Source organism: Amblyomma mixtum, chromosome 9 (genome assembly GCF_055824585.1).
Source record: "Amblyomma mixtum isolate Tamu chromosome 9, ASM5582458v1, whole genome shotgun sequence".
In the NCBI taxonomy this organism is placed as follows: domain Eukaryota; kingdom Metazoa; phylum Arthropoda; class Arachnida; order Ixodida; family Ixodidae; genus Amblyomma; species Amblyomma mixtum.
Window position 1 is genome coordinate 60,475,644 of NC_143020.1, and position 56,409 is coordinate 60,532,052.

A 56,409-nucleotide genomic window follows, 5' to 3' on the forward strand; every position below is an offset into this window, starting at 1 on the left:
AAGGATTGTGTCCAGGAGACAGGAAGGCTCGCGCCCGAATAAAAGAAAAATGGGGAGAAGCCGGTGGTTGCCTGAGATGCGGTGTTATATGCATAGGTCACAAACGGAAGGACTTGATCCCAATTAGAGCTGTCGGAGCTAATGTACATGGCGATCATGTCCCCAAGAGTCCGGTTGAATCGTTCGGTGAGGCCGTTGGTTTGGGGGTGGTAAGCAGTAGTGGTGCGGTGAACTGAGTGGCACGCATCGAGAAGCTCTCCAACAACTTCAGACAAGAAGACACGGCCGCGGTCACTGAGAAGTTCTCGCGGAGCGCCGTGACGCAGGACGAAGTGATGAAGAAGGAAGAAGGCGACGTCGCGAGCAGTAGCCGCAGGTAGGGCAGCGGTCTCAGCATACCGAGTGAGGTGGTCCACGGCAACGATAATCCATCGATTCCCGGCGGTCGTGAAGGGGAGCGGCCCATATAGGTCGATGCCCACACGATCGAAAGGGCGAGCCGGGCATGGTAATGGCTGTAACGGGGCAGTCGAGGGTCGAGGTGGCGACTTCCGCTGCTGACAGGCTGTGCAAGAGCGAACGTAGCGACGAACGAAGTTTACATGCCCCGCCAGTAGTACCTCTGCCGTAGGCGCTCGTAGGTTTTTAGCGATCCAGCGTGAGCGCTCTGAGGGTCGGCATGGTAGTGCGCACAGATCTCAGACCGAAGGTGTCGGGGAATCACGAGGAGCCACTTTCGGCCGTCCGGACGATAGTTGCGGCGGTATAGGAGATCGTCGCGGATGGCAAAATGGGAAGCTTGGCGACGAAGGGCCCGAGGGAAGGAGGACGTAGAGTGTGCACGAAGGACATCGAGCAAGGATGAAATCCATGGATCCTGGCGTTGTTGATTGGGCATGTCCGTAGTAGTGAGCGCTGCGAGTAGGGAATCAGATAAGGGGGAAGAAGGCGCAGGAGAGGGCAGTGGCGAGCGTGACAAGGCGTCAACGTCGGAGTGCTTGCGGCCCGACCGGTAGACTACGGTAATATCGAATTCCTGAAGACGGAGCGCCCAGCGGCCAAGGCGTCCTGAGGGATCTTTGAGGGAGGCCAACCAGCACAAGGCGTGGTGATCAGTAACGACGGTGAACGGGCGGCCATATAAGTATGGGCGAAATTTCGTGAGAGCCCACACTACGGCCAGGCGCTCCTTTTCAGTCACGGTGTAGTTCGACTCGGCTTTGGTGAGAGCACGGCTGGCGTACGCAACAACGTATTCAGAAAATTCGGGCTTGCGCTGGGCCAGGACAGCACCGAGGCCAATTCCGCTTGCGTCGGTGTGCACCTCAGTAGGAGCACTGGGGTCATAGTGCCGAAGAATAGGGGGTGAAGTAAGAAGGCGACGGAGCGCAGCAAAAGCTTCATCGCAGGCAGAGTCCCACGTAGACAGGTCGGCGGGACCATTGAGGAGTTTCGTAAGGGGCGCGACGATAGAGGCGAAATTAGGGACAAAGCGCCGAAAATAGGAGCAGAGGCCCACAAATCGGCGCAGCTGTTTCGTAGAGATCGGTTTAGGGAAGTCAGCCACAGCACGGAGTTTGTCAGGATCAGGTAGGACGCCATCTTTGGATACGAGGTGGCCGAGTATTGTCAGTTGCCGGGCGCCAAAGTGACATTTCTTGAGGTTAAGTTGGAGGCCAGCACGGGTGAGGCAGCTCAATATCTGGCGCAAGCGCTGGAGATGCGTCGGAAAATCGGGCGAAAACACAACAACATCATCTAAATAGCAGAGACAAATGTTCCACTTGAGGCCGCGCAAGATGTTGTCCATCATTCGTTCGAACGTGGCGGGAGCGTTACACAGACCGAATGGCATTACGGTGAATTCGTATAGGCCGTCAGGGGTAACGAATGCCGTTTTAGGACGGTCGGACTCAGACATCGGGACTTGCCAATAGCCGGAACGGAGATCCAGAGAGGAGAAGAACTCGGCGCCTTGCAAGCAGTCAAGGGCGTCGTCAATACGGGGTAGCGGGTAGACGTCTTTGCGCGTAATTTTGTTGAGCCGGCGATAGTCCACGCAAAATCGTATCGATCGAGCCATCCTTCTTTTTGACCAGGACAACTGGGGAGGACCAAGGACTTGCAGATGGCTGAATAACGCCGCGTTGTAGCATATCGTCCACTTGCTCAGCGATGAGACGGCGTTCAGGAAGTGACACACGGTAGGGGCGCTGACGGAGAGGAGTATGGGTACCGGTTTCAATGTGGTGCTCGACAGTGGTCGCACGGCCCAAAGAAGAGGACTGGTGGTCAAACGATGAGCGAAACTGGTCGAGCAGGACAAGAAGCTGCGCGTGTTGAGCTGTGTCGAGGGCAGGATCAATAGAGCGGTCGAAAATGTCCGAAGGCAGTGGGTGATCGGGAGTAGCGCGACGTGGGGTGAGGCAGCGAGGTCAAGACTGGAGGAGGGCACATCGGTGTCGAAGGAAGAGATGAAGTCAGCGGGTTCAAAATGACCAAGGCACTCGCCACGAAGCAGGGGAAACGCAGAGAATGAGGTGTTAGAGACGAGGATTGCGGCAGCACCGTGGTGAATGTCGATGACGGCGAAAGGAAGAGAGAGAAGTCGGCGAGAGGCAAGGAGGGGGGAAGGCTTGAAGAGAACGGTGGCGTCAGAAACAGAAGCGGCGCACACAGGGACGAGCACAGCACTCTCAGGGGGAATATCGGTGTCCTCGGCAACAACAAGCTTATCATCACAGCGAATCGGAGGTTCGTCGAAGAGTGCATCACAAAGCGAAGAAAAGACGACCTGCGCACGGGCACAGTCAATGACGGCGCTATGGCGGGATAGAAAGTCCCAGCCAAGGATGACGTCATGGGAGCTTGCACGGAGGACTAAAAATTCGACAACATATAAAACATCGGCGATGACGACGCGTGCTGTGCAAGCGGCAGAAGGAACAACGGGCTCGGCGCTAGCTGTACGGAGGGAGAGTCCAGAAGATGGGGTGGTAACTTTTCGAAGTGAACGGCAGAAGTTTTCGTTAATAACAGAAACGGTGGCCCCGGTGTCCACAAGCGCAAGTGTCGGGACGCCGTCTACAAACACGTCAAGAAGATTCGGCGGTGAAAGGCGAGGACTTGAGCAGGGCGATGAGAGCGCAGTTCGTGCCCCAGGAACTGCGGCTGCTAGTTTTCCGAATCGGCGGTGGCGGTGCGACGCCTCATGGGCGACAAGGAGCGGCGGCGAGGGAAGGGCGAGCGGTGGGAAACGTAGGGCTGGCGACCAAGCGCGCGATCAGGCGTGGTGCCCCGATGGGGTGGTTCGAAAGGTGGGCGGAAGGTGCGATCCGTACCGGGGTAGTCCGGCAGGGGGTGCAGAGGCGCAGGCATAGTACGTCGACAGAGGCGCGCGACGTGGCCTGGAATACCGCAGGCGTAGCAGATAGGTCTGTTATCAGCCGTGCGCCAAGGATTGTAGGCAGCGGGCACGAAACGGTGTCGTGGAGCAGCAGGCGCAGACACCGCAGGAGGAGCGTATGCATAGGCCTGCTGCCGCGGTGGTCTTCTGACAGCGTCGGCATAGGTGAGAGGCACAGGTGCGGGCGCAGGCGGCACGGTTACTGCAGGATCGTAGCTCAGCGGGGCGGCAACAGGGTTGGGCTGGATTGGGAAAAGACCGGCCTGGGGAGCCAAGGGTGCCGGTTGCCGAAGACAAGGAAGTGCATCGGCGACCTCCTGCGTGATGGCGTGCCGGATCTCAGGACTGAGGACGGGCGGTGACGAGTGTTGGTGAGAAAGGAGCGAGAGTTGCCTGGCGACCTCGTCCCGCACGAAGTCTTTGATGGTAGCGAGTAAGTCGTTGTTGATGCCCAGGCCGGAGATGGAGTCGGCAGGTGGGGGAGAGCGACGAGCACAAAGGCGTTGTTTCCGCAACTCGTCGAAACCTTGGCACAGGGTGTACACCGAGGCAACGGTGGTGGGGCTCTTCGCCAACAACATCTGAAAGGCGTCGTCGTCGATGCCTTTCAGGATATGCTTTATCTTGTCAGCCTCGGTCATAGCCGGGTCAACACGCTTACAAAGGTCCACTACATCCTCAATGTAGCTCGTAAAAGTCTCGTTAGTGTGCTGAGCTCGGACACGCAAGCTTTGCTCAGCGCGCAGTTTCCGCACGGCGGGACGACCGAAAACCTCCGCGAGTGTGCTCTTCAGAACGGCCCAGGTGGGAATGTCGGCCTCGTGGTTACGGAACCACAGGTTCGCAACGTCGCTGAGGTAGAAAATCACATTGGTGACTTTGACGCGGTCGTCCCAGTTGTTATGGCGGCTCACCCGTTCATACGACTCCAGCCAATCTTCCACATCCTGGTCGCTGTGGCCGCTGAAAACAGCTGGGTCCCGCTGCCGGACGGCACCGGAGCAGATGACTGGCTCCGGCGGGGGGGCTGGCTGTTGACTGGGGGGCTGCTGACCTGCCTTGGACATCGGGATGGTGCGACTGCGAAGGTCCACGGTGATGGGGAAAGGTGACCGCCGCAACCTCCACCAAATGTAGAGCGGTTTATTGACACGTTGAAGCACCAGCGATAAAGACCCTGGCGCAAGAAGTCCGGGAACCAGCGAGGCGAGGGACCGGCACACAAGCGGCAGTTCTCCAGCACGAGCCTTCTACGGACTTCTTCTTCTTCACCTCGGCGCTAGCGCTTCGTCGTCGTTGGTAGTACTGTATCATCTTCTTCATTCCAAAAACTTTATTTGTAACAAGGGAGTTTTGGACACGTCGGTCCTTGGGCCCCCGCACGGCCCCACTGCACTCAAACGTTCATGTCCCGGAGGCTCATGACGCTGGCAGCCCGGCCGGTGGCGATGGTGGTGGTGAAAAACATTTATAATACAATAAATATTTACAGAGAGGTGATTGGGGTAGGCCCTATTGGCCCTTTCCCCTAACAATACTAGGTGGAGCCCCTATTCCGGGGCCCCATTGGCAAGCAACGCCGCCCGCGTCCGGTGAACCAAGGCCTTTTGGGTCTTTAGGTCCTGACAGCCGAGCAGGGCCGCCTCCCAGTCCTCTCTGGTGGGGTTGGGGTTGGGGGGGATAGATGGGTTTGACTGACACGCCCAAACCATGTGGAAGGTGTCAGCCACCTCCCCACAGAACTGGCACGCGCCATCAAAGGATGTATTGAAATGTTTAAGCACCGCCGGGCACAGTACAGTGTTAGTAAGAATTTTGATGAGGAGGCGCTCGTCAGCGCGATCCAGACCCTTACAAGGGGCCGGGTAGCGCCGGTGCTCCTCCTTGTAGTAATCGGTGATTTGTTTGAATGTAATGGCCAGATTGTCTGATTGGGAGTACCCTTCCAAGGACAGGGAGATAGCCCGGGGAGAGAGTGCGCGGGCGGCCTGATCGGCCTGTTCGTTTCCCTGGAGTCCCTGGTGACCGGGGGCCCAAATCAGGTTGCGTGGAGTTGGATCTTCAGATCGACAGCTATATTCCAGTATGCGCCAGGCAAGCGGGGGAGCCCAGCCCAACTCGTAGTTCCGACAGGCCCCTCGCGAGTCGGTGATGATGTGTTTCGACTTGGGAGTAGTGAGAGCAAGAGCAATGGCAATCTCCTCCGCGTGTGTTGCGCTGTAGGCTTTGAAAGTGAGCCCGTTGACTGTGTTTGTGTTGTGTACGACTGCGGCCGTGTACCACACCCCGTGGTGTGGGCCGGCAACGTCCACGTAATACACATGTTGTTGGTTACCATAGTATCGCGCCAACGCTTCCGCGCGCGCCTGGCGACGACCGCTATGGTCTTCTCTGGACATGTTGCGGGGAAGGGGTCGGACCCGGAGGGCGCGTCTCCAGGGTGCTGGCACTCTCTCCCTTTCCTCAATATGGTAGTCATGTTTGATGTGTAGCCGGTCCAAGAGGCGGCGACCGGACGTGGTCTGTGCAAGACGCGTGTATTGGTTGACTAAGTGGGCCTCTCGAAGCTCCCGAAATGTGTTCACCACGCCCAAGGCCAGAAGTCGCTGGTTGGACGTGGTGACCGGGAGGTCGAGAGCCCGCTTGATGACTTTCCGGTGGATGACCTCCAGTTGGTCATCATCATGTTTGCGCAGGTGCAAGTAGGGGGTTGAGTAGAGGATTCTACTCGTTACGAAAGCATGGGCAAGCCGCAGTGCATCCTTGCTTCGTAATCCGCCCCGCTTGTTGGAGACCCGGCGGACCATGCGGCCCACCTGGTCTCCCACCGTTGCGATGGCAGCGTGTTCATGATTTTCACTACAACCCGTTCATGATTTCTTGGGGCGGCGCGTTTTGAAAGGGACGACTCAGCGATTTATCCAAGGGGCAAGGCGTCGCGACAAACAGGTGATGACGTTCCCTGGACTTCCTGGCAGCACTGCAACACACTGTCCGTTTCACTCTAAAAGGCGAAGCTTAAGCGTCCGGGCCCCTTTGAATGCCCAGTGCAAAATGAAATTTTCATCAGTTTTTATGCGTAGCAAATTGCAATCACTCAGTTCAGCCCTTGGGCGCGGCCGGGCAGCCAGCAAACCACGTGACGTCACGTCACGTGGTGACGTCACCAAACCACGTGAAAAAAAAACGAAAAAAAAAACAAACAAAAAACGGATTTTTTTTTTTCCCACCGAGAGCCACCGCCCCGTTTCAAAGGGAGCGCTCCTCTCCATCCATCCATATGTCACGGAGGAAAAGCTGCTGAGAAAATCGAGTGCCGCCAAGCAATACCTCGCGCAAAAAGACCGCGCAATATGCAACGCATTCTTGGCTTAACCAAGCTAAGCCTGGGCATCTTTTTTATGCGAAGCATATTACTCGCACAACCGAGCTCTTCCTTGCTGCGCCGCGCACGGCCGCGTAGCTACCACTTGACCTTCATCGGCGCACCGCGTGATATGACGTCACAACAGCTGTGAAAGCTGGGGCCTCGTGCGCTCGCTTGCGGACGCGCAGCCTCCGCCGGCGGCCTAACTCCCGCTCCTACCGCTAGGATATACTGACGTCACGCAAAAGGCGACGCACTCGTTGAGTCAGTTGAGCAGCGAGATGTCGGTCAGGGAGAGGGCGGCTCGCCAGACCGCAAAACTATGCTTCGCATCCTAGGCTTAACAATAAGCTAAGCCAGGCCATTTTTTTTTCTTCAAAGCAGAGGGAAATGCCCGAAGAAGTCATTCCAATTTGTAAATCTATGTAAGGAGCTGACCTACATGCGTATTGAGCAATTCAGGAAGTTTATTTTACCTGTAAACATAAAAGTTCGGCCTTGTTCCTTTTTGGAGTCTGCAGTGCTTTCAGGGACAGATGCGATGACATCCCCCCCAAAAAGTGCTGCTTGAACCTTTCGTAAATGTAGTGGCTGAGCTGTTTTGTCGATGCAGTTGCGGTTAATTTACGTATGTAAAACATTGTAAAGTTGTTAGGAGGAGAATGCCAGGGAAGCGCTCTTGGTGGAAAAGCCGTCGGCGTAGTAGTCGAGACCGCGTGTGGGAAATAATCGGGGGCTGCTTAAGAATTGCCGCACACTGTTCCGGATATAGTCATAAAATTTTTTGCTGCGAGAGCAACACTACGCTAGTCGCCGTGGACACCTGCTTTAAGCTGTGGCGGTAGTGACAGGTGTGCGCTGCACGCGTTGGCATTGACAACGTTGGGCCAGAAACGCAGCGCTGAAGCCATGCATAGGCAGTCGGCGTTCGTTGTGTTCATTGGCGTTGACCACGTTTTGCACAACGTTAATGCACTCCTATCATTTTAAGGAAAGGAAGTGAGCATAATGGCTCCCTGGGTCAGTGGACGCCTGAATCGCGCTTGCAGGTACGTAGGGTGATGAGATTGACAAGGTTGTGCCAGAAACGCGGCACTGAAGCCATACGCCATCCGCGTTCGTTTTACACTCCGATCATTTTAAGGAAAGGAAGGCGAGCGCGCGCGGTGAGGCACGCCAGCTGTGCGTGACGTCACTTGCTCGTCGCGCATGCGCAGTATGGTCGTGCAAGAGCAGGCGAAACGGCTAGACTGCGAAATTTAGCTCACGCAACGATATATGGCTACGCGCAGATGTTGCTTTCGCAATCTTCCAGGTTTAACCAGAGCTATACCACAGCCAATCTTGTTGCGAAAGCAACACTACGCTAGTCGCTGAGCCATTACGCGAAGCTCTGGAAGGGCCAAGCTGCGCATGCGCGAGGAGCGGGTGGCGTCACACGGCGCACAGCTGGCGCACCGGGGTGCGCTCGCCGCCGCCGGAGCCTCCCCCACGCCCTCTCCATCGTCTCGACGACAGTCTCCCTTTCCTCAAATACAATTTTTATTTTCTTCATTACGGCCCCTTTTTTTCACTAAAATGGTAAATTGGTTTTTGAGGAAAGGAAATGGCGCAGTATCTGTCTCGCATATCTCGGCGGACACCTGAACCGCGCCGTAAGGGAAGCGGAATAATTTCGACCACCTGGGGATCTTTAACGTGCACTGACATCGCACAGCACACGGGCGGCACTTGCGTTTCGCCTCCATCGAAACGCGGCCGCCGCGGTCCTCCCACTTCCTCCATTCCGCTAAGGTGCGGTCGGGTGTCGACCGAGATGAGAGAATTACTGCGCCATTTCCTTTCCTCAAAAAGCGCTGCGTTCAAAGGGCAAAGCATCGCGCCGAACGGGGTGGTGGTGTTCCGTGGTCGCCATTCATCAGCAGTTAATTAGTATTTAGTCATCCGCCAGTAATTAACCATTAATCAGTAATTGTCACTCCTTAGTAATTAGTCATCCAGCGCTGGCGTCACCAGTGCCACAGAGCAAAGTGGTGCGGAAAACGCTTTTGCCTCTACGCACTCAAAGTGCCCCTAATTTTTTTTTTGGGGGGGGGGAAAGGAAATGGCGCAGTATCTGTCTCACACACCTCGGTGGACACCTGAACCACGCCGTAAGGGAAGGGAGCAAAGTGGGAGTGAAAGAATAGAGAAGGAAAGAGGTGCCGTAGTGGAGCACCACCTGGAGATCTTTAACGTGCACTGGCATCGCACAGCACACGCGGGCGCCTTTTGCGTTCCACCTCCACCGAAACGCGGCCGCAGCTTTTCGAACCCGGCTACTCGGGCTCGGTAGACGAGCACCTTAGCCACTGGCCACCGCGGCGGGTCCCCATGTACCTCAAAGCGCGATTCAGGCATCCACTGACCCAGACATGGGCGTCCGGAGGGGGGGGGGCAAGGGGGGGCGGCTGCACCCCCCTGGAAAATCACTGACTCGAACCGTGAGTGATGGCCGCACGCCAGGGTCGGTGGTGCGCTCAGCCAAAAGGGTGAAAGCAGCCCCGCTTCCACGCTTTGGGTCACATCTGCGAAATGCCGCGTCCGGGCGGGCGTCGTTCCGTCGTTTTCAAACCACGCCATCGTTAGCTCTACAAAAGGGCGACCTGTTGCAGACATACAGCGGCACCGGCGAGCATGTGTTTCGAGCCGTCTTGAGATGGGTGTCTGTTTCTTTGATCTCTAGAGAGAAAGCGACACAGAGGCAGACAGTGCACAGGACATCTTGTTTTCGCCTTCGTACGCCGGCCACCGATGAATTCTTCAGGAGGGAAGGACAAATCAGCCGTGTCCACCCCCACTTTGTCGGGGTGCTCAGTAGCAAGCGGGCGATCAGACGGCGCCGCTCGCTGTCTCCTCCGATCCTCGGGAGAGCGCAGTTCGGTAGAAGCGCCGCTTTCAGAATCTTCGGCAAAGGGGATTAGCTGCTTTTGTTCACGGCGACGCAGTCTCTAGAGGCGCCCTACACCAGCGTTCTTTACGTCTTCTCCGAAAACCAGCGCCTTTGGTCAACGCAGCCCGATCGCGCCTGCCTGGCTCGCCTGTCCCCTCTGGCTGGGCCTCAAATCACAACAGCGCCCATGTACTGTGCGATGTCAGTGCATGGTAAGCAGACCCAGGTGGTCGACATTATCCGGAACTCCATACTACACCGTCCCTCATAGCCTGAGTCGTTTTGGGGCTCTGAACCCCATAACAACACAAAAACAAATTTTCCGACCGGAGTGGCGAGTCTCGAGTGTCCCTTCCCCTCGGAAGTCGCGCGGCGTTCCTTTCACCCCCAGAGTGCGCATTCGGGGATATTGCGGCAAGTAAGCCCTTGCACGTGTGCGCGCCTCTGTGTTTGTGCTTCGGTGTTTTTAGTGGCCGGTTGTCAACGAAGCTGAGAACAACCAAGACAGCGGACGAAAAAACGACGAGCGGCGAGCAGTGTGTGCGCGGTTGCTCGACTGTGCGGATGCGCGAGCAAGATGGAACGAGGTGTATGAGGCTGCGAGCGTGCATTTATCTTGTAAATAAGTTTTCGTTGTATATATAGTCATCTTTTGTTTTCGACGTACGCGTTCAACCGTTTTTTCAATCAATATGTATGATGAGTGTGCACCGAGAGCGTGTAATGCAGCACTGAAATGAATTTATCACCCGTGTAATTACGCAATTCGCCCACAAAAATCCGAGGCGCCTACAGTTGCTGTTCAAGGAAGACTGACTGAGTGAGTGAGTGACTGTAGTTGCGTGTTTGTGAACATATTGTGCTGTGTGCTGGTCATCAATCCGGGTGAGTCGAGAACCCGTATGCAGCAAGACTGAGCACACTTCTCCACGAAGTGATAGTATCTTTTTGCATTTTTTATTAGTTTTAATTGTTTCTTCGTTGATAAGCTCTAATGTATCTCTCCTAGCCGCGCTTTAATTTGCTGTTTGTAATTTTTCTTTCATGTGTGTATTTTACTTATTTTTTATTTATATATGAATAAATAAATTCACTCCGCAAATAGGACCTTTTTGCTACGAATATACCCCCCCCCCCCCCCCCCTCCGGCGCCAACAACCAAAGGGGCCCCCCCCTGCAAAAAATTCTGCGGACGCCCTTGGACCCAGACAGCACTTCCTTTCCTTAAATCATCGATTCTAGAACGTTGTCCAACGCCAACGGCAATGAACGCCGACGGCCGCGTTCCTGCCACAACGTTGTCAATGACAACACATTCAGCGCACATCTGTCACTACCGCCACCTAGCTTAAAGAGGTGGCCACCGTCCCAGCCGGCCAGTTATGCGCATTTCTTTTGCTTTCGAAGCTCCTAATTTGAGGATGAAACTTGGGTCCACCGTGAAACTGGCTCTACCTAGCGTAGTGAAGCTTTCCCTTCAAAAAAATGAAAACGAATTTCAGGACAGGGAATGACACAGTACGTAATCTGTCTCACTTATCTAGGTGGACACCCGAACCGCACCTAAGGGAAGGGATAAAGGAGGGAGTGAAAGAAGTGCGGTAATGCAGGCTTCCGAATAATTTCGACCAGCTGGAGGTCTTTAACCTGCACTGACATCGGACAGCACACGGGCGTCTTTTGCGTTTCGCCGGACGCCGCGGTCGGGTTCGAACTCGGGTACTCCCGGCTCAGTAGCCGAGCGCCCTAACCACTCAGGTATCGACCGGGGGAGGGTCTCGACAGCGAAAAACGTTAGAGATCACTGCGGCACCCGCATGGGAGAAATGCGTAAGCATGTTTTTTCAAACTTCGCGCCACGCCTCGTTTTCAAATTTGGCGCTACTCGTTGACTCCATCCACACTTCCGGTCACGTGGTGCCACACTTCTGGCGTTTTCAAATTTGGCACCACTGATGCTATGGCCCGCCCAATTTGTGGACATTTTTGGCTCTATTGATTAACCCACCTCAAACCCCCCCCCCCCCCCCCCCCGATTTCCCTTACGAGATTTTTTGATGCTCTATCCAATGGTACCATTTTTTTTTTCGCATACACCCATTCATTTCGGGCGTAATCATGCGGACAAGCTCCACAAACATAGCCATTCAATGCTTACACACTAAGGTTAGGCTGTGAACTGGGCCCTCGAGTCCGTGAAGTGTGCAGGGAATGCAGTAGACAGAGATCGAAAACGGAAGGCCGAGTATGCACGTGAGCGTAGACACACCCAACTGGACAGTGGCCTGTGAAACATCAAAACGGACATGCAGCTCCAGATCTTTCGGCCGTTAATGGCAGTCAGCTTTCGTCGATTAATCCGCTGAGGCAGTAAGGTCAAGTCCACTAATTTTTCCCGAAATTATACCTAAAAAATGCATGCTCTTGTTTTACCGGTAATGTGATTTCGTTCAGATAAAGGGTCAGGTCACTGTGCATGAAACCGTTTCTATCTGTGCATGTTGCTGGTATAATTACTCCCAGCTGTATTTGTCTGGTATGTTGAAATGCATTGGCTTTGAAATTGTTTTACCCTTCAAAATTCTGTTCTACAATGTAGTTGGTTTTTTTTCAACAAAAACCACCTCATAGATGCACTGCCCCATCAGAAAATTACATTGAAAACTTTCATTTACATGCATTCCTATGGGGCGCACCCCCAGTTGTTACCCGCATCAGGTGACAGAGGTGCTACCGAATCCTGCTTACGCCACAGATTGGTGTTTGTCCGCAGACGGAAACGGTCTCTCTTGGCATTTAGCATGGATCCTCGATGGCATTTATTGAAAATTTAAGAAGCAGAGGGCGTGGTTGCTGCTTCCATCCCTTCATTTAGGTGCTCCTACCATTGCTCGAGAAGCTACAGGTTAAAGCTTGGATATTGCACTGTTCGAAACAGTATAACGCAGCAAGTTCTTTCGTCTCCTTCTAGCCACTTGTTTAAAAAATTTTTAAAAAATGGGGGGGGGGGTTTCCCCTTGATTTTCGAAAAACACTGGTATATATATATAAAAATTTGAGAGTTAGGGCAATGTTCCTAGTACTTCACTACATTACAAACAATGAAAGCCTGCAAACTTTTTAGCACCTAGATGCTTGTCCGTTCTGCATATTTGAAGATGATGTGCCTTATAATTGCGGAGAAAAAAATTTTGATAATAGCTTCATTTGGGACTTGTGGCGTTTTCAAAATATTTTCTAGGAAGAGACGACTTCTTTACAACGGCGGAAATGAGGGTGGCATGTTCTTCCCGTTTACCTTTAGTGCACAAAATACGCCCATCATGGCTTCAATATCTGCATTCTTACGTCATTTCAGTTGCAAAATAGCGCTGTGCGCGAAAATGCTCTCTGTAACGACGTTGTTTGATTTTTTTCACAAAAAATACACTATTGCCCTGCTGAATAATCTGTGCATAAATACAAAACATTCAAGAAAACAAAAAATTTGTAACATTTAAGCAGTTTTATCTGTCCTGGAAACACCCTCAAGCATGGAGGAAGGAAAGCTCAGGAGAGGCCCTCCTCATCAGAGCTGCTGGCTGCTGCACGCCAAAAAGTGTGCCGGAAGTCGCGTGCTTTCACAAGGACTACTGGGAGTCCATGGTCGACGGCGCAGCCAATAGTAACGCTGGGCGCAGTGGCGTCGTCTGCTGCACTGTCTTCTGTGCATGCGCAAGCATGATGAGATGGCAGTCAAGTAGGGGCGGGGCGGATCCCTCATGCCCAGCCTCATAAAATGTGATACAACTGCCTCTCCCGAGTTCTTTCCTTCCTTCATGCCCTCAAGCATTTCAGCATCTTGCTGTAGATGCCTATGTCTCCCAGGTGGCGAAGCATCCTGGACCTCCTTGTGTGATGCCATAGGTCTTCTCCAGTTAAAAAGAGACCACAAGACAGTTGTCTGTGTACAGATGCTTCTCGGACCGTATTTTCAACGCCGACGAGACAGTCAGTTATTGAGCATGCTTTTTTAAAACCAGACTGATGGACATGAAGTTCATGGGATGAGCGGAAGTGTGTGTGTGTGTGTGTGTGTGCGCGCGTGCGTGCGGGTAGGCAGGGGCTCCTTTCATGTGCCTCTGGTCGGTGGAGACTTCTGGTGGGAGGAGTGGACCCTTTCCCTCGGTGGGTGGAGAATGGTGTGTGTGATGGCTTGCATCGGCTTCTGGAAGATGAGGTAGATGGCGCTTCTGGGGGATCAAGTGAAACCTTTTGTTCTCACACACCACCACCGCAATTTTAAAAAATGAGCCTATAACTACTCTCGTAGTAAGAACATCTTGCTCAGTGTTCTCTGCAGGTGATAACCTGCTTTACTTTCTCCAAAGGACGACACAGTGGTCATGACCTCGCAAACACTGACACCACTGAAAACAATAATTTCGCGGGCATTTTAAATGCTTAGGCACATGCAAAACACAGAAATAGAAAGAATGTCTTTATTTTTATGTACATAAGCTGTTGAGTTTAAACACCACGTTAGGAACCTTTGCGAAACGTATCCGTAGTCAGGCAAACTTTTGTTATGTTCTTTCGCTCAGGCGCATGACGAAGATGCCCTGAAGCTTGCAAGACTTCGTTTTTGTTCGCTGAATCACAAGAAAAATTATGCGGTTGTGAGCAATGTTGGGAGAATACAAGGGCCAGATGTCGTTGCCCTTTCTGATACTTTGGCGAACAGCATAGAACAGGCGTGCTTTTAATGAACATGTGTTTTAGTCTGGAGAGAATTGAGACAGCCACTGATTAACACCCTGTACAGCTCATGCTAGCAGCTCCCACTTCACGAGAAGCTTGTCGTCGTACATGTAGCCGTCTCTTATAAGTTCCTCCAAACTCAACGAAGGGACCTCAACCTTAATTAAGCGTTTATCTGTCTCCGCTGGTCCTTGGGGTGCAGAGGAGGTTGGCTTAAATACGACTGCGTGTACTGTGTCTTTCACTGCATTTATGAAGCTTAGCTTGATTTCGTGCCTGAACGGCCATGCAAGAGCTTCATCCACATAGCCTTTGGTGATGAAGAAGCAAATATGAAAGCTTGCTGAATCGCCATGTTTTATGAATTTTAAACCGGGTTGCAGGCAGTAACCGCGAAGGTATACTATCTTGGTGAAAAAGTATTTGTGGCCATCCTTTACTGCACCTTCTTTAAGAGACTGCACATCACTGACGAAGAACACACAAGAATCCGGGCGCAGTTCAGCTAGCCGGAGTCCATTTCTGGCACCCTGCATTGCTCGCTGACTGCATTCACCGCCGTCAGCTGTTGATGTTTCGAGGACAGGCAAAGCCTCCGCCAGTCTTTCAGCATTCTGTTCTGAGGCGCTAACTACATCATTTCTTGTTATGTGACCTACTGTCTTCACAGTGGTGGAAAGATTATGTATCTCACTTCTGCCCGCCATTACACATGCTTTCATGCGTTCATTAGATGCGAGTATTGCAACCATGTCTGATGCGGAACTCTCTTGATTCCGCCTAACTGTCTCTGCCAGTGCCCCCAAACTTTGTTCTACAGTGTTCGTGCTGTGGCTCACTTCGTTGCTTAGCGTTTCTCTCAACGTGTTCAAGCTGTGACAGACGTCGATGAGTATCGCATCCCGCGGGGTTTCGCTTACAGACAACCGCTCGAAAAACGCCTTCATTTCACAGGTCTGCTGTTCCAACGACCTACTGAAGAATGAAAGAAAAGCTTTGTCTTTGCAGCTTAACTGCGCTTCCCATTCGGATGCGAGAGGCATTACTGGCTCCCGACACTCCGATCTCAGATGCGAGCAGACATCTTTGCGAAGAACCCTGCCCGAGCACTTGGAACAGGAGGCCAAGTGGTGTCCACATTCATGCCGGAAATGCCGGTACATCTGCGAAGCAGCCATGACAGCCCTGCAGCCTGCTTCTTCGTTCCAGCATGCAACCTGAAAAAAAAAAAGGGGTCCAGTTTGAAGCCAGACTAACCATTTTTCGACACGTAAGTTTCTCTGTTTTGTTTCTTACTGATTACAAGGCAGAACAGTGCAAGCTACACAAGGACAAGAGAGTAGACGAGACACACACAGCACTGTGTGTGTTTGGTCTACTTTCTTGTCCCTGTGTAGTTTGCGCTGTTCTGCCTTGTGGTGAACCAACTGGGCCACAATGTGTTACTCTTACTGATTAATGGACGTAATCGCAGATGACTCTTGTAAACATGGCAGCAACATATTGGTTCTCATTTTTTTACACTTTTTTCTTTATTCGGTGTGCCACAAGGCACAGAGGGTCAGAAAAATAAGGACGGATTAGAAAGATATTTGAAAGGGCTATAAGTAGCCTTGCAGTCAGTGTAGGCATTGCTAGTGTAGGCATCATGCCAGTGTAGGCATTGCTAGGGTGCCTCGATGCGTAGGGGTGCCTCCATGCAATGAGGGTAAGGACAACTGCGTCGTCTACTATGATGCCCGCCATTTTCGCTCCCACTGCATGCAGGTTTCTTTCTCGCACTGGGAGTGCTGCTCGCTTATCACTTCTGACAGGCGCACACGAGAGAGAAAGAAAGGAGGAGAGGTCAAAAATTTAAGAAAAGTGCGGATGTGCTTTTTTTCACATGAAAAGAATGACATTCTACATGCTTGTCAAGAAAGTGTGGCGAACATGCAAGCGAGAGCATTTAATCTGTAAAAAAAATGAGCTGACGCAGTCTAAGCATCAGTGCCTTGGTTTTGCGCATATGCTTTGAAGGGATAAAACATATCAGAAACGGTAATGAAATATATTAGCTCTCGCCTATTCACCAAGGTATTACCAATTTGTGTTTCTGAATGAGAACAAACTCTATTATTCAAGCTGACAACAAAATATTTATTCATTGCTAACACATACAATTTAACAAGGAATATGGTCCAGGAAAATTGCACTTTCAAAATTTAACATATTAGGAACATGGCCATAATTTATAAAACAACTGTAATCCCACATGTACACAGATGCACACTTCATAGTGAGCGAAACGTTTCGCAAAAGTTCACATTCCTTCTTCCTTATAAAAGGCTGACCCCTGCACAAGTCTCGCTTCCATAGCCACTGAGATTAGTGCTCGGAATTTGGCGAAGATAAATTCGTAGCCTCACTCAGGCATAAGCAGCAATTAGCATTTTTTTTAATTCGTTCCTTGTGAGCCAAGCATGTTTTCAAAGAGGGTTGGTCTATTTCTTCAAGGTCTGCTATTAGAGCACGAAGCAGCGACTCCATGGTGAAAAATTTGCTTCAATAAGGGAGTAATTACTCATTGACATCCACCCAAGCACAGCCATACCCGGGACTAGGATGAATTTTTCTTTAACTATGAAGTTTCTGAGAAAGCTGTATAGCTTTCCTCTGTAGCTGTATGACTGCGCTCGGGTGGATGTCAATGAGTAATTGCTTCCTTATTACAAATCTACTCCACCTTGGGGAATTCCCCTAAACATCTGACTAAAATGTTCTTCGTAGCCTTTCAGACCTTTCATAACCTCACTGCTTGGGTATATGAGGCTTTGCCCATCCTCGACGTACTCTTGAGTGCAGTAAGGGAAGCATACTAATTATCAGGGTTGCCAAGGAGAGCAGCCTTGCATTGCACTATGCACAAGTTACAGACTTCAAAATAAAGCTGCCAAGGTAAAACAAAATGCGACATTCGGTTGATGAGAGCTGTTCAATGAATAGAATTTGTGAGTCATTGATTTCATCGACTTCTTTTTTGGTACATTCCATCTTGCCTTGTTCAAACAGATCAACAAGGTATGCGCGGTAATCAAGTTCATAGCTTGTTGATCTTGGCATGTGCAGAAACTGGCTGGCACTGACGAGTCTGAGGGCACACTTCAAGTCATATGCTGTGGGCACTGGCTTCATGAGCCCCACCACAGAAAAAAGGTTTCCTAGGCAGTCTTGTAATAACCTGCTCATGAGAAGGAATTCATACCCTTCACTGCCAAGAAGCACTTCTAGAAGGCGAAGGACAGCCGTTGTCGCAATTAGGACCCGAGCCATTGCCCACTCTGAGTTCTCTGATGGTGTCAACTGCCCTGCATAGAGTGCCCAAAGCAGTGTGGTATTTTGCTATGTTTCGGCTCAGCGCCATGGTGGGATGGCGTGATGACATTAATGCGTACCACCTGGATTCACCTCTTTCTGAAGCTTGCGAACCTGTGCCTGTAGATTTCGGACATTGTTTTTCGATTTGTTATGATGTTCTTCCAACTTATCATAGGCTGCTGGGAGGTCTACAATCTTCTTCCGAATCTCTGCTGGCTCAGAATCAAATGAATAGGTTGCACTGGCTAATACGGTTTCTACACGGGGTACATCCTCGAAGGTCAAAGAAAGTTGCCCAATAGCATTGCTGGCCTTCTGTACTCCACGATCTCTCAGCTGACCCTTTCTCTGACTAAGTATCAGCCGGTGGAAATTCTTGCGTAGTTAAAGGAAGAAGGGTGTCATTCAATTCCGGTGAAGAATCTTGTGGGGCTGCACCGTCACTCATTAAGGCGGGCACAGACGCTCCTCATTCTCTTGGTGGCTTTCGCACTTTAGGAAGTTCTGAAAGCAGATAAACAAAAACAAAAAGGGGGAATGCGCATTACACATAAATAAAACAGTGGCACAAATAGAAGGTACGCCAAAACATTTACTACGCATGTGCACGAGTCATTTCCTAACATCACTTTTCAAATGCAAGTAATCAGGCGATAAACAGCTGTGTACAATATTCCAGGGTTATGAGCCACCTCACCTCTGAAGGGGAACACTGTTGGCAGAGAATTCGGCTTGAGCTTATTCCACCCATCCGTGCGGTTCTGTTCGAAGCTGCTGTCTTCAAAGTGAGCCTGCAGACGAATTTGAAGCTGAAATTAGCGGCGTGTTTGCAGCATGGAAATGATGAGAACACACATAAGTAGACAAGCAGAACATAGTCAAAAGATGAGGCAGATTTTTAGAATGAGCACCTGAATCTGCACGTAACATATTTTTATCTCATTCACTGACTTAATGCAGATACTGTAGAAGCTTGGGCAAGTTGGTGTGACATTATTTTTCGCAGCGCAAGGGACAAAGCACGGGACGAGTTCACAGACACGGCGCTGAACTTACAACTGGTTTTATTGAGGCGATTGCTACTTCTTAAATACAGTGGCAACCGTAAGGGCTGAGCAAGGGCTACAGTGGCACAAGACCATCTGCACACGTTTTTCTATTGTCATCAAGAAAACGCAGTTCTTTTGCAGACAGAGCTATTGAGGCGACACTTACGCATTCATCTTTGAATCTATGGATTTCATGGGCTTCAATGATTTCACGGGTGATTTTTGTTCTAGTATCTGACAGCACACGGCACTGACTGAAAACTGGATAACACGGCCCTTTCTTGTTCTTTTTTCTATCTTCTGTGCAGTCTCTGCAATGAATGCCAAGGTGATGGGATGTGTTGCTCACGTTGTTGTTATGTTCTGTAGCCGGTCGTTCAGACAACGACCGGTCTGTCCCGTGTAGTGCTTGCCACATGGTAGCGGAAACCTGTACACAGCACTGTCGCTACATGGTACAAAGCCTTTCTGGTGCTTATTATCACAGCCTACCTTCCTTGCGTTGCTGTTGTTTACAATGTGGCAGAGTTTTGAGAGCTTGTCGGGTGCGGAAAAAACATTTACATTGGCAGGCAAACCCACCCTTTTGAGATTATGTGAAACGCGGTGTATATAAGGAACAACCGCACACTTTGTTTTTTTTCTTGTGCCTTTTGGTGGCATCACTGCATCCTGAATTTTTGATCTCTCTCAATAGGTTTTCAGAAACAGCAATCAGAAAATCAGAAGGGTACCCTGCTGCCTTTAAGCGCACCACCTGATTCTGATAGCTGTTCTGAAAGCGCAGCATCTCAAAGTTGTGTTTTAGAAATGCCCTAGAAAAATCATGCCCCCATGTGATGCAAGACAGCTATCAGAATCAGGTGGTGCACTTAAAGGCAACAGGATACCCTCCAGACCTTTTGATTGCTGTTTCTGAAAACCTATTGAGAGAGATAAAAAATTCAGGATGCAGTGATGCCACCAAAAGGCACAAGGAAAAAAACAAAGTGTGCGGTTGTTCCTTACATACACCGCGTTTCACATAATCTCAAAAGGGTGGGTTCGCGTGCCAATGTAAATGTCGTTTTTTCCGCACCCGACAAGCTCTCAAAACTCTGCCACATTGTAAACAACAGCAACACAAGGAAGGTAGGCTGTGATAAGAAGCACCAGAAAGGCTTTGTACCATGTAGCGACAGTGCTGTGTACAGGTTTCCACTACCATGTGGCAAGCACTACACGGGACAGACCGGTCGTTGTCTGAACAACCGGCTACAGAACATAACATGAGCAACGCATCCCGTCACCTTCGCATTCATTGCAGAGACTGCACAGAAAAAAGAACAAGAAAGCGCCGTGTTATCCAGTTTTCAGTCAGTGCCGCGTGCTGTCAGATAATAAACAAAAATCACCCATGAAATCATTGAAGCCCATGAAATCCATAGATTCAAAGATGAATGCGTAAGTGTCGCCTCAATAGGTCTGTCTGCAGAAGAACTGCGTTTTCTTGATGACAATAGAAAAACGTGTGCAGATGGTCTTGTGCCACTGTAGCCCTTGCTCAGGAACTGTCATTCTCAACATTTTGTGTATCTGTGTTTTTTCTTTTGAGATTGGTTGCCACTGTATTTTAGAAGAGAAAATCACCTCAGTAAAACCAGTTGTAAGTTCAGCACCATGTCTGAGAACTCGTCTCGTTCTTTGTCCCATGCGCTGCGAAAAATAATGACTTAATGCGTCGAAGTAGGACGAAGCATCGGGCTGACAGGCAGTGAAAGCATGAAACATCGCATATGTGTCAAAAACAACACGAGAAAACGATAGACGTTTAATCCAGATTGGTTCCTGTACAAACCAGTCGCACATTAATTGCCGCAGCTTGCCCATGCTTGACCTTAATGCACTTTGCCTTGATGCAACGTTTGGGCGATGACCGCAGTTCACCAGCTAGCACTTTATAAAGGCAATGAACCTTTTTATTTTAAAAGCAAAGTGGAAGCACATTTTGCACACATTACCGAGCGTAAACATTGTAATGTATAACCTTGGATGCAAACAAGCATGCAGAAGGGAATTGCCAACTCGCAAGGTAGTGCAACTTAATTTGTTGCTCTTTCGTGCAGTCGTTTTTTTTTTAGCACTGAGCAAGACCAATAGTGCAGATAAGACATATGACAGATACTGCCACTGGACGACATTTACCTACCGACATGCAGTATCGATAAATCACAATAAGCATAGCACTGAACCGACATGTGGCACTTACGCTGCAAATACACGAGGAGTTGGTCGGCCGCCACTTCGCATGCTTGACCCGCACCAGCCACAGAAGTCTTCTTTTTGGGTCTCTTGGAAAATGGAACATCCTCCAACCATTTCTCAAATGGTTGGAACACTGAGGAACATAACATCCAGGCATTCCACGTCGAAGAAAGCCACGAAAACGCATCAGCACTACGCTTGCGCCCACACAGCAGCAGCACACGGACGACGACGTGGGCAACACAATGGTGGAGGGAGCACGCGAAACTGGTCAAGGCAGCGTCAACTGGTTCAACGAGTGTCTTCACCCTAAGAGGGGGCGCACGCATCAAGGCACCCTAGGCATTGCCCGTCTGCCACAAGTAGAATTGGGAGTAACTGTTCTAAGATAGCCCAGACCCCTAAAGGACCTGAGGGGCGCTCCACTGATGTCTCTAGGAGTGTCCACAGCAGGAGCTGCACAGCACCCACAGGCATGGGGGTACTTGTCAGGTGCTGGTAAAATGTGGCTATGCCACTGGTGCCGAACTGCGTAGGTAAGGGTCACTCAGACCTGTAGCCACCTCAGAGGCACCTTCTCTACCCTAATTCAATCGCGGGGAAGGTTGGAGAAGGTTGGTTGGTTGGTTGATGGGGTTTAACGTCCCAAAGCGACTAAGGCTATGAGAGACGCCGTAGTGGAGGGCTCCGGAAATTTCGACCACCTGGGGTTCTTTAACGTGCACTGACATCGCACAGTACACAGGCCTCGAATTTCTCCTCCAAAGAAATTCAGCCGCCGCGGCCGGGATCGAACCCACGTCTTTCGGGCCAGCAGCCGAGCACCATAGCCACTGAGCCACCGCGGCGGCGCGGTTGGAGAAGGACGGCATGTGTACGCTGCCTCAGAGAGTCAGATGATGTTATATGGGTTAGAAGTGGATCTGTCAGGAGGGAGATAGGAAGAGTTTGAGGTAGGTTGGTTGCACGCAAAGAGCATCGGTTTCGGTATTATGTGCACCTCGTTAATAATTACAGGCACTGGGTATAAATGGCAAACAGTGTGGATAGACTGGGCAACCTGAAAGGTGCCACCATAAACTTTCTTTAGGTGCTTGAGCGCTCCTTTGGAATCAGTGGAAACATGAACTTAGCCATAGGGAAGGTTGCCAGTTAAACCTTTCATGGAATGCAATACTGTTAGACAACGAAAGAGAAAGTGTCAGTGATGTGAGCTTGGCGGCCGTTAAGGTGAGGTTACGTTGGGATAACGGAAATGGCACATCCTACTGAACTGGTTAGGGTGACATCAGTGTAAAGAATGCAACCATCCAATAATGAACAATAGTGTGTCTGATATCTAGGGGAAGTCAAACGTGTCTTCTTGCGAGGAATAAGCTTTTTTCTTGTGAACTAACAGCAGCCGAAGGAGAGGGTTAAGGTTGGAACGAGGGACAGAACGATGTTTTTTGGATTTTGTTGGTTGGTCACGGACAACCGATTCTCTCACTGTGTAAAATTGGGAATATTCCTGTTGCAGAGGGACACTATTGGGAGGGATTTGGGTCCGGTGACGATCCGCGTGGCTTCACAGTTTGTTTCAAGGGCGGCCCATGGATCCGAGCTTGAAAGATGGCCCGAACAATACATTGAGCAATATTTGATGCGGCACTACCAGAGCGGTATGCAGTACAGTGGATGAGACCAAGTGTGTCTGTAAGTCCCTTGCAGTACTATGGAAGGTAGAGACCTCCTCAGCCAATCAGGAGAGCGTATTAAACGTGTTCCACTGCTCCTCGTCATCTGCTCGCGGCGTACAAAGATATGGTTAGAAACGAATACTAATCAACGCAGTCTATGCACCTTAAGGGTATGCATGCTTACATACACTAAACGCAATCATTCTGAAGGAAGTTACACCATTTGTCACATTCGCACATTTAGTTCAGCATATGCAAATCGAGACACAACAATAAGCTTGGCCTAGTAATACCATATGGATGTAGCAACCATTTTTGTTAACAACCCACGCTCTTTAGGCTTAGAAAAGGCAGAATTGTCACTTTAAATAAAGAAAAATAGAGCAAATTTATCGCTCTCCACGCAAAAATAAGTCAGCCATTGTCAGTTGGCTGCATTTCAATGGAGGCGAAACACAAAGGGCGCCCGTGTGCTGTGCGATGTCAGTTTAAAGATCCCCAGGTGGTCGAGATTATTCCAGGGCCCTCCACTACAGCACCTTTTGCTTTTTCCTTCTTTCACTTCCACCTTCCCTTTCGGCCGGTTCCAGTGTCCACAGAGATCCGAGACAATTACTGCACCATTTCCTTTCATTAAAATCTAATTTTGAATTTGCCAGTCGCGTTCCAATGTTCACAGCAAGCATGGGAGATTCGACACAGCAACGGACTCAGGTAGTAGTACAATCGACACGTTTTTTCTTTATTGTCACTTTCGCCAGCTTTGACAGCTGGTGTCTCTTCAAGACCAGTACTTTATAAAAAAAAAAGCGCTTAAAGGTCGCTATATGATCGCGACAAGGTTGCTGTGTTATTTTTATATTATCTGAATTTTCTCATCGCTGGTCGTTAAGAACCTGGCAAACACAGCAAATACTACACCAAACGCCACTCTGATCAGGCAGAAGATGCGCACTTGAATGCAAATCTTAAAATGAAAAGCAGAATCACTTTAAGTACTTGTAGTAGGATAGAACTGAAAAAAACAGCAGCTGCTAACACTGGGCCATGGTCCGCTGCATTTTGTATTACTCCGCTGGCTAATCGCAACAGTATACGAAATCTTTTTAATGTCTGACCATATCAAACAATCAACAAATCAAAATTCTAGAGCTCAATTTTTTTCTTGTCATAAGCTTCTTGTTTAGGTAACGAACATTTAAGCAGCACACTATTTTTTCTTTGCAGAGGAATTCTGTGCGCAAAGGCTGAATGTGGACGGAGCTTCACTCCAGACTTAAGTAGTATCCGACTACAGCTCAGCACAATGCAGGGCAATAACCACCATATGATATTGGAAGACATTTATAACGATTGCACAGCTACCATAATTCTCCATAAAGTCAGCAATAAAATTCCAATAAGGAAAGGTGTCAGGCAGGGAGACACAATCTCACCTATGCTATTCACTGCCTGTTTACAGGAGGTATTTCGGGGCCTGAAATGGGAACAGTTGGGGATAAGTGCTAATGGAGAATACCTAAGTAACCTGCGATTCGCTGATGACGTTGCCTTGCTAAGTCACTCAGGACATGACCTGCAAAGCATGATCAATGAATTAGACAAGCAGAGCAGAACGGTGGGGCCAAAAATTAACATGCAGAAAACCAAAGTAATATTCATTAGTCTAGCAAGAGAATAGCAGTTCGCAATTGATGGTGCAGTGCTGGAAGTAGTAAGAGAATATATATATTTATGGTAGGTAGGGACAGCTGATCCGGACCATGAGAGGGAAATAACTAGAAGAATAAGAGTGGGGTGGAGCGCTTATGGCAGGTTATTTCAGGTCATGAATGGCAGTTTACCAATGTCCCTCAAGAGAAAAGTATACAACAGCTGTATCTTACCGGTACTCACCTACGGGGCAGAAACGTAGAGGCTAACAAAGAGGGTTCAGCTTAAGTTAAGGACAACGCAACGAGCTATGGAAAGAAGAATGATAGGTGTAAAGTTAAGAGATCGGAAGTGGGCAGAGTGGGTGAGAGAACAGACGCTAGTTAATGACATCCTAGTTGAAATCAAGAGGAAGAAGTGGGCTAGGACAGGGGACGTAATGTGAAGGCAAGATAATCGCTGGTCCTTAAGGGTAACAGAGCAGATATTACAAGAGAAGGCAAGAGTAGCAGGGGGCGGTAGGAAGTTAGGTGGGCGGATAAGATTAAGAAATTTGCGGGATTACGGTGGCCGCAACTGGTGAAGGACAGGGTTAATTGGAGAGACATGGGAGAGGCCTTTTGCCCTGCAGTGGGCGTAGTCAGGCTGATGATGATAGCTCAGCACAGTGAACATAATTTTTCTTTCTAAAGAACAGTGACATCGCATCTGCCTTACTCAAAGCAACTGTACGACTAGTGCCCAGCAATTTTACGCATTCTCAGGAGTAATTGCGGTTGGGTAAAACAGAAAGCACAGTTCATCGTGTGAAAAAGCTGCCTCGCATTGTCCTCCTTGCACTAGCAACAGGGCATGTTGTAACGGTCCGGAGGTTATGCATTGTAGACGATTAGTGTCTCTATACTTTGTGCTTTCATTTAATTAATAAACGTAACCACCCGACTTGCCAACTAGGAGCAACTGCCGACCGCAGCGCCACCCTTGTTTCAAACATGACGCTTGTCTATGCACTTGCGTCACATTGCGACAGAGTTTGCAAACGGCAGAGAAGCTATTGTGACGTAGAACGCTGCGCTTTTTTGCTATCTCTTTACAAAAGGGGGCGGGAGCTGCGCTGCTTGTCTGCTGCAATCTGGTTGCAACTTGCCATCGCGCTTTCCGCCCCAGCTCGTGGTGAAGCCTTGGCGTTCCTGACGTCCGTAACGCGCTCCGCTGCTGTGCAGCGTCTACGGAAAATTTGTAGCAACGCTCGACCCAGCTGATTCACCCCTGACGACAGCAAACTTTTCGATACCACAGGGAGGGCTAGCGCTGTGGTTGCGCACAGAATTCCGCTCACTGCGATTCGTATGAAAACATATTACAAGAAGTTATGTTTTTCTTCACTTACCTCTCTTCTCAACATGTCATCCACAGGGCATTCCTTCCAGTCGACTTCTCCGTCCTGCCCGTGTTGGTTGTCCAGAGGACATACCATTCCGCCGTCCTGCGCGCACTGTTCGTAGCAAGACTCGCATAGCACATGCATGCAGGGAAGCAGAGCGGTCCTCACGCACACAAGTCCGCAGGCCCCACATAGCCTGTTCTGTGGAATCGGTTTGAGGAAGTGCAGAGGCCTCCAGTCGAGCTCCGCTGAGAAGCCAACCAATGTGTACCGCAGTCCTACGGGAGGCATCGTTCACCAAGCTTGCGCCGACTGCTGTGCGGGCTACGCGAACGGGAGATTACACAAACACCGTAATCTCGACTTTTCCGGGTTTTCCCGTTCACTGATCTCGGCGCCTTCGACCCACGTGACGCGAGAAGAAACCGGATGTACACAGTACCGGATGTTTGCACCAGTGTTGCTAGAAAATATTGGTTTGCATTTACTCTCAAACCCAGACGTTGCTTGCTCGGCTTCCTGCATGGCTCGGATTGCTTTTGTTTTTTTTCCTTTGTCACGTCGCCATCACGCGCGTTTTTTGAGGCAAGCTGGTCAACCGGGCTCGACGAAATAGTATGTTTTGACGGCACCCCTCCCTGCAGCAGGCTTGTCCGAACTGTGGTAAGTACTGCGAAAAGGCAGTATTTCGTACTTGTCCGCCTACTCCAAACGAGCATTCAGCGCATTCAGCGTTGCTGTACCACCGCGTTGCGGTTTGTTGCGATTAGATGTGCGGCATCTTCCTGTGAGTTTATTTCGCCCGTGTTTCCTCTGAGTACCGCGACGAGCGCGTTTCCATGCGCCTGAACAACACAGCCGCGCATAGTTAATTGCTACCTGTGCTTCGATCGCTCGTCGGTACGTGGCTCGCACGAAAGCACCTTTCTTTTGTCTTCCATTTTTCCTGAACACTTCTACTTTGCCCACGACCGCTGCTGTTTGGGTAGGAACAATCACTTCTACGTGTCTTCGGTGTATGCCGTAAAAATCTTGTTGCACACCGATTGTGGAAACAATTGTCTTTCTCTCATTTTCATGGTCTCGCCTGCACCATGTATACATTTGCTTCACAAAAGATGAGGAGCATTTAGTTGGACCGTTTGTATGCATATGTATCCTTGCGGAGTATTGCAGTACGGTGCCAAAAACCGGTTGCGTGCACGAGGGAACTAAAGTTTAACTGTAGGTTGCCCCTATGTGAAATGAAACTGATCTACTTTTGATTAAGATGAAGCTCCTCGGCAGAGCTTGGATTTCGCCCAGGACCATCGCAACGAAAACAATATATTGCTATTGCCATTTGATGCTGCAGTGAGGTCTTAGAAGTGAATTTACGAGCTCTCATTTGAGAGTAATCATGCTTGTACAATATATATATGCTGTGGGAATGTTCATCCCATTATAGGCTGAATAGCTCCATCAGGGGACTGCCTTTTCTTTAGTTTGTTCTAACTATTGGTTAAACCTCTTGGATAAATGATGCACATTACTCTGCAAAGATCCGTGTTGCAGTGCTTCCTCTGTGACCATTAGATTTGTTTTTGGTTCCTAAGAAGGACAGTGGCCATGGTTTGAAGTCTTGCTTTGAAAGATACTTCATTTGCTTTTGAGGAAGTTGTAGGGAAGACTGCAGGTGCGCAGGTTTTCTACTGTTTTTGATTGGTGCAATTTCGTTGTCTTGCTTATGCATTATACACCTGTGTGTGCATCAAACTGCAGCTGCCATCGTTGTACCTTTTTTTTCCTTCCTGTTGTAAAAGGATCCTTCACATGTCCTACGCATTCTGGGAGTAGACATTTGTTGCATTTTTCTGATTACCAGTGTCCTCGCTTTTAGCTGAATGTGTAGACAAGGATGCCCTGGAAGTAAACGTTCGTCATCTTGATACCATCTTCACGTTGTTAACAGCGGATAGCTGTTATTGGCGTGGCCTGCTGCACGGACTGATGGCCCAGCATTTGGTGTGTATAAGAGCGCTGCATGGGCCGTAATTGTTGGCCCGGTACCCACTACCCATTCCGAGCCTGGCCTGCTTTCTCGAATACATGTCCTGCCCGAGCCATGGAAGCTCTTATCTACCCAGCCAGGCTCAGGCCCAAAACACAAAAGCTGTAAGCATGCTACAGAAGCTCAAATGTTGTTGTTACTATGAATTTCAATGAAAAATAGTCCATCGTTGGTAGAAGAGAGGTCTAAAATTCTTTAGTTTCTGCTTCAGGTTGATTTGGTACTTTTTAAATTTTTTTGGCCCAGAAAAAAGTGTAGTGCTTTGAATGCCACACATACCAATCTGCAGAAAGTAATCAACCGAAGCTCATTATTTGCTTCTTAGTTTCTGATTTAATCTTCGCGCGCTTATGTCAAACAGCCTCTAAGATTGCAATCGATTCACCACCAACACTCAAGAAGTCATGCAAGGCCAAAAGGCAGCGAGGTGTCCGCTTGTGTCTTGTTTTGTTTATTGGGGTTTAACGTTTGGGGCACTACGATTATCTGGAAGTACTCAGCTCTGTAATATCGAGCGCGAAACATTAGAAAGCCAAGGCGTGTGCTGGGGAGGAGTTAAGTGTGATGCACTCAGAGCTGAAAATCTAGCACCAAAACAGCAAAGATAGCCTCACAGTTCCTGTTCATCTCCAGCTATATCCGAATGATTAAAGCAAAATGTTTCGTCATTACGTGTGCACGGATGCCGCACTTATGCTTCAAGCATAACGATTTTGCGAAGCTATGAGAAGGTGGCAAGCAACAGTACCGGGTTAATTGATAAGACCATTGATCGTACTATTTCTGCCTTCCCGAGAGCACAAGGGTTGGAACAGTGGCTGGAACAGTGTGTTTCTGGCATTAAGGTGTTATTTCTTTCTGGTGAGTCTGCTTTTCTGTGTGTCACTTTGCAGGCAAAGCAAGCGTATTGGCAGGAGAAGGAGTACTAGTTGCCAGAGGAATAACTTTCTTGGATAACTGCTGTAAAGCTATGCAGATAATATCCTCAAGCTTGTATCCTTTCAAATGGGGCATCCAGTGCTCTGAATTTCTGGTGACGGCGTGATAAGTTACGCACGTCACAACCCATTGGGTTGTGTCAATAACACGGCAGGTCTAGGTTTTGCAGCAACCGTGTATGGACTGCCATGGCCTCCTGTGTTTTTTCTGTGCCTGCCGGATCACGGAACGAACAAAGGGGACGCGCCATCACTGCAGTTGCGCGGCGCCGCCACTCATCGTGGTGGGGGCGCCACTCACGTCGGGGTGCTGCGCATGCAGTTTCAGCGGTGAATTGGTGGTCGAGGGCCGCTCGTGAGACAGATTGCGCATTTTTCTGTGCATTTCCTGTGCAATTTATCGGCGTCCACGAATAATTCATGTTTCAAACTGGCTGCTTCTTTCTTAAATCTTTCTTTATAAATCTTCACGAGTAGCGGCTTTATAATTCAGCCTTCAGTCTTGCTTGCAATAGGTGGTTGACACCTCTCTCTCCCGAGCTGCTCCCAAGGCAATTCAGAAGGGTGCTTCTGCTAGGTAGCTTCAGTAGCATTTCCCTCCTTGTGTGCTCATAAGCTTTTGTTGACAGGTGGCGTAGTACGATGCAGTGGCGCACTACGTCTTCAGACCAAGTTAGTTTTTTTCGGCGAAAGTTAACAATTTGATCCAATAAAAACACAGCTGAAATATGCTTCTCTTCAGCCTGCTGGCGAATGTACTGCAGATCACCAAAATTGCAATCATTTTTCATTTTTTCAATCTCTGTTTTGTACTGGTCAACTGTACATCGAAGCTTTTCAACCTGCTTTTTCAGATCCCTTTCTCTGCGTTTCCATCTTGTTCTTTCAGTTGCAAGTAGGCTAGATACTCCAACATTCACTTGCATTGCTTGGTGTGAAACCTCTGCATGTGTGCTATTTGAAGCCCCCTGCGGTTCCTTTTCATTTTCAGGTCTTGCCTGTTCATCTTTTTCTGGATAAGCCGACGGGCTGGCCTCTTGACAGTTGTCCTCTTGACAGTTGTCCTCTGACATTTCTGCATCTGTGCCATCCTGCAACTTCTGCCGCTTTGCAGCTGGCTCAGGTTCCTTTTCTTTGGTTTTTGGAAACGCCCTCTTCTTGATGCTTTCTGTTTTCCTTTCGTGAAACTGCCTTGGCTTCATGTATGAAGGGTATTCCGGAAACAAGGAGGGTACTACACCTTTCTTGAGACGGCGCCGCTTGCCCTCCGCAAAGTCGGTTTCCTTGAAGTGCCGGCTACATACTCTTGAATAATTCGAAGTAGTGTTCGGCACCCAGTTCTCCCTCCGTATGGCTCTCAACCACTGCTCCCGTAGCGCCATGTCCGCCGGAATCTCGTGGAAAGAGATGCCTGGAATCTTGCTTTTCCCATCTGAGCGGCAACGCGGCACACAGCAGTATGCCATTAGGTCCTGCAAGGCAATGGTGAGCGGTTTAATAATGCGCTTCGATATTACAGTCGTATGCTTAAAAAGTTCAGTGCAACCACACAAATTCGTCGAGCGCGAGTGCAAAAACTAAACTAATTAAGAGCTCTCAGTCAGAAAATGCGCCCACAAATATTCGAATTATACACACAGTACGCCACAGACAGATATAGGACTTTATGCAGGCTACAAATAACATTATTGCTATCAATAAAAAAATCTTGGCTCACCGTTCATGTGATGTGATGTGTGGTTCAGCATGCGTTGAGCGTCGCCGATTCTCGGCGAAGCACGAAGTCAGCGTCTGAGCAGTACTGTCACATCGAACGCCAGCAAGCTTTGTTTTGTTTTTTTTTTTTTTTTTTTTTTTTGCACGTGCGGGCCAAAGAGACTGAATTGCCAGTGACAAGGATCCAAATACGCGCATGCGACTGACCGACAGCGTGGTCAGCGTTGTGCAGCAGCAGACGACAAATGCAGTCGACCCCCACGTGACTAGTGCCACCACTCGGCATTCAGTAGCGTAACCAACTGAGGTGCGCCGACGGCCGCGGAGGGCGCATTTGGCAGGCACAGAAAAAATATAGGAGGCTATGGGACTGCAGAGCAATTTTAAGCTTACGTTGACTACCTTGTCTTGTATTTTGGTGGCCGTGTTCGTTGCTTTCAGTTTTGTCCGTGTTGTTGAGCTGCATGAACTCATGGACTGAGAGTTCTCTGCAGTCAACATCGTCAGCAAGTTCCGGCTGCTTCTATAATAAACAGTGTTTCAAAAATACGAGGCTGGGAAAAACACATTGTTCTCACAGTGCCTTGAGTACCTAATCAGTGACGAGTGCCAGCAGATGTTTAGCCCGGGTATCATCTCAGCTTGGCAGAATCGATGCTTGCTTTTAATGCGTTCTCATTAGAAGCGTCTCTGAAATGTAAATGGTGACCAACGTTGTGCGTTGCAAACCTTGTGACATTTTCACGACCTGTTCACCGTGGCATTTGGCAGCTAAACTAATGAACGGTCGTGAGATGTTGCTCGGGAAGAGCAACCTTGGTATCACAAGCCCCACCTGTCGGGGCAGTGGCGCATTGCTTAACCGCTGTTCTGTTGTGCCAGGAGTGGAATGAGGACTTCCGGCTATTTATGAATGTGAATTAAAGAATGACCGATTCCGCATATATCAGCAGCAACAGAAAATATGAACGCATTCAAATGATCCACCAAGGATTGCCTAAGAGTTTTTATTTTGGCTATATACACTATCTTCCGATCTCACGTAGAGTGATGTAGCGAGCTTGTCATGGTGTTTGCTACCACCAGGAGCGCCTTTACTATGACAGGAATCAAAAGGCAACCATTGCGGCATGTGTCACGCCATTCTTGATCCACTGTGCTGCCTTAAAGGATTTTGCACAGGCAGTAAAACAGACTTTCATGTATAGAAATCTTTCCTGTTTATACTGTGATGAAATATATGCATGTTTGGAAAAAAACAGCTAGAAGAACGGGACGCAAGTGAGGAAACACGGACAAACGCGTTCTTCTTTCGCACTGGTTTTTGCAAACATGCATCCTTTCCAACTTGCCCAGTTCAGTATATTTGGGATGAAATATATTGCTGCTCTAGTAACAGAATCGTCTCTATCTGGTCTCAATGCATTTCTGTACCTTAATAAGCACTACTACCCTGCAAACATATCCGTTTCATTTTATTCTTTCATTTCATTTATTTACCTTAAAGGCCCCTTTCGGGGTATTACATAAGGGGTGGGGTAATCAAAAATTGTTATTTTTTCATGATGACATATGAAGTTCAATGTTGGCGTTGAAGAGTGATGGGCAGGTGATAGCAGCAGCGGAGTGGGAGAGGCCGTTCCAGTCTGACGCGGCTCGTGGAAAGAAGGAGGTGGAAAAGGTTACGGTACGGGCGCGTGGACGAGTAACTTGAAGGGGGTGACCAGTGCGATGTGAAATGCGCAGCGGAGGTGCGCAGATGTATGGTTCATGGCGGAGTGAGCTGTAATAAAATTTACGAAAAAGAGATAGTGTTGCGACGCGACGACGGCAAGAAAGACTTCGTAAGTTGGACAGTGATTTCAGGGATGACACACGGACTTCGGATGAATATTGGGAGTGAATGAAACAGGCGTCGCGATTTTGCACGGCTTCAAGTGCATCGATTGGATATGCTTGGTGGGGGCTCCAAATGGGGGATGCGTATTCTAGTTGTGGCCTTACCAATGATGTGTAAGCGAGTAATTTGACCTCTTTTGTTTCGTTACGTAAATGGCGCTTCAGATATCCGAGGGTTCTGTTTGCAGATGAAATAACGTTAGTAACATGTTCCCGCCGAGTTAAATCATGACACACAGTGATACCTAAGTATTTATATGAATGAATGTGCTCTATTGGATTGTTAGAAATTCTATTGGAAAAGGACAACGGATTAAGTCTGCGGTGAAACGAAATAAGCTTGCATTTGTTAGGGTTAAGTGTCATTAGCCAATCATCGCACCATTTTTCAATGCGGTTAAGATCATCCTGAAGGGCTTTTTGGTCGGAAGTGTTAGTTAGTAAGTTGTAGATAACGCAGTCGTCGGCAAATAAACGGATATTGCATGATATATGTTCTGGCAAGTCATTTATGTATATTAAGAAGAAAAGAGGACCTAGGACCGAGCCCTGAGGTACGCCTGAGGTTACGGGGGCAGAAGGAGATGACTGGTTGTTAACAGCAACTGGCTGAAAGCGACACGTTAGAAATGCTTCGATCCATTTTAAGATGTTAGGATGCAAGTTCAGCTGCGAAAGTTTTAGCATCAAACGTCGATGGGAAACTTTGTCGAATGCTTTAGCAAAGTCTAAAAAAATTGCGTCAGTCTGGATATTCAAGTCGAGGTTCGCATGCAGATCGTGAAGAAAGAGTGCTAATTGTGTGTTACAGGAATAGTTTTTCCGAAATCCATGTTGTGCAGGATGAAAGAATTTGTTACCATCCAGGAACTGCATGATTTCAGAGTAGATGATATGCTCCATGATTTTACACGGTACACTTGTGAGCGAGATAAGACGATAATTTAATGGTGAATTTTTGTTACCGGATTTGTAGACTGGAACGACCTTTCCCTTCTTCCAATCATCAGGTATGGTGCCTGTGGAGAGTGACTGAGCAAACAGTAACAATAAATATTCGGCAGAAATGCACTTTGTGTTCTTTAAAAGTTTAGAATTTATTTCGTCAATGCCTACTGCAGATGAAAGTTTAATTTTATCTATTAAGAACATTCTTCCATTAGCAGAAACATTGGTTACAGGCATGGTGTGTGGAATGGTTGCAGGCAGAATAGGTAAGGGCGCATCAGGCTCGCTTGTGAAGACAGAGAAAAAAGCAACTGAAAAGATATTAGCACATTCAGTATCGCTTAACGGCTCTCCTGAATCTTTATTCAGGTTAACTGAATGCGTATTACTAGGGTTTATAATTTGCCAGAACTTTTTTGTGTTACTTCTTAAGATTCTCGACAAGTCGTCGTGATAAAAGTGTTGCTTAGCGTTTTTGACAGCTGATAAATACGAGCTCTCGGCGGCATAATATTTGTCCCATGAGCAGGTGCTGTGATTGGCTTTAGCTGCGCGGAATAGGCGTTTCTTTTTATTTTCGAGTTTTTTCAGTGACTTTGTGAACCAAGGCTGGTTTCGAGTGTCATGAAAAGTAGTCTTCGGGATGTATTTATCTGCCAGAGAGTTAAGCTTTTGTTTAAATATTGACCAGTTTTCCTGGATAGATCTGCTTTGAAAAGTTGCGTTAAAAGATGGAAAGAAGGCGTGCAGCTCGCTATATATTGCTTGATAGTTGCCTTTATCGTGCAGCCGGATTGTCTTTCCCGGACTGTGGCGAGGAATTGGTTTGAAATTAAAGACTGTGTGGATGACTTTATGGTCACTAATTTCCCGCAAGTAAGTCATGGAGGAGAAACTTTCAGGATGGCTTGTTAATACTAAATATAAAATATTTGCGGTGTCCATTACTACACACGTAGGTTCTAGTACAAGTTGGGCAAGATTAAAATTCGAACAGATATCAAGAAATTCTTTTGTATCCGCTCGATTATCTATGGAGTGCACCGGGTTATGCCAGTTAATAGTCGGGTAATTGAAGTCCCCGAAGAGGAGAATGTGAGCGTTGGGATACCGCGAGGTTAATTTAGACAAGGTTGCGTTCAGCTGGCGGCAAAAATGGGGAGTGTTGTGTGGCGGCCTGTAGCAGACACCCAGCAGCACAGAATGTGGTGCGGATCGACAGAGGAGCCAAATTAATTCAAGGTCGGATGAAATGTTTAGAGCAGTGCATGATAAGTGGTTGCTTGCCGCAATCAGAACACCACCACCATGTGCGTTTTTACGATCTGAACGAAAGACAGCAAAATTTGGCAGATCAGCAAGCACGTCGCCATCACTAATGTCATTTGTTAGCCACGTTTCTGTTAATATAAGCGAGTTGCTATCAGATGATAACACCAGGTTTGACACGAGCTCTCGCTTCGGGATGAAACTGCGTATACTAGTAAAGATTGCCGAAAACGTAAGATTAGGACGAGGACATGTTTGGGAACGGTGTAGTGCCGACTTGCGTCGCCGTGGTGGCTAGAAGATTTCTTTTACTGTTTGCTCAGTCTCATCAAAAAAGTAGCGTTTGGGGCCTATATGAAGGGTTTTGTACCGCAAAGAAAATTTAGTTGTCTTTGATTTGGCAAACGCGACAAGTTGCTTTCTTATATTTTGAACTCGGCGGGAGAAATCCTCACCAATGCTGAAATCAGTATCTTTTAGTTTGGGGCCATTTGAGAGGATCATTTGTTTTGTTTTAAAAGACGCAAACTTTACAATTATGGGACGCTGGCGTTCTGAGTTGTGACGCCCAAGACGGTGTGCACGTTCGATATCTTTACTGTGTAACGTCAAATCGAGCTGATCGGAGCAGTGGCGAATTATGACTTCTTCGGAATCGGCAAATGACTCGGATGGTGTAGGATCGGAAAGGCCGTAGAAAATCAAATTGCATCTTCGTGAGTGGTTTTCGGCGTCATCAAATCGGGCTTCCCGATCCCGCACCAGTTGAGTAGTCTTTTCCGTGTTGCATTGCACACACTCGACATCTGTTTTCAAAGTAACCAGGTTCTGGTAGTGGCTCTCTAAATCGGCAATCCTCTGAATTAGATCTGTAATAGTTTTCTCTGTAGTTGTTAACTTGTTTTTGATGTCTTGGACGTCACTAATTATTGTAGCCTGACCTGAGGACAACTTCTTCAATTCAGCAAGCACTGCCTCTGCACTGGCAGGTCCCGGGTTTGTTTTTATGTCCCCGGACAACAGTAGCAAGATGCCAATCGTTTCTAAACATGCAATAGCAACATCGACACAACACTGTGGGCTCGGAAGCTGCACCAGGCAGTAATTACTAGTTTTCTTTGCAAAGAAGGCGTATGGGTTACTGACCTGCATCATGAACAGAAGCGGATTAGTGGTCTGCTTCATGGTACAGCCACCAAGCCCACAGAGCGCGGCCGATGATTGCCGCTCTTTTATACACGGTGTGCCAGGTGCCGTCGATGACGATAGGTGTGTCCAAGGTTCCGGAAGTGTCCAGGGTTCCAGCGATGACGCTGGCAGGTTTGAAGCGCTGATGGCGTTGAGGCAACGGGCATGCGTATCACTGTAGGGGTATCCAGGCAGGTCTGACGCCGCGCATTCCACCCCAGCCGAAACAAGGGCGGGAAGCAGCGCGTGTGTAACGACTGCTGCAAGCACCTGCATCATGAACAGAAGCGGATTAGTGGTCTGCTTCATGGTACAGCCAAAAAGCCCACCGTTACTACCCAAGGCTCTTGAGGTTTACTAATCTGCCCTTGAAATCAACACTGGGCTGCCAGATTACGGTTGTTGAATCTACAGAGCATATAAGCACCTCCTTTATGAGAATTTGAGTTTTTTTATGTACTTATTTTCTTGCTTTGCTTGATTTTGCAGGCTAGTGTACGCCAGGTACCACAAGCTGCCAAGAATGATCCCTTCAAACTGCTTCCAACCTTTACTTTCTGAATGCCTCACTCATCAAGGCCTATAAATTTACATACACATTAGTAGTATTGTCTGGTGTATCCACAGTATTAGGCTGTGAGCGGGACCAGATGTCTTTCAAATACACAGGTGTCTGCTGCATTCATCATCATCATCATCAGTCTTAACCACAGCCACTGTAAAACAAGGCACCTCCTGTATCCCTTCAATTAACCCTGTCTTGTAGCAGCTGCGGCCACCTTATGCCCGTAAACTTCCTAATCTTATCTGCCCACCTGACTTTCTGATGTCCCCTGCTACGGTGCTACTCGTTACCTTAAGCGATTCGCTTCCAAAAAAGGCGATTCACTGACCTCGCTTGAAGATAATGCATTATATATGTATCACCAAATGGCACTATATGCTTAACTGCTAATTTTTGGACAGTAGCTTTCATGCCACATGACAGTTGCTCACCAGTTTTGAAAATATATTGTAGGAAAAAATTTTTTTTCTCGTCGCTTCTTTTGAACACGACCGTGGCATCGCGGGAAGACTGACGTTTCAAGGATGCTAAAAGCCATGTGCTGCTTCCTGGCAGTGAGGGGGATGCAGACTGCAAATACCCTAAACTTTTAGATGAATGTGAAAGCAGTGAGTGTGAGTGTATCCACAGGGTGAAGATTATTTGCTCAGACTGTGAGCCTGGAACTTCCGACATAGCTTGAACTCCGGCTTGGAAATCCGAAAGTGTGCAAGGAAATATTCGTCATTGTGATGAAATACTGTGCTTTCTTTCAGTTCGTTGTTATGGGTACCAGTATTATGAGGACAAAGAGTACAGCTTGCCCGAGGGAAAACCTTCGAAGGCAACATACTGTTGCAGCCTGTTGAGACCTTCATGCATATTTAAAACAGCATGTTCAGTGATCTGCATATGCAAAGTTAGGTGCATGAGAACCCATCTGGTTGTACCAAGAGAACTAGCTAGGCTAGCCGAGCTGAAATTGAGAGCATTGTAAAAGATACACAAGAGACATTGCATATCTGCCAGTAGGAAACATTCTTTTCTAAAACGTGTACTGATATTTAGTAGCACAATGTTGGTCGCACTTCTCTTTTCCAGCCCACATTCTTTTAATTTTTGGGTCTGCAAAAGAATGCATTATGATGTGTAGTCAGATGTGCTTTTTGTGGTTGGTCACCTCTGCTTTGTGCACTGTCATTTACACAAAGGCACGCAAGCCCCGCTGCATGTGGGATTGTGTTTTTAAGGCGTAAGCCTTACTTGCCCCTATTAAGCGATAATCTGCACGCACGTGATAATACTCAGTGGTACCCTTAAAGGATGGCGTCCTCATGCAGACAGTCGGCACATCGGAATGCAACCTGGCAGGTGCCGGTCGCATTAATGATTAGTCGTGCGAGGTTGCTGGTTAAGAGCAACCTGGATTGTGCAAATGCCATCGATGGCAGCACCTGCCATTCCAGGGCAGTGGCACACCACTTAACCGCTGCACCAGATGTGGTATGAGGACTCCAAGGGATCTGTGAATGTAAAGCAAAGAACGACCAATTCTGCATATATGGGTGTTATCCCATTAGCTATCAAGTCATACTCATAAAGCGTATCACCGCACAGATCAGAAGGGGTGTGGCAGCATCGCTGTGGCAGCCACCTAGAGCCATGCAGAGGTAGAATTGCCAAAAGTGCGGCATCAGGTTGCATCACACGGCAGCGTATGTCGACTGCGTTTACAAAGTGAGCGGGCTGGCTTGCACCTTCTCGCATGTAAGCAGTCGTAAGTGTCTCTGCCGACTTTTTTTTCCTGTAGTGATGCTTCTTTGCTCTCCGTCATTTTGCAGGCCAGTATTCATAAGCCATGCTGCACAAGTTGACAGAGGAAGAAAGCTCCGGTACCACATCCACCAACCTTCAATGGCTCCAATACTTCATGCTCAAATTTGGGTGGAAATTGTTTTGATGGAATTGCTTAAATTACAGGGATTTACTAATAAGGAAAGGGGGCACTGTCATAAAAACGAAATTTTGTTTACTGAACCCATTTTAGAAACACTTGATGAGTTCTTTTTTTTGGGGGGGGAATGACAACCGGCAGTCCGACTGGAGGCAGGCAGAGGTCAGAAAAGGGGAGGGAGGGAATAAAGGGTGTGCCAGTGAAGCAGCATTTTCGGTGGTCACTGCTAATACTTAGGAGGTACTGGGTTCTTGTTTTTTGGCTCGAGAGCTGCAGAGCTCAAACTATGTGTGTTACTCTGGTAAAAGGGCTGTCTCTTGCAGAGTTGAAATCAAGCACTGAATGAGATTATGTAACATTTGAGTTGTAGCACACATGGAGGACAACAAACTTCTCACTTCGATCAAATGGCAACCTCCCGCCTGTGTTCTCTTGTTGTGCTGTGCACTTTGTGACTTGGAGGAATTAAAAAAAATGGACTGCTGGTTCTCGTCCTTAAAGACAAAGGACTGTTGTTTTCAAAACATTGTTGTCAATTGAAAAGAATAGCGCGGATAAGAAATGCGGCCAATGTTTACTGCAAAATGGGATGAATCAGACCTCGTCCTGTTCATAGACCATGGCCGGATTGGCGAAACAGAAGTGATATTTATTATGAAGGTCTTCGTGTGTGACATTATGTGCGATGGCATATAAGTGGAAGTGTGCTGGATATTATGTGATCATTTAGTACAAGTGTGTAAATTAAAAAGCAGAAACCTCTGTGGAAGAAAACTGTATGCATTGGAATAATTGACCTTTGTGTGCCTCAGTGTTTGACGCATCATTCTTTATTGTGTGTCTCATGCTGATGCTTCCTTAAATCATATGATGGGGCTGTACCACCTTGGCACTAGTCTTTTTTATAACTTGCTTTGTTTAATGATTAGGGCTTTCAGAACACAGCAGCTGCACAAAGCTGTTTCTGTCAATATTGTGTGGTGAATTTAGCTTTGTGATGTTTTTGCTGCTGTTGACTGGTTTACTGGAATTTCTGTGGTGTTGCTGAAGAGTACACTGTGATTCGTTGTGGTTGGTCACAAGTGACCTACCTTTCATGCGCATAGCATTTACTGACACTATCAAAACAGTATTTGTTGCTGTGTGCATTTAGCCTGCACTCTGACATCATTGGTTATTTTTTGAGGCTTCTTTATAGCAGGTCGCATTTTATTGTATGAGGTGTTGAAGTACTCTCTTGTCATTTTTTTTTGTTCCTTTCACTATACTGAAAACTCTTTTCCATATCCGTAACCCAATGAGCACTGAAATGCCACTGGACGTCCGTAGGACGTCCCAAACATCCGCAGGACGTTCAAGGCAGTTTCAGGGCCCATTGAGAATTCATTGTGTGTATCACCGTGTTTTAATTTCAAGCTGGGATTGTGATGTGGACTGAATTATCTTTCAGCTGGGCAGTTTTTTATTTTAATGTGAAGCTGCGTTAAAAAAAAAAATGCTTGCCCACTGTTTCTCCAGACCTCTGTGCGCTATTGATCGTAAACTCTGTTGTACAAGGTAGAGTCGGATTTACCAGATTTACTCATCTAAGACCTGCACTTTTTTCGAGCTTTGTCAGAGTGTGGTTGCATGAGTCGGAAGTGTATGCGTCGTAAATGTGTGTAAAAACAATGCAGCATTGCTGCAAATTTTGCACAGAATAATGGAACAGCTGGTGACTTAATACAAATACTTTTATTGATTATTCTTTACAGCTCTTGCTAGCCCATTCCAAGGGATGGTCGCCTTCACGGCCATCTTTGGGTTTGGAAATGCCAGTCACCTTAACACTCATTAGTTCTTATACTTGTATAGACTGACTTGTATCCCTTTTGATGAAGCCAGTAATTGTGCATGTGCCCTGGTCAAGCGTTGACTTGGTTGCGATAGCTTTCCAGTTTCTGCAGGTAATCGTTAGTTATTTGAGAGCTTAAGCGTAGTCCTCTTCTGATGCAGTTAGCAATTAAAAGTCAAATTTTTGCTTTCTAGCTGACTTATCCTTAAGTTAAACTTAGTGAATTTACTTTATAGAAACTGGCACATCTGTTGCATGATATTGTATTCCACAATTCACTGTTTCATGCATATAAGACCACTTGTGCTCTGGCAGTAGAGTCTTGTATCTTGGAGGTGTATTCTTGCTTTCAAATGCAGGCTTGAGCATTGGGGACTGCAAGCCTTGTGTACCTATTGGACAGAATTCAACAGGTTAGGTTCTGCAGTTTTTTCCCAAGAGTGCTTTTCTGAAGGTTGTCATTCAATGAGCAGGATGAAAGTAACAGAAGTTGTAGTTTTCGCACGAAAAGTGCTGTAAATGTCAGTTTGCTCTGTTGCTAAGCTCCGCCGACTGGCACTCATTAGGTATTAAAGGAGTATAGACACCTAATTTTGCGTCGTGTTTTCTTACCTATAATGATGTGGAATTCTCTACTTTGCACGAATCACCAAGTGGTATTCGCCTACGACCGCTATATAATTTATAATCGAATTTTTCTGTTAGGCTGTTTCGGTTTCAACAGCTCAACGATGGCTGTGGCATCAAAGAGGTGTTATAGGTCACGTGAGGCATGGAAAAACTGCGACTTAATCACTGCTTCGTTGTTTTAATTCAGTACAGTGCTGAAGCAGCCTTCCTCAAGAGCTGGAATGGCAATTTATGCAGAAGCACTGATTATACTGCAGTTTTTCATGCCTCACGTCACCTATAACCTCTCTTCGACGTCACAGCCATCGCCGGAACGGAAACAGCATGACAGGAAAACTGAATTATAAATTATTTAGCGGTCGTAGGAGGATAACGCGTGGTAATCCATGTATAATAATGCCTTACGCCTCATTACAAAGAAGAGAACACGTGCCCAAAAGTTAGGCGTCCTTACTCCTTCAAGCCCGCATGGGAGCATCACACAACTCAACTCAAACTGAGGGCAGTGTCTGTCATGAAACATGGGTTGAAGGCAGTGACTTTGGCTGGGTTACGGAGGCTGCCCTATTTTTGTTGGTAGTCGTGACATTTCTCTGCAGGCTGAAATGCTTTTCTAACAGCATCCAGAATTCGTAGTCGTGGTATCTTTAGTGATGTCACCCTTGTGCCAAATGCGCCAAACCAGACATTGCACCAAACTGCTCCACATTGTTCTAGAATTAGGCATCGCCGTTTCAACATGTAAATGAACGTATAAATCCACTTATAAGGGCCATTCGACGCCAACTGGTCCAGGATTTGCGCTCGACTATCTTCGGTTTCTTTTAAAAAGTCGGCCTATTTCGTTAATGTGACAAATATTATTTCCGAAGTGCTGTTTGCCAGTAGCATCACTATATCTTGCTTCAGACCTGAGTTCTTTTTAAGGCCAATTTACTGAATATAACTTTCAATAAACGTCCACAGCTGTTGATGAAAGTCTTCCACATTCATCTTTTATCACTAGCTCCATCTGAACAGTACATTGTTGGTTCCTGCATTTTAACATAAAGTACTCTGCCTTTAAAACACAGTGATGCTACTGGCAAAGTGCTATTTGCCAGTAGCATGACTATATCTTGCTTCAGGCCTGAATTCTCTTTAAGGATAATTTACTGAATATAACTCCACAGCTGTTGATGAGAGTGTCTTTCGCATTCGTCTTTTATCACTAGCTCCAACTGAACTGTGCGTTGTTGGTTCCTGCATTTTAATAATTTAACCCTTTGAGGGTCGAATTATTTTGAAGAAAACTTTCCCAGGTGGTCAAATTACTTTATTGCGGAACTTGAATCTACAAAATGTATATAATCGAGAATAAATAGTAAAAAAAAATTATGAACAGCACTTTGGTGACAGCATCACTCACAACTGGAAAATGTTCAATAGAATAGAATAGCAACGGTGATAAGCAAGCTAAGAGCAGCACCAATAAAGATAGAAATCAACTTTCGCCGCCTCTGCAAAACAGTGCCCACAAAGGGAAAACACGTTTCGCGCGACTGCGTTGCGATCCCGCGGCGGAATCGAAACCGCGTAGGCGCGTTGCCACAGAGGCCGAGAATACCTCGCGAGCAACGGTGATAAGCAAGCTAAGAGCAGCGCCAATAAAGATAGAAATCAACTTCGGCAGCCCTTGCAAGATAGTGCTGACAAAAAGAAAACTCAAATTTCGCGCGACTCCGTTGCGATCACGCGGTAAAACCAAAACTACAAAAGGGGTGTTGCCGCAGTCTGTGCCGCCGCGCCTAAGCTAGACATAAGTTCTGCTTATCTCCGTAAGAAGGCAGCACAAAATTCAAACACTTCTTGTAAGTCCTAAGAGGTGGCAGCACCCCCCATTGAGCACGCATTGTTCTTTTGGCGCAAAATTTCAAACGGAAGATCGAAACCGTACCCGTACGGCAAAGACCTTGCGGGACAGAAAACCGCCGCCGTACATATACGGCAAAAACCTTCAAAGGGTTAATACACTCCGCCTTTAAAATGCAGGTTCGGTCAGCACACTGCCCGATCATGGTGCACCGCCCGGGCAAGACTCACGCCATCAAAGTTGCTCTGCGAGCCTTTCCACGAGATCCACTCAGGCCAGCAAGGATAAACCAGCACAAAAGAAGCTGCATGAGTGCAGCCACTGCAACAAGAGATTCCTGCGGAGGAGCAGGCTAGCGGACCATCTCCGAATTCACACTGGCGACCGCCCATACCCGTGTGACCACTGCGATCGCAGCTTTACGCAAAAGGGAAACCTGATGCGACACCAGCGCACTCACACGGGCGAGCGTCCGTACCGTTGCGACTGTTGTGATAGCAGCTTTACACAGAGTGGTCACCTGGTGGCACACATCCGTACCCACACAGGTGAAAAGCCGTTTCAGTGCCAGCTGTGCCCCATGGCCTTTGTACAAGGTGCAAATCTTGCGAAGCATATTAGATCCCATAAGGGTGAAAAGCCGTACCGATGTGACTTGTGCCAAAAGAGATTCAGTCAGAGGCACAGTTTGAAACACCACAAGGAGTTGGAACATGGAACGGATGGTAGTGTTCCTTGAAACCGATTGGTAACATGTTTCGCTAGCTGTCCTGTTGCTTACTACCAGTTGGAATTATGCTAGCTAACTAGCCTGTCACTAGTGCTGCTTGCTAAGCACTATCAGTGTTGTATCACGTTTGTAAGCTTTCTTTTATGCTGGTGAATTTGTGATAAAGAAAAATTGGAGGGGACACTTAAGCTCGGAATGACACGAAATACGGCAGAGGACGAGAAATGAACGCCAAATATCTAGTTGGAGTAACATGAGATAAATGGAAATTTCTTTTGGGAATGACTTCAACGAGAGTGATCTTTTTATTCCAGGTATTTCATTGTTCAATTCTGCATGGAAAACGAGCTTTTAAATTATCAGTACGGACAAAGTAGAGCCTTAAGGTTAAGGCAGCTCCGGCTTGATTAGGGAATTGCCGGAAAAATGCAGAGGTTGTGTGACAGACAGTAAGAAGAATTGACTGTGCAGTTATGTGCATGGCAATTTTTATTTATTTATTTATTTAATCATACTGTTAACCCTTATTTGAGGGTCGTGACAGGGAGGGAACAGAAACAATTCATTCAAAGCACTAATATATACCAAAACATCAAGTATGAGTTAATATATCAATGAACATTTTGAGTCAGTAGTGCAAAAACAACATTCAAATGCAAATACTGTTACAACAGAGCTAATAACGCGAAAAAAAAATGCGAATTACAAATAGTACATACAAAAAAGCAGGTTAGCTCAGGTTAAAATATTGCTCAAGATTTTTTTCAAAAGCTGTCATGCAGACACGATGTACAACATGAGCAGGCAGTTCATTCCACAACTCTATTAGTTCGATTTTCATTTTCTGAATATCAGCTGTTTTTCTCTCAACATTTTTGGCTAGAGTCTTTGTTGTGTTGAAATATTACTGATATTTGCTGCTTACTTTGGAGATTTTACTAGTGATCTAATGTCTCAATGGTAATTAATAAAAAGTCTCGATAAACTACGTGCATTGTCATTTCTCAGTGAGTTGTCTCTGTGCCAAATAATAATGGCTTATTATTGTCTGAAGTGTTAGAGCACACCACTTTAAGTGTGCTTTAATTTTCTAAACATCGGCTGTTTTTCTATCATTTCCTTTTGAGCTAGCTTCCTCAGCTAGCCTGCCTCATGCAGCCATATGAGAATTTAGCAGGTGAGTGATATCCCAAATGCCTTCAGAACATTCACTCAGTCCATGCTGCCTTCACTTGTTATGTCTTAGGTGGCAGCTTAGAGATGTGCATTTATGGGAAGGCCCCCTTTGGTGTACACTCACAGACGACACAGTGGAGAACCGATGTGGTTGTGCATTTATGCACGAAAGCCTCATTTCATCATGCGATTCTTGTGCACGCAAGTGCCGAGGTTTTCAAACAGCTCATGACAAGTGTTTTGTTGGTATCAAACGTGATAGTCCAGACTGCTTTGCGCATATTTTATAATAATTGGGCAAGTGTGAACAACTAGGAAAGAAGAGAGTAAAGCGTGCCAGCGCTCGTTAAAACATACCACATACCTTTTTTCTTTTGCCATACATCTGTTGAAGGATCAGCTGAACTCAGGAAAATTTGCAGTTTTGCTTTCAAAATTAGTTTTTTTATTACTGAAATTTGAGTGAGTGGAAGCTGCAAAGAAATCTGGAATGCCCGCAAGCCACTTCATCTCGGAAACTGGGCCATTCTAGCTGTATTGAATGGCAGAAAAGCATGCTAGTCCCCAAATAACATTCACCACGCTTTCTGCACTTGAGAATGATAGCAAGCCACAAATCAAATGTTTTTTTTTTCCCCTTTTCTAGCTGGCCTTTTATTCCTAGTCCTGTTTCATGAATTTTCATTGACTAACTGATGTCTACTTGTATATTTCGAATTAAAAAATAAAACGAATGCTCAGTTGTTTCCAATAAAGTGTGGGTTTGGGCTAGTTGGTTATCCATTCTTCACAACGACGTGCACAGAAAACGACCATTCATTGCAGTGAATTCTTCTCGCCCTTCTCCAATGCCAGCAGGGAATGAGTAAGCAGTCGTAAGTGACTTTGCCGACTTTTTGTTTTTTTGTTGTGATGCTTCTTTGCTCTGCGTCATTTTGCAGGCCAGTATTCATAAGCCAAGCTGACACAGGAAGAAAGCTCCGATACCACATCTACCAACCTTCCCTGGCTTCAATGCTTCGTGCATAAATTGGGGTGGAAATTGTTTTAATGGAGTTGTTTAAATTGCAGGCATTTACTAATAAGGAAAGGGGGCACTGTCATAAAAATGAAATTTAGTTTATTGAACCCATTTTAGAAACACTGGATGTGTTCTTTCCTTGGAGATGACAACTGGCAGTCTGATTGGAAGCTGGGAGAGGTCAGAAAAGGGAAGGGGGTAGGGAATAAAGGGTGGCGGCGAAGGAGTATCTTTGGCTGTCACTGATAGTACTTAGGAGGAACTGGATTCTTTTTGCTTTTTGGCTGGAGAGCTGCAGAGCTCAAACTATACGTGTTACTCTGGTCAAAGGGCTGTCTCTTGAAGGGTTGAGATTAAGCACTGAATGAGATTACATAACGTTTTAGTTGTGGCACACACGGAGCACAACAAACTTCACACTTCGATCAAATGTCAACCTCACACCTGTGTTCTCTTGTGCTGTGCAATTTGTCACTTGGAGGAGTTAAAAAAGATGTACTGCTGGTTCTCGTCCTTAAAGACAAAGGACTGTTGTTTTCAAAACATTGTTGTCAATTAAAAAAAATAGCGGGGATAAGAAATGCGGCCAATGCTTACTGCAAAATGGGATGAATCAGACCTCGTCCTGTTCATAGACCATGGCCGGATTGGCGAAACAGAAGTGATGTTTATTATGAAGGTCTTCGTGTGTGACATTATGTGCAAGAGCATATAAGTGGAAGTGTGCTGTATATTATGTGATCGTTTAGTACAAGTGTGTAAATTAAATAGCAGAAACCTCCGAAGAAGAAAACTGTATGCATTGGAATAATTAACCTTTGTGTGCCTCTGTGTTTGACGCATCATTCTTCATTGTGCGTCTCATGCTGATGCTTGCTTAAATCATTTGATGGGGCTCTACCACCTTGGCACTTATCTTTTTTTTTATAACTTGCTTTGTTTAATGATCAGGGCTTTGAGAACAGAGCAGCTGCACAAAGCTGTTTCTGTCAATATTGTGTGATGAATTTTGCTTTGTGTAGTGTTTTTGCCGCTGTTGACTGGTTTACTGGAATTTCTGTGGTGTTGCTGAAGAGTACACTGTGATTCGTTGTGGTTGGTCACAAGTGACCTACCTTTCATGCGTATAGCATTTACTGACACTGTCAAAACAGTATTTGTTGCTGTGTGCATTTAGCCTGCACCCTGACATCATTGGTTACTTTTTGAGGCTTCTTTATAGCAGGTCGCATTTTATTGTATGAGGTGTTGAAGTACTCTCTTGTCATTTTTTTTTGTTCCTTTCACTATACTGAAAACTCTTTTCCATATCCGTAACCCAATGAGCACTGAAATGCCACTGGACGTCCGTAGGACGTCCCAAACATCCGCAGGACGTTCAAGGCAGTTTCAGGGCCCATTGAGAATTCATTGTGTGTATCACCATGTTTTAATTTCAATCTGGGATTGTGATGTGGACTGAATTATCTTTCAGCTGGGAAGTTTTTTATTTTAATGTGAAGCTCCTTTGAAAAAAAAATGCTTGCCCACTGTTTCTCTAGAGCTCTGTGTGCTATTGATGGTAAACTCTTTTGCACAAGGCAGTGTCGGATTTACCAGATATACGTGTCTAAGACCTGCTCTTTTTTCGAGTTTTGTCCGAGTGTGGTTGCATGAGTTGGAAGTGTATGCGTCATGAATTGTGTGTAAAAATGATGCGGCATTGCTGCAAATTCTGCACAGAATAATGGAACAGCTGGTGACACATTACAATTACTTTTATCGATTATCATTCACAGCTTTTGATTCTGTTGCTGTATGATGACTTCACTTCATCAGTGTGTTCCAAGAGATGGTCACCCTCACTGCCATCTTTGGCGCTAGAAGTGCCAGTCACCTTAACACTCATTAGTTCTTATGCTTGTATAGATTAATATTCTTTTTTATGAAGCCAGTAATTGTGCATATGCCATGGTGAGGTGTTGATTGGTTGTGATTGCTTTCCAGTTTCTGCAGTTAATCGTTAGTTTTTTTGAGAGCTTAAGCATAGTCCTCATCTGAATGCAGTTAGTGATTAAAAGTGAAATTTTTGCTTTCTAGCTGTGTAATGTGAATTCAACTTATTGAATTCACATTACACAAACTGGCACATCTGTTGCATGAGATTGTATTCCACAATTCACTGCTTCATGCATATAACACCAATTGTGTTCTAGCAGTTGATTCTTGTGTCTTAGTGGTGTATTCTGGCTTTCTAATGCAGGCTTGTGCATCGGGGACTGCAAGCCTTGTGTACCTCTTGGACAGAATTCAACAGGTTAGGTTCTTCAGTTTTTCCCAGGAGTGCTTTTCTGAAGGTTGTCATTCAATGAGCAGGATGAAAGTAACAGAAGTTGTAGTTTTTGCAGGAGAAGTGCTGTAAATGGCAGTGTGCTCTGTAGCTAAACTCCGCCGACTGGCATTCTTTAGGTATTAAAGGAGTATAGACACCGAATTTTGGCGTCGTGTTTTCTTATCTACAATGATGCGGAATTCTCTACTTTGCACCAATCACCAAGTGGTATTCGCCTACGACCGCTAAATAATTTATATTCGAATTTTTCTGTCATGCTGTTTCGATCTCAACAGCCGAACGATGGCTGTGACATCAAAGAGAGGTTATAGGTCTTGTGATGCATGGAAAAACTGCGACATAATCACTGCTTCGTTCTTTTAATTTAGTACAGTGCTGAAGCAGCCTTCCTCAAGAGCTGGAATGACAATTTATGCAGAAGCACCAATTATACTGCAGTTTTTCATGCCTCACGTCACCTATAACCTCTCTTCGACGTCACAGCCATCGCCAGAACTGAAACAGCATGACAGGAAAACTCAATTATAAATTATTTAGCGGTCGTAGGAGGATAACACGTGGTAATCCATGTATAATAATGCCTTACGCCTCATTACAAAGAAGAGAACACGTGCCCAAAAGTTAGGCGTCCTTACTCCTTCAAGCCCGCCTGGGAGCATCACACAACTCAACTCAAACTGACGGCAGTGTCTGTCATGAAACATGGGTCGAAGGCAGTGAATTTGGCTGGGTTACGGAGGCTGCCCTACTTTTGTTGGTAGTCATGACATTTCTCTCCAGGCTCAAATGCTTTTTCAACTGTATGCAGAATTCGCAGTAGTGGTATCTTTAGTGATGTCACCCTTGTGCCAAATGCGCCAAACCAGACATTGCACCAAACTGCTCCACATTGTTCTAGAATTAGGCATCGCCGTTTCTACATGTACATGAACGTATAAATCCACTTATAAGGGCCATTCGACGCCAACTGGTCCAGGATTTGTGCTCGAATATCTTCGGTTTCTTTTAAAAAGTCATGGCGTATTGCGTTGATGTGGCAAATATTACTTCCGAAGTGCTGTTTGCCAGTAGCAGCACTTTACCTTGCTTCAGACCTGAGTTCTCTTTAAGGCCAATTTACTGAATATAACTTTCAATAAACGTCCACGGCTGTTGACAAAAGCGTCTTCCACATTCGTCTTTTATGATTAGCTCCAACTGAACTGTACATTGTTGGTTCCTGCATTTTAATTTAAAGGGACACTGAGGAGAAATTGAAGTTGGCTTGTATCGACAGAATACCAGCTCCTGATTACAAAAACGCCACTCATACTGACAACAAAGCTCTTGTAACGTAGAAAAGAGCAAAAACCAAAATACAGGTATCGCCGCCACAGGCCAAACTCGCAAGTACAAGCGTGGTGACGTCATAGGACAAAGCAGTGTTGCTAGAACCAATGGTTCTAGCAACTCTAGGCCCTGAGAAGCCACAAATCCCTGAGGCGCAGCCAATGCATGCGCAAATGTCCTTGACGTCGCCAGATGGCGCCACGTGCCCGGCAGCTACGCGCGCTGCCGAAGCATCGGGACCAATCAGCGCCTGTTTTCTGGCGGTAGGCGTGCTCCCGGTATTCCGCTAGCGGTAACAAGGTACACGGTATGCTAAAGGTGTCTATTTGCGAGAACTTCGTTGACGATTTTGAGAACGAGATCCATCGTAACGCTGGCAAAACGCCAGTGCAAACGTAATCGAAGCGACTGTAGCGACGGCCGCAATAGCCGATAGATGCCTTCAACGTGCGGCCGGCGGTAGCATTCTTTTCGGCTGCTGCTAGGCCGCACCGCTGGCCGTCAGAAATCACGGAGTCTGCGGTACGTCATGTTTCACTTCACTTAGTCCTGTGTCGTCATAGGAGAATCCCAAGTTTGAATCAGAGCGGCGGGAAAAACTTTTTCAACTTCGAATCCAAATTTCTTAGAAATAAATGCATCTTTCGCTGCCGGCCAAGTGGCAACAAAGCCATGACATGCCGAACTATCGGATTTTACTATAAAAAAAATATTAATAGTGCTCTCCTCAGTGTCCCTTTAAAGTACTCTACCTTTAGAACACAGTGATGCTACTGGCAAATAGCACTTTTCCAGCAGCATCACTCTATCTTGCTTCAGACCTGAATTCTCTTTAGGGCCAATTTACTGAACATTACTTTCAATAAACATCCTTAGCTGTTGATGAAAGTGTCTTGAAGCCACATTCATCTTTTATCACTAGCTCCATCTGAACAGTACATTGTTGGTTCCTGCATTTTAATGTATGGTACTCTTACCTTTAAAATACAGTGATCCTAATGGCAAATAGCACTTTTTCAGTAGCATCACTATATCTTCCTTCAGACCTGATTTCTCTTTAAGGCTAATTCACTGAATATATCTCCACAGCTGTTGATGAGAGTGGCTTTTGCATTCATCTTTTATCACTAGCTCCAACTGAACTGTGCGTTCTTGGTTCCTGCATTTTAACTTAATGCACTCCGCCTTTAAAATGCAGGTTCGGTCAGCACACTGCCCGATCATGGTGCACCGCCCGGGCAAGACTCACGCCATCAAAGTCGCTCTGCGAGTCTTTCCACGAGATCCACTCAGGCCAGCAAGGATAAACTTGCAGACAAGAAGCTGCACGAGTGCAGCCACTGCAACAAGAGATTCCTGCGGAGGAGCAGGCTAGTGGGGCATCTCCGAATTCATAGTGGCGACCGCCAATACCAGTGTGACCATTGCGATAGCAGCTTTACGCAAAAAGGAAACCTGATGCGACACCAGCGAATTCACACTGGCGAACGTCCTTACCTTTGTGACTATTGTAATAGCAGCTTTGCACACCAGAGCACCTTAGTGAAACACCTGCGCACTCACACGGGCGAGCGTCCTTACCGTTGTGACCACTATGGTAGCAGCTTTACATTGAAGTGTAACCTGGTGGCACACATCCGTACCCACACGGGTGAAAAGCCGTTTCAGTGCCAGCTGTGCCCCATGGCCTTTGTACAACGTGCAAATCTTGCGAGTCATATTAGATCCCATAAGGGTGAAAAGCCCTTCCAATGTGACTTGTGCCAAAAGAGATTCAGTCAGAGGCGCAGTTTGAAACACCACAAGGAGTTGGAACATGAAACGGATGGTAGTGTTCCTTGAAACCGATTGGTAACATGTTTAGCTAGCTGTCCTGCTGCTTACTACCAGCTGGAATTATGCTAGCTAACGAGCCTGTCACAAGTGCTGCTTGCTAAGCAGTATTAGTGGTGTGTTACATTTGTAAGCTTTCTGTTATGCTTGTGAACTTGTCATGAAGAAAATTGAATAAAAATGGAATTGACACGAAATACGGCAGAGGACAAGAAATGAGCACCAAATATCTAAGTTGGAGTAACATCAAAACTAGCAAAACTATCTGAACTTAAAATTAGAATTGATACAAAACAGAGCTGCCAGATTTATTTCTAACAATTATACCCGCCAATCAAGTGTGTCTGAAATGAAAAAAGAACACGATCTCCCGCCCTTAGAAAAACGCCGCCAAGTCGCGCTTCTATGCTTGATACACAAGTACGTGGTGGTGGTGAAAATTTTTATTTTGGAAAAAAGAGTTTGTGAGCCACAGAGTGGCCCCGCTACATGGTCGGCGTCCCTAGTCCGGGACACCGCACGACGAGGCCCCGTCTCTCGCACGTTTCACCAGAGCCCTTTGGGACTCAAGCGAGGAGCAGTTGAGGAGGGCAGTCTCCCATGCCTCTCTGGAAGGGGTAGGGGAAGGGGGGAGGTGGGGATTTTGAGTACATGCCCACACCATGTGGAAGATATCACAGGTCTCCCCACAGTGTGGGCATCGCCCATCCGTGTTAGGATCGTAATGTTTTATTATTGCAGGACAGAGTAGAGTACCTGTCTGCAGGCGCCTTAAAGTTCGCTCCTCCGTCTTACTCAGCCCTTTTGCAGGGGCCGGGAAAAGGCGGTGGTTGTCGCTATAATGTGTTAATATTTCCCTGAATCGCAGCAGCGGCTGGTTAGTCTCCGAGCCAGAAGAGCTGGGATGAGGAGCCCGGTGAGTAAGCGCTCGGGCAGCCGCGTCAGCGGCCTCATTACCTCGTAAGCCCTGGTGGCCAGGAGCCCAAATGATTCGTTTGGGTGTTGGATCAGTGGCAGTCCGTCGTAGAATACAAGCAGCTAATGGGGAGATCTCCCCTGCCAAGTAATGTTCACATGCTTTTCGGGAGTCCGTGATGATTATTCTCGAATTGGCGTGGGCGGCAGCAAGCGCTATCGCTACTTCCTCGGCTGGCATTGAATTCGGGGCTCGAAAGGAGAGTCCATCAACGTGCATTTCTTTGTGAACGACAGCGGCCGAGTAAAATCCCGTGGGAGATGGCCCTGCTACGTCTCTATATTATACAGTGGGTCGGGAGCCGTGTTGTCTCTCAAGAGCCCGAGCCCGCGCTTGTCGTCTGTTTTCATGCATGTCGGTGTCCATGTTACGGGGGAGCGGGGAGACCCAGACCATATGGCGCCATAGTACTGGGATACGCTCCGCCTCCTCTGGAGTACAGTCGTGTTGGATGTGTAAGCGGTTTAGCAGGCGGCGCCCAGGAGCCGTCTGCGTGAGCCGCGTGTATTGGTTCACGAGGTGGGCCTCCCGCAGCTCCTGGTAGGAGTTTAGCACCCCCAATGCCTTGAGTTTGGCATTAGAGGTAGCCACCGGGAGATCCAGGGCTCGCTTAGTTGCCTTGCGGATGATGGCGTCTATTCGCGCCTCGTCTTGCTTAGTAGTGCGGAGATATGGCACGGCGTAGAGGATCCGACTAGTCATGAAGGCATAGACGAGCCGAAGCGCGTCCCTGCCCCGCAGACCACCCCGCTTGTTGGAAACGCGGCGGATCATGCGCCCTACCTGTTCGCCTACTCTCTTGAGTTTCGCAATAGTGGAGTCCGGTCTGAGCCTCTGGTGAATGAAAAGGCCCAGAATACGGAGCTCCTCCACCTCTCTAATAGGACCTCCTGAAAGAGAGATGTGTATTGCTGTCCTATCCTTTGGGTTCGCTCTGACATGCAGAAGCTCTGATTTCGCTGGAGCACATTGGAGCCCACAGTCATTAGCATACGCATCGACTATGGAAGCAGCCTGCTGAAGGCGGTCCTCCATGTCCCCAAGGCTCCTCTGAGTGGTCCAAATTGTAATATCATCTGCATATAACGCGTGTTGAATGCCTTCCACCCGGGCCAATTGGCTTGGGAGGCGCATCATAGCAATGTTGAACAGGAGCGGTGATAACACTGCTCCCTGAGGGGTACCCCGTGTTCCCATCATGTAAGGGCCGTATTCCTCGCCCTCAATCCGAAGAAAGGCCTGGCGATTAGACAAGAAATCTCTTACATACGCGTAGGTCCTAGCCCCACAATCGGTAGAACTCAAGTTGGCCAGGATGCTTCCGTGTTTCACATTGTCGAAAGCCCCTTTCAGATCAAGGGCGAGGATGGCTTTGTCATTGTGTTGCATAGTTGTGGGTCGTATTACATCCCTGTGCAGCTGGAGAAGGACATCTTGTGCAGACATGTGAGGGCGAAACCCGAACATGGTGACTGCAAAGAAGCCCTTACTCTCCAGGTATGGAGAGAGGCGATCCCGTACCATCGTCTCCATAAGCTTGCCCGCACATGAGGTCAGTGATATGGGCCTCAGGTTGTCCGTATTCACGGCCTTACCTGTTTTAGGGATAAACGTCACAAGTGACGTTTTCCACTCGGGAGGGAGTGGACGCCCGTCCCAGATCTGGTTGATGTATTCTAATAAATGAAGGTAGGCTGAGTCCGGTAGGTTCGCCAACAGGTTCACTGTAAGTACGTGTACACAGATAGACCATCACCTCTGCCACTCAACAATCCACTGCGCACGTTTCGACACTTGCATAATCATCTTAGTTTTTCTCGCATTTTCAGCCGTACAAAAGCGCTCAATTCATCTGCACTTCCTCGTGCCATTTCACTCTGGAATGATCTTCCTGGTGCAATTGCATCGTTACCTAACCCTGCGTCATTCCGTGAACATGTGTTTAACTTATACTGCTAGTGCTAAGTACATGTGTTATTTTGTACAACGTACATGTGTTACCATGTTAGCCTTATTTTTCTGTGTATATGTATGTATGCACCTGTAAGTATTGCGCTGTGTAGGTACGATTTAGTTTTCTGTTAGTTCTTGTGAATTATGTTCTGTTTTGATACTTATATACCCATTGTTTGCCTCTTGTTGCTGAAATCCTTTTTGATACTGTAACCCCCCTCACACAATGCCCGTTCGGGCCTGTGAGGTTCAATAAATAAATGGAAATTTCTTTTGGGAAATTACTTCAATGAGAGTGGTCTTATTATTCTAGGGATTTCATTATTCAATTCTGCATGGAAAAAAAAAAACATTTAAGTTATCAGTACGGAGAAAGTATGTCTTTAAAGTTATGGCAGCTCTGGCTCTATTGGGGACTAGCCAGAAAACAGAAAAATAGAGCTTATTTATTTATTTATATAGAGGTTGTGTGACAGACAATAGGAAGAATTGACTATGAAATTATGTGCATACCATTTTTTAGTTCGATTTTCATTTTCTGAATATCGGCCGGTTTTCTGTCATTACATTTTTGGCTAGAGTCTTTGTTGTGTTGAAATATTACTGATATTTGCTGCTTAATTTGGAGGTTTTACTAGTTATCTAATGTCTCAATGGTAATTATTAAAAAATCGCGTTAAACTACGTGCATTGCCATTTCTCAGTGAGTTGTCTCTGTGCCAAATAATAATGGCTTATTATTTTCTGAAGTGTTAGCACACCATTTTGTCTGCTTTAATTTTCTAAATATCGGCTGTTTTTCTATCGTTTCATTTTGAGCTAGCTTCCTCAGCTAGCCTGCCTCATGCAACCATATCAGAATTTAGCATGTGAATGATATCCCAGATGCCTTCAGAACATTTACTCAGACCATGCTGCCTTCACTTGTTATGTCTTAGGTGGCAGCTTAGAGATGTGCATTTGTAGGAAGGCCCCCTTTGGTGTACACTCAGAGACGACATTGTGGAGAACCGATATTTATGCACGAAAGCCTCATTCCATCATGTGATTCTCGTGCTTCCGAGTGTCGGAGTTTTCAAACAGCTCATGACAAGGGCTGTTGTTGGTAGCAAACACGTGACAATTCAAACAGCCTAACTGTAAACTGTTAACTAGTAAAGAAGAGAGTAAAGCGTGCCAGCGCTCATTAATACATACCACAGACCTTTTTTCTTTTGTTGTACAGAGGTTGGAGAATCAGCTGAGCTCAGGAAAATTTGCAGTTTTGCTTTCAAAATTATTTTTTTCTTGCAGAAGTTTGAATGAGTGGAAGCTGCAAACAAATCTTGAATGCTCGCACGCCACTTCATTTTGAAAACTGGGTTATTCTAGCTGTAATAAAGGGCAGAAAAGTAACATTCACGATGCTTCCTCCACTTGAAAATGGTAGCAAAACATTAATCAAATGTTGTTTTTTTTTTCAAACCCTTTCTAGCCAGCCCTTTATTCCTAGTCCTGTTTCATGAATCTTCATTGACTAACTGATGTCTTCTTGTATATTTTGCATTAAAAAGTAAAACAAATGCTCAGTTGTTTTCAATAAAGTGTGGGTTTGGGATAGTTAGTAATCCATTCTTGACAACAACGTGCGCAAAAAACAACTCATTGCAGTGAGTGCTTCTCGCTCTTCCCACACCAGCCGGGAATGAGTGTCAAGTATGGTTTTCATGACATTCCTCCCACAAAGTGCTTTAATTCATGACTCTACTATAAATTTTGGCACGGCTTGCATCCCTAACCTCAAAGGCAATCCATAAAGGACATCATCATCAGCATGACTACGCCCACTGCAGGGCAAAGGCCTCTCCCATGTCTCTTCAAATAACCCTGTCCTTTGCCAGTTGCGACCACCGTATGCCCGCTATCTTTTCAGTCTCATCCATCCACCTAACTTTCTGCCGCCCCAGCTACGCTTGCCTTCTCTTGGAATCCACTCCGTTACACTTAAGGACCAGCGGTTATCTTTTCTTCGCATTACATGCACTGCCCAAATCCACTTCTTCCTCTTGATTTCGAATAGGATGTCATTAAACCGCGTATGCTCCCTCACCCACTCTGCCCGCTTCTGATCTCTTAATGCTACACCTATCACTCGCTGTGTTGTCCTTAACTTAAGATGAACCCTCTTTGTTAGCCTCCACGTTTCTGCTCTATAGGTGAGTACCGGTAACATACAGCTGTTGTATACTTTTCTCTCGAGGGATATTGGTAAACTGCCATTCATGATCTAAGAGAACCTGCCATATGCGCTCCACCCCATGCTTATTCTTCTAGTTATTTCCCTCTCATGATTCAGATCAGCGGTCACTACCTGCCCTACACTTTTCTTCGAATAGTGGTATACCTAAATACGGCCTAATAGTGATTTATCTGTGGGTACATTGCTT

At 47.0% G+C, this 56,409-nt stretch overlaps 3 protein-coding genes and 1 long non-coding RNA gene across 7 annotated transcripts; 2 read left to right on the plus strand and 2 right to left on the minus strand.

Annotated features, from left to right (window-relative positions):
* Nucleotides 1-14,172: 14,172 nt before the first annotated feature.
* LOC149329229 (THAP domain-containing protein 11-like) lies at nt 14,173-26,257 on the minus strand. Of its 4 annotated transcripts, none has more exons than XM_089560164.1 (3): nt 21,100-25,804; nt 18,500-18,593; nt 15,674-18,306 (listed from the first exon to the last, which is right to left on the minus strand). In XM_089560164.1, exons 1-3 carry the CDS (start codon nt 21,207-21,209, stop codon nt 18,250-18,252), a joined length of 261 nt encoding a protein of 86 aa, XP_089416290.1. In that variant the 5' UTR covers nt 21,210-25,804; the 3' UTR covers nt 15,674-18,249. The 4 variants fall into 4 exon arrangements, with proteins under 4 accessions (XP_089416287.1, XP_089416290.1, XP_089416289.1 ...); XM_089560163.1 differs by having other exon boundaries at nt 18,495-18,593; XM_089560161.1 differs by lacking the exons at nt 15,674-18,306; nt 18,500-18,593; nt 21,100-25,804 and adding exons at nt 14,173-15,662; nt 25,818-26,256.
* LOC149329230 (uncharacterized) lies at nt 26,084-43,142 on the plus strand. Its single transcript, XR_016285553.1, has 4 exons — nt 26,084-26,474; nt 27,763-27,965; nt 38,205-40,564; nt 42,813-43,142. It is a non-coding gene; the product is annotated as an uncharacterized LOC149329230 (long non-coding RNA).
* On the minus strand, nt 33,822-36,119 carry LOC149329231 (uncharacterized). Its single transcript, XM_089560165.1, has one exon. The coding sequence runs from the start codon at nt 36,096-36,098 to the stop codon at nt 34,926-34,928; it is 1,173 nt and encodes a 390-aa protein (XP_089416291.1). The 5' UTR covers nt 36,099-36,119; the 3' UTR covers nt 33,822-34,925.
* A 2,262-nt stretch (nt 43,143-45,404) lies between the features above and the next one.
* Nucleotides 45,405-51,657, plus strand: LOC149329232 (uncharacterized; the record flags this gene model as incomplete). The annotated part of the gene is made up of 3 exons (XM_089560167.1): nt 45,405-45,414; nt 47,803-47,856; nt 50,420-51,657. Coding segments are annotated over 3 exons (708 nt in total), but the record flags the coding sequence as incomplete, so codon positions are not given.
* Nucleotides 51,658-56,409: the final 4,752 nt, after the last annotated feature.

Coding starts and splice junctions, on each gene's coding strand:
- LOC149329229 (XM_089560161.1), bottom strand. CDS start 26,102: ATGCCTCCCGTAGGACTGCGGTACACATTGGTTGGCTTCTCAGCGGAG. Junction 15,663..25,817: donor ATGACATGTTGAGAAGAGAG/GTAAGTGAAGAA, acceptor TTTTTTTTTCAG/GTTGCATGCTGGAACGAAGA.
- LOC149329231 (XM_089560165.1), bottom strand. CDS start 36,098: ATGATGCAGGTGCTTGCAGCAGTCGTTACACACGCGCTGCTTCCCGCC.